This window comes from Cibotium barometz, chromosome 20 (assembly GCF_041138505.1).
Source record: "Cibotium barometz isolate CiBa-2024 chromosome 20, ASM4113850v1, whole genome shotgun sequence".
NCBI lineage: Eukaryota > Viridiplantae > Streptophyta > Polypodiopsida > Cyatheales > Cibotiaceae > Cibotium > Cibotium barometz.
In genome coordinates, this window is record NC_141065.1 from 48,712,989 (window position 1) to 48,785,077 (window position 72,089).

Consider the following 72,089-nt stretch of genomic DNA (forward strand, 5'->3'; position numbering starts at 1 on the left):
TGACCATGATGATGAACACTATACTTCATCCTATTTAGAAAAATTTGTGGTGGTTTTTATTGATGATATACTAGTCTTTAGTCAAAATGAACAATAACATATTGAGCACGGTCCTTTAGAAAAGTATTTTAATTATTGAAGAAAAATAAATTATTTGCTAAAAAATATAAATGTGACTTTTTCAAAAAATAAGTGTGTCCGAGGAAGGGATTTGTATGGATCCTGATAAAGTTGAAGCTATATTGAGATGGAAGACCCCATCTAATATACTAGATGAATTACAAACCTTTTTAAGACTTGCATGGTTCTATCAAAGGTTTGTAAGGAATTATGATAAAATAGATGTTCCAATGACGAACCAGCTTAAAGGAAAAGGAAAACAATTTAGTTGAACTCATAATCAACAAAGTAGTTTTGAAAAGTTGAAAGTAGCAATAGCTACTGTTCCTATTTTGCAAATAGTGAACCAAATGAACCATTTATATTGGAAGCAGTATTATTGCATAAGGAAAAGTTCTTTTTATTACTATTCAACTTAAGAAAAAGAACTATTTGTAATTATGCATGCTCTTAAAAAGCTGCATCATTATTTGGATGGTGCAGTCTTAAACGGTTAAATACTCAAAAAGACTTAATAGGAAGGCTAGATGGGCTGACATCCCACGAGTTTCATTTTCAAATCAGCTATGGAAAAGGAAAATTTAATGTCTATAGACGCTCTAAGTCGAGCACCCATGATAAATGAGTTGAGTTTTACTCAACTAGAAAGTGAGTTGTTGGCACACAAAAGGAAAATATGCTAATGACCCTAGCTATCAATTAGTTTGAAATTACTTGATTAAAAAAGATAACTCTCAAATAGAGAGTAAAGAAAATGCAGCTACTAGTGATATAAGGGTGTCACTTGCAAAAGGTAGTGGTTCAAAGGAACCAGGAACCACTTAAAGAAGGGTCAATAAGTGAAAAAGGTCGTTTTGCAAAAAATTTCCATCGATAATGGGTAATTGTTATATAAAGGTATTATTTGTGTACCTAATGAGAAAATATTATACCATCGAAGAAAATATTCATGAGAATATTTTACTAGAATGTAATGATAGTCCAAGTGCAGGGCACTCAATAATTTTTAAGACCTATGCACTTGTTAAAAGACAGTTTTGCTAGGTAGGTTTAAATAAGGACAACTAGAATTATATTATAAAATATCCTAAGTTCCAAGTCAATAAAGTTGAGTTCCTAAAAGTAGGTGAAATATTACAACTAATACAAATACCTAAGGGTAAGTGGGAAAGTATTTCTACGGATTTCATAGTGGGACTACCCTGAGCAAGTAGAGGGCATGATTCAGTGTAGGTAGTAGTGTGGATAGATTAACCAAGTTGGTACAATTTATACCAACTAAAAAAGAAGTAAAAACACCAGAATTGGCTAGAATGTTTATCCACCATCTATACTAATTGTACAGATTGCCAGCAAATATAGTAAGCAACCGAGATACAACGTTTACAAGCCATTTTGGAAAGAAGTGTTCAAAAAGTTGGACACCAAACTTAGTATGAGTACATCTAAACATCCACAAAGTGATGGAAAGACGAAAGGGATTGACCAAGTCCTAGAAGACATGCTTCAAGCATATGTTAATCATAAGCAAAACAATTGAGATGAGTATCTTCCATTATTATAATTTGCTTATAAGAGTGCTAAAAATGCTTCTATCAGTTTTAGTTCATTCATGCTAATTTATGGATTTCAACCTAGATCACCCCATAGCAGTTGGGTTACAAAAACAAAAATTGCAGTGTAAGATCCTTGTCCCCACTGCGCAACGAATTCAGGGGTGCTAGCATCGGGAGTAACACTTGTTGCGCGGGGCAGGGTCCCACACTCCGGGTCTCGCCCCCCACCACGGATATCCGGACAAGAGACTAATCCATCGGTTCTTGCAAAACCGACCCCGAAAAAACTTCCCTTGCCCGAAAAGCACGGGCGATTCCTCCAGGATAACTTTTTCCTAACGTAGTCAAAAGCCTTAACTATCTAAACTGATCTGACCGAACCCGTAAGTCCCATAGTCAGATCAGGGAAAAGATTACTGTACTTGGATCATAGAGACCAATGCTCTTTTCCTCATTGAGAGGCACAGCTATTGATTCTTTTCCATAGAACAATTTTTGTCCGGGATTTACTTCATCTATCGTACCATAACACAATTGAGTCTCAATTTAGGGATCCATCAGTCCAGCCTAGCCCCATCTAGTCCCGTGGGTTAGCCAACCGCCCAACCATTGTAGTGATGGGATCCAATTAAGAATTTGGTTAGGTTTTGTCCCGGGTACCAGGGAAAAGAGTTCCCAGGCCCCCTAGTCGGATATTCATGCAAACTTAAAAATAGTCACATCACTTACACACCCAATATGAAATTGCCTTTTTCACAGAATCAACTATCTTTAAAAACAATCATTTAATGAAACCATTATGTCACACTGATCATAATCCTCAAAATTTTTGGTTGAATCCTTATTTCCACTCACATCATTTTTCATCTCATCACATCTTTCCTCAATGTATTCTCATCAGATCTCATCCACTCGCAACATCTACCCATATCCACATCACATTCATTCACATCTCATCCATTCAGACCACATCAAATTCACTCACATCTCATCCACTCAGACCACATCACATTCACTCACATCACATCTCATTCATTTTACCTTACATCTCATCCATTCAGACCACATCAGATTCACTCACATCTCATCCACTCAGACCACATCACATTCACTCACATCACATCTCATCCACTCAGACCACATCACATTCACATCACATTCACTCACATCACATCTCATTCATTTTACCTCACATCTCATTCATTCACATCTATCCCGATTCACATCCCATCCCATCACATCACATTCATTCATATCCATCACATTCACATTCATTCTTCACATACACATCCTTATCCATTCTTTCACATACTCATTCACATCCATTCTTCACATACACATTCACATCCATTCTTCACATACACATTCATATCCATTATCATCACATACATTCACTGACATCACATCCATTCACTCACATCCCATATCATTCATTTACATTCTAATTCACATGACATCACATCTCATCCATTCATTCATTCACATCTATCTAATTCACATCACATCTTTTTACCTTTCATTCTCATCACCTCTATTAACATCATATCCATCCATCCATTCACATCTATCTGATTCACATCTTATCTAATCACATCTATTTACCTCATATTCTCATCACCTCTATTCACATCGCATCCATCCATTCATTCCCATCTATCTGATTCGCATCACATCTCATCACATCTATTTACCTCTCATTCTCATCACCTCTATTCACACATCCATCCATTCATTCATTCCCATCCATCTGATTCATTCCCATCCATCCATTTACCTCTCATTCTCATCACCTCTATTCACATCACATCCATCCATTCATTCATTCCCATCCATCCATCCATTCATTCCCATCTATCTGATTTGTATCACATCTATTCACCTCACATTCTCATCACCTCTATTCACATCGCATCCATCTATCCATTCATTTTCATCTATCTGATTCGCATCACATCTCATCACATCTATTCACCTCACATTCTCATCACCTCTATTCACATCGCATCCATCCATCCATTCATTCCCATCTATCTGATTTGCATCACATCTCATCACATCTATTCACCTCACATTCTCATCACCTCTATTCACATCGCATCCATCCATCCATTCATTCCCATCTATCTGATTCGCATCACATCTCATCACATCTATTCACATCACATCCATCCATCCATTCATTCCCATCTATCTAATTCGCATCACATCTCATCACATCTATTCACCTCACATTCTCATCACTTCTATTCATAGAATTTAAACATAGAATTTAAGAGAATTCTAATTTTTGATATAAAGATTCTTTACGCATCTATTTATGCATAATAACACTTTTGAAATAAAAATAAATCTTTTATGCATCTTTCTATGCATAAATTTAATTTTAATGAGAATAACACTTTTGAATTAAAAATAAATCTTTTATGCATCTTTCTATACATAAATTCAATTTTAATGCGAATAACACTTTTGAAATTTTAAAAAAAAATCTTTTATGCATCTTTCTATGCATAAATTCAATTTTTATGAGAATAACACTTTTGAAATAAAAATAAATCTTTTATGCATATTTCTATGCATAAATTTAATTTTAATGAGAATAACACTTTTGAAATAAAAATAAATCTTTTATGCATCTTTCTATGCACATGAGAATAACACTTTTGAAATAAAAATAAATCTTTTATGCATCTTTCTATGCATAGAATTTAAATTCAATGAAAACAACACTTTTATAATAAAACGATTTTCAAGATGCATCTATCTATGCATAGAAATTAGTTTCAATAATTAATATCAATGATATCCATGCATATTCATAGGTGAATATGTACATGGAGTAAATAAAAAATGTTTCTTTTAGAATGCACAAACGGTGGGGATTACTCTTTTAGAATAACATAAAGATAAAGTTTATTTCCACAAAATTTAAGAAACTTTTTCCATAACCTCCTTTGTATGGCTGACCATTTCTCATTTTTAACATTCTATTTTCAATTTAAATTAACCCCAATTAGATGTAAAGGACTCTAATCTATACAATTTTTAATTTCCAAGAGAGTAAACAATAAGAAAATTTTAATTAATCTTTTTGTTAAACATTCTAGGATAAAGAAAGGCTGAATTGTGATTTAAAATTAAAAGTAAGAAGAAATTTAGCTTACATAGAGTTTGTAAGCTTTCCTTTGCCTTTAGGGATTGAGGGTTCTACTCTTGTTTGGATCAAGAGTGGCCACCAATTATTTTGGAGAGGATTAAGTCAAAAACAATTGAATTATCAAGAAAATTTAATGTAATTGGCTCTTGGTAGGAGTAGAATAACAGTGCATAAACACTATTAACCTTTTACAAAGGGAGAGGCTTCTATTTATAGGAAAAAGTGAGCCTCTAACCAAGCAAACTGATTCTAGAATTTTCTAGATCAGTTTGGTCAATTTTTGACCATTTTTGGGTCAGTTTAGCTTACTTTTTGGATCTAGTTGAAATAGGAGAGAGGAGAGATGAAAATATCTCATTATTTTTGAGTTTAAAACTCCTCCACACATGTGAAATAGGTGCCTCCTTCATGAGGAAAGATCCCCACACTGAGGTGTCAAAAATGCATCATTTCTTCTAAACATCTCTTCTTTTTTACTTAATAAACCTTGTCCTTAGTCAACTCTTCATCTTATGTGAGAATTTACTCATTTTTGGGAGATTTTCTTTTATTCTTATCTCCTCCCTACATTTGGATTAATCTTATTGGTCCTCCATATGAACCTTAATTGGAGCATAATTCAAAAATTTTGAAAAATCTCAACCGTTATGCTAAGGTCCTTTATACCTATTTTTAATTAATTACAATTGCATATTGGAAAGTTCTTTTTGAATTTCTGTTTCACGGGAAACCATTCTAGACACTAGGAGGATTTTTATATCCAAAAATATCTCAATTTTGAATTACCTCCCTCTAGTCATTTTCTCTCTCGAGGTCAAAATAGGGTAAAACATGATCTTTCTTTTATTTTAGAGAGGGAAATACTTATAAGATCAGAAGGGAAGGTTCTTACACCTGCACACCTCAAAAGCTGGAGGGAGGAATCTTACACAAAGTGTAAAAGAATTTCTCAAAGACATGTAAGACATGATAAACATTGCAAGAAGCAATGTTAAGAGAGCACAGGATCACTCTATTGGTTATGAGAAAGGTAAAAGAAGACCAATTAATTTTGAGGAAGGTGATTTAGTTTATATAAAATTTTTTGAAAAGTTAGAAACTTTAAAAAGTGAAAAAGTTTCAAAGTTAAGTCCAAGGTATTGTGGTCCTTATATAGTACTTAAAAATTTTGGAAGTGTAGCTTACAAGGTAGCTTTACCTAAAGGATCAAGAATACATCCTATGTTGCATGTTAGTAGATTGAAACGCAAGATGGGAAACAATGACAACATCATTGGAAAAGAAGAAATACTTGATTTTATAGAACCATCTATTCTTCCACATAAGCCTAAAAAGACTCTCGAATATCAAGAAAAGAAAACTAGACATTATGTGTTTAAAGAATGTTTAGTCCAGTGTGGAAAGATAGACCAGAAGAAGGATCAACTTAAGAAAGAGTGGCTACATTAAAGAAAAGGTTTCCTGAGTTCTTTTTCGAGGATAAAAACTTCTCTTTCAAGGGAGAAGTGTTGGAATTATTCACATTATTTGGAATTTATGGATTTATTTGATGGATATTTATTTTATGTGCAAGTGAGACTGACTCACCTCTAACTTGTCACATATTTTATGTGCAAGTGAGACTGACTCACCTCTAACTTGTCACATATTTTGAGCTTATATTGAGAATGTTAGTGCAGATCAATGGTAGGATTAGTGTGCGGGGTGTGCATGGATCCATTGGGCTTGCTTCAATGGAAATCTATTGACGCATTGCGCATGGCGATTATTTATTCAACAGTGGCAGTGATACTTTATGTGCACATTAGTGTGAAACATTTTCATATACATTAGTTCTATTTTATGAGTGAACCATGTTCACACTTTACCGGTATAATCGTGTGAAGATCACCGATTTTGAGATATCACACGATTGGCAGTTTATATTGATATTTGGCATTGTTATTGTGAAGGTCACTAATTTGAGGTATCACACATGCTAATTTTTCCATGCAAAGGTCACCGAATTAAGGTATTGCACGAGGTTTTGATATTATGGATTTCTGTGGTGATGGATATTTAAAAATCTCTATTTTCTTTCGTGCAAAGGTCACCGAATTGAGGTATTGCACATAGTTGTTTAAATATGCAAGGGTACTGACTTTGAGGTATTGCATATTTAGCAACTGAGGAAAGTTTCTTTTCACCAGGGAGGAATGTTGAAATTATTCACATTATTTAAAATTTATGGATTTATTTGATGCATATTTATTTTATGTGCAAGCGAGACTGATCACCTCTAACTTGTCACATATTTTGAGCTTATATTATAAATGTCAGTGTAGATCAGTGGGTGGTAGAGTTAGTATGCGAGATGTGCATAGATCATTTGGGCTTGCTTCAACGAAAATCTATTGACACATGACGCGTGGTGATTATTTATTCGACAATGGCAGTGATATTTTATGTGCACATTAGTATGCAATATTTTGATATACATTAGTTCTATTTTATGAGTGAACCTTACAGTGTTCACACTTTTGTATTTAGGCTTATGCAAGCCCAATGTGGAGATGCATATTTTTGGCTCTTGCTTTTTGTACAAAGAAATATATTTAAATACACCATGAAGAGGACGTGAGTCACTCTCATGGTGGGAGAGATTTAACCCATTCTGTGTCACGTGCATAGCTTTCTTCTATTTTAAGCTTGTGTATTTTGTTCAAGTTGATTTTTAATAGAGAGCCAACCGTGAGCTTCCAATAGGAAGAAATGTTATGCGACTGACTGGAAACACTAAAAGGTAAGACTAGGAAGGATTATTTACATATAAAATGTTTGCATATAAATAAGGTTCAAGGGATTTCAAATAGGAAATACCTAAGAAATGGTTAATAGGCATTAAAGTTAAACTAAAAAGGGAAGTAAATGGTTCACAATGGAAGCCCAAGAGACACAGAAAAGGCAACCCCCTACTAGGAGTAGCTAAAAAGACATTTGACTAATGAAAAGGCAATGTTAGCCAATGAAAGATCTAGAGACTGAAGTTGGACGGTCATGCACCACTTAGGTCTATATAAACATGAGTTTAGATTTGGAATATGGTTGGGTGGGGAATCAAAGTACGAGTCTTACAAGTCCTCAAGCTTATAATGCAAGAAGGATCATTACACCATGTGTGAGGCTTGTGTGTGGGTTTCCATCTTCACATTACCATGTGCTTGGCATGTTCTTGAGATTAGGCTTGTGAGTGAGAGGTGAGTATGGAGTGAAAGCATGGTAAGATGGTATAAGTATGGAGTGAAAGTGTGGTAAGATGGTGTGAGTGTCTATTTTTTCCATTTATTATTCGTTGCTTGAGGGCTTGGTTCAAAGACAAGCTTTGATTGCCTCCCATCATGGGTATTCCATTGACCCATGAATACCCAGATCAGAGAGCGTATCGTCGGTGGCTTAACATGTGTATATTGTTTGGGTTTTCTTTTTTATTCCTTTTACTATATCCACACACTCTTAGAGCCATTTTTTAAAGTCACAATGGAAAAGATTCTTGTGTTTTTATGGTAACCCTAGGGAATATCCGAAAGCATACCTTAGAGAGTTTGTGAGGGCTTGTGTTAGCAATAGTGACAAAAAGCCTAAGGAGTGGACAAAGTTTTTGCCTCCAATCTTAGAGGAATAAATTCTTGTAAACCTAATTAATGCTAATAAAAAAGAAAATTGAAAGGGTACTATGGATATTATGTACATGATGCTATTGAGGTACAAAACAAAGGATGCAATAATTATGCCATTTGATTTGCAAGTGGAAACATGTGATAGTAAAGTGGATGAAAATGTTTTGGATGCCTTGTTGTTGGTTTTATTAATGTGTTTGACATAAAAGAAGATGATTGCCGATTCTAGCTACCTTCTCAAGGAGAATATTGAGGTGATTGAAGGAGAGTATCAAGTACAAGATATTGAAGTAGCAAGTGAAGCTACTTTACAAGTTACGTTACATAGAGATCATGGTGATATGATTCCGATGCAAGTCATTTCTACAACATGCCATGATGAATTCATGAAATTTGGTACTGATGGCTTGAATACAACCGTCTCGTGTGGAAATTCTTCAAAGGTGGTATGCTCATAACAAGAATTGCCAATAGGTGTTGACTTAAATGAGAATGTTTCTTCTTGTGTTTCCTTTGAGATCAATGATAATGTTGTGGAAAGACAAGAATGAAGCTATGTTGAATCATAATGAATGTGATGCCCTTAATCTTATAACATGTGACAACAAATATCTAGAAGGCGATGATGAATTTATGAATGATTTGATTGACATTTTTTACTCGTCTTTTGACATACAGATTTGCATATGAAAAAGATATCCATGGGAATTGTGGAATTAATGAGCATGCTTGTGGTAATGCGATGGGGGATGAAGTTGTGAAACTCACTATAGAAGAACAGATAAACATGCATGCTTGTGAAGGTTTGGACAATGGCACATAGCAACATAATGTATGTTTTTATGCTTTTGTGAGCTCTCACTATTGATAATGAAATATTAAATAATACATTCTTCCATGAAGACATGTCTGAAATGGCATATATATTGATGAAGATCACATGGATGTTATTTTAGTTGTGTTTATACGTTTAACAACCTTTCTCAATTGCTTTAATGAATGGAGGCTTAGAGATAAGCAATGGCTACACGTTCTACCAACGTGTCAAGACTTACAAAGAGAGCTTATGTTATATCCATGTGTTTTGGAGATATTCTTATTTCAATAGTGTACTTCCAAAGACCCACGGGCTACTTCAAAAAGGCAACGATGCATTCGAAAAGGATTCAATGCATGGTATAAATCTTGCAGTAGACCAACTCCTAGGACAAAGTAGGAGAGATGTAATATCAAAATTTTCCAATTGTTAAGGCTTCTTTTATTATAATGTATGGTATATGTGTGTAATGTAGGAACCAACATTTGGTTATACAAGTAATGCTCGTCGAAGAGAGGCGTGTACAAGATGTTGAAGATTAAGTGATGAGGTTGATGGAAACTTGGGATGCTTGTATGAGAAGCTGACGGCTTGGCAAAACGGCTCATCGTCAATGGATTTATGGTGATTCAGCAGAAATACGTTGGTGTGAATGTAGTGTTATGTATTCTCCACGTATAAACCCACAATCTCTCACCGCATTGCAGTTTGAGGATGCAATATTGAGCTGCAGTTGGGAGGCTTCCCATATACATAAGAAGGGTTCTGAAAAGATTTTTCTTTCAACATTTGAGAAAGGGTACTGATTTACAGATGCCAGTGGGGTAGATTCAAACCCAGTACCTCTTGGTAGAGAGCACATGGGTGCTACCACTGATACAGCTGAGGCGGCAAGATTTCTTTAAAGTTGAGAGCTATTTCTCTCTGCAATTGCAACCATCATTTTATCATTCTGTGCCATTTATTTGCTTGCAATGTGAAGGCTTAACAATGTAGCCATATCAAACGTTCCACACGCACACTCCGAACACCCAGACTCCCCCCTATCCCACTCTTTAAAATCAAGAAACAGCATTTATCTATAATGTATGCAAAGTCCACCATGTCATAGAAGTGCTGATAAGCAGATCTTAGTTGAGCTCGAGTAGCATCCCGATGTTGATCTAGAGGCAACAAGTTCCATGTAACAGCCACTTGGGGACTATCTTGCATAGTACTAAGCAGACCTTATTTTTGAATTTGGACTAGGGTTTTGATGTGTGTGGTTCTTCCAAAACTAGTTAGGATACATTACAATATACGGAAAAGCCTGTCTTGTAGACATTCACCTATGTGACAATGTACACAAATAACAAGGCCATCTTCTACACACTAGAGGTGTACTTGATACATACATTAGTTTTGCTAAAGCTGTAACTCACTGCACACATCTGGACCTTTTTACATGCATTAAGAATCCCCTCACTTCCTAAGAAGCACCTGTTGATGATGGTTATTTGTTCCTTTATCCCCAATTGGTAAAACACACCGGGATTATAACCTGGTTACCCTGCATGTCAAAATAGAATGTAAAAACCACTTTTATCATTTCAAGCCTTTGATTGAAAAACAGCTAATAAACTCTCTTTCCAAAATTAATTAGATATTAATAGGTTTACCTCACAAAATTTTATGTCAATAATATGCATATCCGAAACCTTAAACATCGATTTCAATTTTTGGTTTTTTTCTTTGAAGCTCAGAGTCAGATGAGGAGCCAGTTTCTCTGCTTTGAGACTGTGACAATCCAGTACTCAAAGGGGCATCCTGTTAAGCAAGCACCAACGAGACACACTTTTGACATGATGCTACTGAGACCTGTTTGTGACATCAACATCAACATCAAAAAGCCATGTACCTTTTGCAAGTTTGAAGCTGCAGCTCTACCTCCTGGCTTCCCTAAGTCTATTTGAACCGATATTGTTGCTTGTGACATGTCTACTCCAGAACTCTGTAATGCTCTTGTCAACGTGTCTAGCAACCTGGGAAATCACACATGAACTGTATTATCAGATCCTTCATCATGAAAGACATATATCCATCTATTATAAGATAAACAACCCATGGACAGTTATCACACATGAACTGTATTATCAGATCCTTCATCGTGAAAGACATATATCCATCTATTATAAGATAAACAACCCATTGACAGCTCCAAGAAAAGAGAAATAGCTAAGAAGAAGCTGCATCAATGACAAGAAGCGTCAATAGCAAGAAAGAATTTTCCACATGACGACGTCAAGAATGCCGCTTCGAGAATGGATGACTTGCAATAACAGGTAGACTTCAAGAATGCCACTTCAAGAGGGAACAGTGGGAAGAGAGACCTGGTTAAATATAAAAAAAGGTCAGGAAGCGGGTAGTTGGAAGTAGTTTGAGCCACCTCCAAGAAGAGCTTCCAAGAGCTTCTTATTGGTCCAAAGATCAGGGAAGCCTTCACCTTTGGCTGGAAATGTGGAATGCATCTTTCCCCGTTACACTCAAAGCAGTAGTGTAAGGATACATGTGTATACACTCTCAAAGCATATGATGTGAATCGAAGGTGCCGGCCATACAATGCCTGCAAGTGCCAGGTGCTTGGAAGGCCTGCTTACAAGCTCTTCACTTCACATGCAATGCACGCTGTGCTACAAACCCTGAAATGACAACTTTAGCAACATGTCGAGCATGACTACATGTCAGCTCTTAGCCAGCCTGACCAGCCATGTGTGCACTAAAAAACCCATTTGAGACATCTGCTCATCTGCTCTCAATTCCACCAGTCTCCTTGGCTAATGTGGCCACCTTTATTCTTACGACTCATGAAGCCGCACCCAGGATTTGAACCTGGTTCCTGCTCTTTGGCAGGCTGGGTTGTTACCACCTGGGCCCCCTGGTACTTTTTAACAGTCCTACATCTTTGGAGGTACAAGCAATATGTAAGGATAACACAAAGCTCTTTGCTAAAGAACAATATGAATGAATTACTGCTACTAACCCCTGGGAGTAGATGCTGGATACATTGATGACACCTCCTTGTACAGTAAATGCCTCATGTTCACATCGTTGAACCTTACTTTGTTGCTCTTCTGCCATCGTGTTCAAGGAAGCACCTTCTTCATCCTGATTCATGTCTCGAACTCGATTTGATCTTCTATTCCCTAAACTGAGTTCAGAAACTCTAGCCTTTCCATGATCCCGATTAGTCACATGATTTAAGCTTACAGGCATTGGTTTGATATTATTCGGTTGGGACTGCAACAAGGCTATGATAGATTCTGCATTGCTGCACATCAAATCTTTTTCTACGATTCCGGCATGCTCCTCGTGATAAAGAAGATGACCTGGCACAGCTCGTGATTCCCGCATTTGTTGAGGAACAGAGATTCTCTCAAGGGATGAGACGGCACAAGGCTGAGTTGACAAACTCAGTGATAAAGGCGTCCTCGGCACACATTTGTTCTCATGACCAGATTGGCAAGCTTGAGAACCTTGTGAAAGTCTGTTTTGCAGGACGGAAGCTTGACCCACGCTTGATATCGAGTGTTGCCCAAAGGCTTCTTCACAGCCTGATGCCAGCTGACTTGACCTGCTTCTCATGTAGCCATTTGAATCTAGGACTTCTTTGGTAGCAAATGTAGTAGAGACTGAAGAAACATATGAAGTATTGGCAATGGAATCCTGACACACAGAGTTCCTCTACAAAAAAAAAAAAAAAAGGCAAAGAGAAAAGAATGCAGAGAGTTTAGATGTTATTCATTCCACCAGCATGTAGAACCAATATGCTCTAGAAAGGCTTTATAGAGTACACCATAGAGTAGACTGACTTTGTATCTCTCTTGCCAACGTCCATATTCTACCGCCTCATACTTCTGGACTTTCTCTTGCAACATTTGTATATACTCTATCACCTGCCAATCCACAGTCAAAATAAGTATTCAGCTCTATATGGCAAAGTATATGTTAATAGTTTAACACCTTCCCAAAGAGCAATATTAATCAAACACAAACCTCCATTAAGAAGGATGCTTTATCCCTTTTCTGGTCAACCTTGGGTAGCAACTGCCTCAGCATTTGAAACCTACATCGGTCATGCGTAGAATGAGCAATCACCTACCCCCCACCCCACAAGAAACTCCTAATAATTAAATCTGTGAACTACCTGTCATTGATCTTGCTGCGTCTACGTTGTTCCGTGGCAGAGTGTTTGGATCTTGAATTGGTCCCCTTGTCACTAATCTTGCCTTCCAGCTTTTGTGATGCATCGCCTGTAAATTGTTAGAACATTGCTGAAACTGTGAAGCGCCATAATTAAATCATAAGAAATTAACTGTTTTGTACAAACAGCTAAATACCAACAAAATGAAAAGGTGCAAAAACCCAATTTTGCACTTACTTAGGCTGGATACATATAGATCCCCACCTGTACGATGGGAGGGACCTTCAACAGGTAAGCTGGGTACCCTCCACGGGCAGGGGCATTTATGTGTCACCAGCCTTAGCAGCCTTTCACTCCTTTCATGACCAAAATGATGAGAAATGTCAACCTGCTTATGATAGAGACTTAGACTTTTGTTGAAGACTTACACTTTTGTTGAAGTCTGTGGTCAAATGTCTCATCATCTTCATCCTCATCATCTTCTGAAGGGACCCTTGGTGGTCTTTTATTTGCATCGAGTAACTCAAGGCCAACTGGTTGCTGCTGCCAATTCCTGCAGCAGGGTGCAAAATGAATATCAGGAATAGAATCAAGGCCAATCAACTTCACAGAAAAATCAAAGATGTAAAGATTTGATATATACTTGCTCATTAGATCTTTCCCTTGTGCTTTTGACACATAATTAATATCACCAGATCTTAATCTTGATTGAATGCTAGACCAATGAGCCAACTTCTCTAGCCTCTCTGCAACATGCGATGTAGAACCATGAATAATCAAGCAAAATTTACGAGTCACTTAAATTGATTCAAAGCATGAAGAGCGCCGAAGGAAAGACATGATGTGCCGTCCAAACATGAGGGGCAAAGGCTAACTTCTCATTTCTTCTGTGATCCCTTCTCCATTTTTGATTTGGTAACGAGCATTTGATGATATCTCTAAGGTTCCATCTCTAACCAAGGCATAGCTAGTCTGCTGACTTGCATAGTGATCCATGTTATTAGTATGAAGAGGTCCTCCACCAACTACGAGCCCATGTGATAGAAGACCACTGCTACTAGGCTTGATGTTTTTCTCCACCAACGGCTGCAAAAGATCTTGTGTGGCTACCAAAGGTGGTGCTAATCCTGGCAGTTAAGAGGAAAATATCTCCATCTAAGAAAATTGTGTGCAAGAGGTTAGAGAAAAAGGAATTTTTGGAACAACATTAAGGGTAACCAGCGTTAGCTAATACCTGTTGTTGCACGTGTCACGGATGAGGAAGATGTGCTACCACTGCCATATAGAGACAAAAGGTCAAGGGTAGCTGCTTCCTTTCCTGCTACAGATACAGAAACATGGCACTTCATGTAGATCAAAATAGACTTGAGATGATTTCCCTCACTCAAAAAGAGTATTCTTACCTTCATCCGAGTCTAGTGATGAAGCTTTGAGCCACATCAATTCCATGCAGACTACAAACTAAAAGTTATAACACTCAATCCATCCATACCCAATCAAATGTCAAAGAATGTGTCCATTTTGGGCATGTTCAAGTGTGCCATAGATTCGGCAACCAATGGCCAAATCTTGGCAACTACAGTAAACCAGACAGCCAAAGCCATTGCTTCCTGCCCACCACATCGCAGCTGCCAAACCTACAGGCATGCAGCAGGCATCCGTCCATTAGAAATGTCCTTTTAGCGCTACCACGCATAACATGACAAGGACGGCCACAGTTCGTCACAGCATTTGAGCTTGTGAACCAGAAAGAGCCTAAAACTGGTCGAAAATTTGGGGGTCCCATTGGAGCATAACGTTTGATGTTAAGATCTTTTTATGTGGGCCACCATGCTGAGTAAACTCCAAAGAGGAAGGCCATGAAAGGGATGTATGAGAAGGTGTGTGCAGCTTGATGTTCAAGGTTTTCTACATGACCACAGTGCTCAATTTCTATGGCTTCTTCCAAGGTGAAGGGCAGACCGGGCCAGGGTGAAGGCTTGGAGCTCTAGAGCATGAAAATGTCCATAAAATGACCGTATGGTATGCATTGAGTACAAAACTATGGTGTCGAGAGATCTCTCAGAACACAATTCTGCTATAGTCTTAGATAGGATCTTATTAAGAAGGCTTTTTACTGAAGAATAGTATTGATTGAAAGGATCTCATAAACGGAGACAATTCTGATACATGCTTACTATTCTGGCATTTAAAGGATTTCCACGTACACACACACACACACCCCGCCCCATCAAGCAATCTGAAGAAACAACACATAAACCATAGTATTCCTTAGCTTATAAATTTTGGGAGGAGGAGGAGGGGTGGGTTTGGGGGGTGGATGTCGCTGTGGGTGTGGGTGTGGGGGGGTGGGGGGAAAATGCAAGCAGTGATGTTTTGAAAGAAGATGCAAATGTATGGAGAGGTCTTACCTGGGATTAGGGGAGGTTGTTCGAAGTCTGGAATCTCCAGATCCAACGGTTGTGAAGAGTCGTTGGAGAAGCCAGAGGCAGCAGGGCTTGCATGCCTTGATTCAAGCTGAGCCATTCAAAGAAGAGAGAAAATCAGACTAAATTATGCGCGAGGTACTAGCTCTCCTTCAGCAATTGTTATGCTGCAATATATGTACTGGCAAGCGTCTAAGCTTTGAACCATAACATATAACTTATTGATTAACAGTGCTTCGCCCAACAGAAAAAAAAAATGACCCAAATCACGCAAGACCACAAGTTTTTCAGAGGAGGATTTAAAAGAGGGAAAAAAAAAATCCACAAACTGCAACCAGATGAGGCTTTCAGTTCAGCTGATCACAAGGAGGGCGGTAGCGCGCACGTGACTTACAACCACGTGTCGGTCCTTTTCAATTCGCTACACGCTCACGCGACCTTGTCCTGCGCATCACGTGGACCACCTCGCCTTACCTCACTGCTGACCGCCCCCAAGTCCACGTGCGTTGCCTGATTCAGCCGCGGTCGGCGGTCCCCCAACCTGCTAGTAGTTACTGTAACCTACTACTATCCGCACGCACGTGCCGTGACCCTTTTTGGGAAGGTTACTATCAAGTTTACCCTTCAAAAAGTTCAATGTTCGCCCGCCCCCGCCCCCGCCCCCCCCCCCCCCCCCCGCCCCCCCAAAAAAAAAAGGCTCTATTGATGCTCAAAATTAACCAGGAATTAGCACTAAAAATTAGTCCAATGCCGATAATATATTATAACTAAAAAATGTATGCATTAAATCCCTTTAAAATTAATGCATTGCCGAATATTTTTAAATTTCGATCAAATGCTTTGGCTGGGAGAAATACACTACATACCCGTTTTTTTGCAAGCTTTATTGCTTATGTCCTAATATATGTAAACAAAAGTCCGTAAAATTTTCACATAAATTCATAAATACTAAGTATGTATTGGTCTTGGTCCTATTATATAGACATAACTCCTTAAAATTTTCACTTAAATTCATATATACTAAGTATGTATTGCTTTTGGTCCTATTATAAAGACTAACAAGACCTAAGTAACTACTCTAGTTATTTAAAAAAATAACCAAAATGATCCCACATGCTAGGATCATAATTAGAATTTGTCAAAATCTTAAATAGTACGAGACTCTAGTGGGCTGACACGAGCTTCGCACGTATAGAATTCCCAGCTTGATATTTTTCAAATTCCTAGAGTAATAGGAGCTTACCCCTCCTCTAACCACCAACTTGCTTCTAGAACCTCCAAATTCTTGCCACGTGGCAGCTTTGTGAAACTCTTCCTTTATATAAAATTTATCAAGAAGGAGGGTCATCTAAAGTATGGAGTATTATTCTCTTGACCACTTACATACCATAAATATCATGCTTTTATCCATTCTACTAATGTACACCAAACCCAAGTCCTTGCACATGCATGCTATGGGCCTTTCTTAAAGCTACAGTCAAAATTATCATGTAGTTGATTCAATTTTGTGCCCTTTTGAACACATAGTTTATAACTTTGTAAAATAATACCAAGTTAATTTATAACTTATACATGTAGTTAATTCAATTTTGTGCCCTTTTGATCACATAGTTTATACCTTTGTAAAATAATATCAACTTAATTTAGAACTCATACATAAGTCAAGATACCATGCCACGCATTTTAAATATAAACTTCAACCACGAGAACACACTAGTTTGTCAAGTCAAGAAATCCTATATCTTTATTTTTCTATGCTCCACAAGACACCAACCAACCACCTTCTTTATGTCCATTCGGGACACTCTTTTTCTTGGACCCTCTTCTCACCTTTTGAAATCTCCCCTCCAACAGCCATGTATACAATGCACCCCTATCTAAGACGGAGATGATTATGCATGTCACCTCCCTCATCATGAAACATGAAGCCAAAATATAAGTTAAATAAAGTGCAATTTCTCTTCAAACTTATCACTTTACAACATGCAACATCAATGCACCTCTAATAAACTTCCACCATTAATTATCACATGTGACCCCTTATGAGGCTTCAAAAGTCTTCAAAGTAACCTTTATGGCAAGGAACGCCTAATTATAACATTATTAAAGTATACAAGAATCAAAAAGACGACTAACACATCATGTTCTCAATACCATAATTATTAAAGTATACAAGAATCAAAAAGACGACTAACACATCATGTTCTCAATAATAAGTGAAAAGACCATTCATTTAGACAAAGACAAACACATTAACTTTGTATATGTTCTTTTATTTTTATAAATAACATGGAACAAAAAATCAACTAAATGGTGAACCTAAAAGTTCTCAACATTGAAAAATAATGCTTAACCTAAAAGTTCTCTAACATGAAGAGTTTGACGTAATCAATGGCACGACTTATCTTGTTTGTGACACTATTTGAGTATTGTTGTGGAACTAAGGTCAAATTTACCTAGATGTATGCGACATTAACACACCATCTAAGTGTTATGTGCACGTCATATTATGTGCATATACTAGGGTCATGATGCCATTTGGGTAGTCGTGGATAGATTGACAAATATGGCTAGGTTTTTACACACAAGGACAAGAGTCAAAGCGTCGAAATTGGCTTACCAATTTGTCGAGCAGCTGTTTAGACTGTATGGTCTACCTTCTGATATTGTGAGCGATCGGGACTCTAAGTTCACGGCTCATTTTTGGCGGAAAAAATTAGAAACTACTTTGAGTATGAGTTTCTCTGCAGAGTCTGATGGGCAAACAGAGCGTGTGAATCGGATTTTGGAGGATATTCTTCGTGCGTATATCTCTGGAAAACCATCAAGTTGGGAAAAGTCTCTTCCAATGATGGAATTTTCCTATAATAGGTCTAAGCATACGGCTACTGGTTATAGTCCATTCATGCTTATGTATGGGTATCAACCCAGGGCACCTCTTGATGTTGGTCTTCAGGACATTGAGCTTGATACATCGATGGATTTCTTGTGTGATATGCAGGAAGTATTTGAAAAGATGCAAGGGAGAAGAGAGCTTGAGCTCTTGCAAAACAAGCACACACACACTCACAAAACCCTAAAAGAGAACACACAAGGTGAGAGGCTGAAAATCTTCTTCTTCTTCTTCACCCAACACTCAACACACCATATACAAAGATAGGAGCACACCATATAAAAAGGTACAAATACATGCTAAGGTTCTCTATAGTGTGAACCTAACTAAATGAGCTAGCGCTATAACTATGCCAGCAGTCTCTAGAATGGCTGTCACACAGCCTGTCATCCCATTGGGCCGCATATCACCCATGATCTCACCAACCATACCAGTGGTGTAAGAATGGGGCCTATCCCCCAGGCGGGTCATCAGTGTCCACCGCCTCACTAGATGAGCTCGATATCTCAACACTCCCCCTCGAGCTCAACTCCATCTCATGTACACCAAGCGAAGCCCTGAATCTGCGGAGCTTCTCTGTACCCAATGCTTTGGTGAAGATGTCAGCGACGACCTGATCTTGTGTGCTGATATAAACAAGGTCAATGTCTCCTGCCAAAACCTTATCTCTGACAAAATGGTAGTGGACCTCTATATACTTCGTGCGAGCATGAAAAACTGGGTTCTTGGCCAACTGTATACTGCTAATGTTGTCACAGAAAATGACAACTTGTCTATCCACTGATAGACCCAAATTTGCAACAAGTAGCTTTCTCAACCAAGCTACCTCACATGCTGCCATAGCAGCACCTCTGTACTCGGCCTCTGTACTAGAAAGAGCAACTGTAGGCTGCTTCTTGCTGCTCCAAGTCACAGCAGCACTCCCCAAAGACAACATGAAGCCACTAGTAGATGTTCTATCTGAGATACTACCAGCCCAATCAGCACCTGTGTACCCATGTACCCATATCTCTGTCCCAATTTCATAAAATAGTCCACAATGCAAAATAGACCTCACATACCTCAGTATGTGTCTCAATGCATCCAAATGCGACTTCCGAGGAACCTATATAAACTGACTCACCAACCCAACAGCATAGCTCAAATCTGGCCTGGTGATCGCCATGTAGATCAAGCTTCCTACTATGTGCCTATACATAGTAGGATCCTCCAAAATCTCTCCTGAATCTGCACTCAACTTGCCATTCTGATCCAATGGCACTGAGATAGGCTTTCAGCCTGTCATACCATACTTAGACAACATGTCCAAGCCAAACTGTCTCTGCAATAATCCAATACCATGTGGTGACCTAATCACCTCAATAACTAAGAAATATCTGAGCTCCCTTAGATCCTTCATCTCAAACTTCTGTCTAAGCAATATCTTTACATCAAAGATCTCTGCATCATGGTCCCCCGTAATGATCAGGTCATCTACATAGATGACAACAAGCACAACCCCTCTATCACTGTGTCTCACATACAGCGAGAAATCTGCATTGGCTACATGAAAGCCAATAGTGACAAGATATTCAAAAATCTTGTCAGACCATGCTCTTGGTGCTTGTTTTAAGCCATACAAGGCTTTCTTCAACCTGCAAACATGCTCGGGGCGACTCACATCCTCATAACCAGGTGGCTACAACATATACACGTCTTCCTGCGAATCCCCATGCAAGAATGCATTCTTTACATCCATCTGATGTAAAGACCATTGCTTTGATGCAGCCACTGCTATCACAACTCTCACTGTTGCCATCTTGGCAACTGGGCTGAAAGTTTCCTCATTATCAATGCCATATGTCTGTGCATATCCTTTGGCTACCAATCTAGCCTTGTACCTGCTTATGCTTTCATCACTGTTATGTTTTACTTTGTACACCCACTTGCATCCAATGGCTTTCTTGCCTTCAAAAAATTGCACTAAATCCCAAGTCTCATTTCCATATAGTGCATCCATCTCCTCATCCATAGCTTTCTCCCAACACGCATTTCCAACAACCTCATCAATGCATGTGGGCTCTACAACCTCTACAACTTTTGCCATGTATGCATAGTGATGTGCCACATAACCATCATAGGTAAACCTCTACACATGATTCTTCACTCTCCCAGATCTTTGCAGCTTTGCATTCATGGCTTCCATAGCCTTCTTTACACCAGGTGTTCTCATAGGCTGGTATCCCAAGATTCTCATCAAGGCTCATCTCTGAGCCACTAGACTCTCCATCAACATGAGAATGCCCTACAGAAATGTCAGGCATACTAAGGGTCTCAACCACTTTCTCTTTGCCTTTATGTGATGTATTAATCACATTTGCAAGACTGGTATTATGATGCAGCCTACCACTCCATGGTCTATCAACTGAACCACTAGATGAGGACTCTCCTGGTCCACTCAAAGACTGTGATTGCTGACTTGCATTCTGTGCAACCACATTTCCACTCACATTAGTCCCAATAGCTTCTTTTTCTGCAGCATACTAGCCGCTCATCTCATCAAAAACAACATTCCTGCTTACTCTCAACTCACGTGTAGCAGGGTTATAACACCTATATCCCTTTTGCTCAAGGGAATACCCAATAAACACACATTTTTCAGCTTTTGGATCCAGCTTAGTTCTCAGCTCATTGGGCACATGCACATATGCAATGCATCCAAAGACTTTCAGATGAGACAAATCAGGTTTTCTGCCAGTAAACCTCTCCTCTAGAGTTACATCATGTTGGAGTCCTGTTCATGATGTAAACTGCTGTAGAAATAGCCTCACCCCAATAGCTATGCGGCATATTCTTCGCTCCCATCAATGCTCGCGCAATCTCAGCAATGTGCCTGTTTTTTCGCTCAGCAACTCCATTTTGTTGCGGAGTGTATCTGCATGTAAACTGTCTCCAAATACCATTCTTCTTCAAAAATTTAGAGAACTCATTAAAGAAGTACTCTCCCCCTCCATTTGACCTTAGGCACTTTACATATTTCCCTGTTTGCTTTTTAACCACAACTCTGAAATTCTGAAAATGAGTGAACACCTCACCCTTCTCCTTCATGAAGTATACCCACACTTTCCTTGTGTGGTCATCAATAAATGTCACAGCCTCCCATAGACATGGTCTTTGTAGGACCCCATACATCTGAATGCACAGCATCTAGTGCATTTCTGCTACATCTACAAGGTACTTCACTTTGTCATCCTGCATAGACAATGGCACATCTTCAACATGGGCAATTGGATGAGCAGTGTCATCCCCTGTTTCCACAAAACCTGGTCTTTCAAGGTTTTTCATCTCCTTGAACCACTCCCTATGACTTGTCATGTGGTTCGAAGCACATGAATCAACATACCATACATCATCTTTATGTGTCGCTTCAACATTTTCAGACATGGCATTAACGACATGCTGCATAACAAACAACCTTTCATTATTCTCATTGTTTCTGCTCGAGGATGCATAGTTGTTTTGCTACAATTTCCCATTTCGCATGTCAGCCTGCTTCTTATAACAATCTGCTTGCACATGTACAGGCTTACCACAATAAAAGCATCCATGTGTATCATTATACTACCTTTGCCAATTTCCACGACCTCTTTGACTCCCCCTGCCTCTGAATTGCCCTCTTCCACCTGCGTGTTGTTGTTGTTGTTGTGAATTCTGGGGCTGTTGTTGTTGTTGTTGCTGCTGGCCATAATTCTGATTACCTGTTCGGCCACCTCCTTGGCCGCGTCCACCCACAGCTTCCTCTACCTCGTCCTCTTCCTGAACTTGTGTAGAAGGCGTGTTGCTCTGAATTGTTTTTGTTTTGTGAAGACTATTGGTCTTCACCCAAGCTCTTCTCTTCTATAATCAACATAGACATCAAATTTATGAAATTGGGAATGTTTTCCCGAGTCTGAATAGACATCTTGAACGCCTTGTATTGTGGCCCAAGACCACGTAGACAGACTTCCACCTTATCATCATCATCTACTGAAACACCAATAGATGCAAGGGATTCCACAATACCCTTGATCTTCAATGCATAGTCATTCACAGACATACTCTTTTTCTCCACAGTATGAAGTTCATTCATCAACTGTATCTTTCGTGTCTTGGTATTCGTTTCATAGAGTTTTCCCAAGGTGTCCCACGCCTCCTTGGGGGACTTGGCATCCTGTATCTGCCCAATCATGGTGTCCTGTATACTTATAAAGAGCCAATACATAACTTTTCTGGCTCCTTGGTTCCAATCCTTGAACTCTTTCACATCAGCAGTCGGATTGATCTCCGGTATCTCTGGTGCCTCTTCATGCTCACCTTCTATGTAGTCCGAGTAACCCTTTCCCATCAGGAAATTTGTTAACCTGAACCTCCAAGCATGGAAGTTGTTCTTATCAAGCTTCTTAGCAACAATCTCGTTTATGCCATCATTTGACATCTTGCAAGACACACAAATTTACCAAAAACAGCACTCTCGGTTTGTCCTGCACAAACTGCTGTATTTTCTTGCAAAGCGGTGCTGTACCACCACACTCAAATGTCACAACCAGTGACCTCAATGTGCATACATACACCCAATGGCAACTGCTGACCTCCTTGCAGCACACACAATGTCTGCACAACCAATCTGTCTTCCTGTAGTTCTTAAAACAGAGTTTTGCAGAGAATCGATGACTTACCTATAGTGCTCGAAATCGCCTGCTTGTTGAAAAACGGAGGTCCTAACGCGCCCGAAACGCGTTTTCAGCCTAAAAAACTCCGTCCAGTGTAGGATAATATAGTTTCCCTATAGCTTTACTCCAGCGAAGAAAGCTCCTCAATCAGAGATCGTTTGCCGGTGCCTCCCGTAGAGCTCCCGACAAGGGTGTAGCCGCACCAACACAAATAGGAAAGAGTAGATGAAGCTCCTACCCTCGTACTGCTTCTTGTGCTTCTCTTGCTTGCAGCTCAGCCCTTAGCATGAACCAGGCTCTGATACCATGAAAAGATGTAGGGGAGAAGAGGGCTTGAGCTCTTGCAAAGCACACACACACACTCACAAAATCCTAAAAGAGAACACACAAGGTGAGAGGCTGAAAATCTTCTTCTTCTTCTTCACCACCCAACACTCAACACACAATATACAAAGATAGTACACCATATAAAAAGGTACTCAACCAAATACATACTAGGGTTCTCTATAGTGTGAACCCAACTAAATGAGCTAGTGCTATAACTATGCCAGCTCTCTAGAATGGCTGTCACACAGCCTATCATCCCACTAGCTGCATATCACCCATGATCTCACCAACCATGCCAGTGGTGTAAGTGTGGGGCCTATCCCCCAGGCGGGTCATCAGTTTCCACCGCCTCACTAGATGAGCTCAATATCTCAATAGTATTGACCCAAGCTCAGGATTCTATCAGGAGTGTTGAGGAGAGACCATGATTTTATATTGATAGGGGATGCTCACCCCGGTCTTTTGCGCAGGAGCGTTGGTTTATTTGAAAGTTCCTAAAGATTCTCATACTTTATCAACAGGAAAGTGCTCAAAATTATCTCCTAGATATTGTGGTCCATTCTGAGTTGTACGTCGGATTGACACGAGTGCGTATGAGCTAAAACTGCCTCCACATGTCAAAGTTCATCCACTCTTTCATGTCAACAGACTAAAAGAGAAGCTGGGAGGTGAGGATAACACAGTTACTCCTCATGAACTCGTTGAGGTCTAGGATTTATCTTATGTTTCACATGAACCTGAAAAGGTACTTGAATTTCGGGAAAGGAAACTTTGTAATCACTTAATCCTTAAGGTTAAAATTAAGTGAATAGATAGGGAAATCAAGGATTCGACTTGGGAGTCAGTTGAGGATGTTCAGCACAGGTTTTGCTTCTTTTCATCGCAAGAGTGCAATGTTTTAAGAGAGGGGAAATATGTTATGTGCACATCATATTATGTGCATATACTAGGAGGCTCTCGCCCTAGGCATGTGAGCATGGGAACATGGGAACATGCTCTAGTGGGACAAGGGTTAGACCCAGGGCTGGGGTTAGGGTCAGGCAACCAAGGGTCACACATGGAAATGAAGGGTCAAGAGTCACTTGAGAGCTCTCTATATAATAGGAGCATGGGGCACTCTCAAGGGATGTTCTCTTGTGTAGAGCATAGTCTCTACTCTCTTGCCATTTCATACTAGAGCTACGTGTTGTTGTTGGATTGAAGACATGCCTTTTGGTGGTATGGGACACCAAGGATAGGTATGTGGTTCTTCATTACTATGATGTGAGCACCCTTGGGCTTCGAGGGTGGTTGGGTGGATGAGTATATACCTAGATTATGTGTGTTTATGCATAGTGATTAGCTAGAGAGATCTTTAGGGTTTTAGCACTAAGTGCATAATCGATATCAAAACTAAGTTTACTATTCAATCTATGAAATGCAACATCTAAGACTGTAATTAGTCTTATTACATAATATTTTTTAACTAGAAACTAGAATATTGTATAATATTTTTGACTAGAGAATAGAAAGAATGGTATGCATACATTCTAAAAACAGATCAATTATCTTAGCCAAGATGAGTTTCATATGCTAATGTTTAAACATAGACCAATTAAAATCCCGAGACATATTTTTCCATTTCCATTTTTATTTTTTCCATTCAAATTTTAATTTCATGGTTCTCTTTGCGTAAATTTACAATCCACCATTAAAGATAGAAAGGATTAATTAAAAATATATTTAATTAGACATTTTGTATCATCTATGTACTGGAACAAAGTGGTAAATAAACTATACCAATAAAGTTAAAATCAAACCATGTGATTATATCATACTAGTTATAGTTTTAATTTTAATTCTCTTTCCATTTCAATATTAATTTCATGATTTTCTTTGTGTAAATTTACAATGCACCATTAAATATAGAAAGGATTATTAAAAAATATATCTTTTATAGTTAATTGGACATTTTGTATTATCTATTTACTGGAACAAAGTGGTAAGTAAACTATACCAATAAAGTTAAAACCAAACCATGTGATTATATCATACTAGTTATACATTTAAAATATTTTCATACGTCATGCCATGTTGTAAGTTAAATTTATACATTTAAAATATTTTCATACGTCATGCCATGTTGTAAGTTAAATTTATTCGAAGGTCTAGATATGGGTAGTTTGAATATGCTACTACTTAAGTATAGTTTAACCTTATAGTAACACTAGAAAGTGTTACTATGTGATTATATCATACTAGTTATACATTTAAAATATTTTCATACGTCATGCCATGTTGTAAGTTAAATTTATTCGAAGGTCTAGATATGGGTAGTTTGAATATGCTACTACTTAAGTATAGTTTAACCTTATAGTAACACTAGAAAGTGTCTAAAATTACCCTCCTTGTAAGATAGGTTTTTAACAATGGTCTTGCTAATGAATGAATCATGAGTGAGTATATACTTTTGTTTGTTTGGTGTTTTTTTGTGAGGCAATAAACTTCTCATAGGTATATATACTTTGCATCTTTTATTGAAATTCTAGAAATATTTATTGCTAACTTGATCTACGCATTCGACACTTTGTCTTTATGATATAAAAATTTGAAAGAGATGATACAAAGCATGGAATCACACTAATAGAATGTATTCAATTGTGAGATCCCGTTCTCCACCGCGCAACGGATTCGGGGTACTAGCAGCGGAAGTAGCACATCATGCGTGGGTAGGGGTCTCACACTCGGGGCCTCGCCCCACGGATATCCGGACAAGAGACTAATCCGTCGGTTTGTCCAAAACCGAAACCGGAAAAACTTCCTTTACCCGGAAAGCATGGGCGATTCCACCAGGATAACTCTTTACTCTAACGTAGTCAAGATCATTACGGATCAACTGATCTGACTGCACCTTTAACGGTACTTGGTCAAATCAAGGAAGAAACTTGCACTTGGATCATTGGGATCAACGCTTTTTCCCCCATCAAGAGGCACAGCCGTTGATTCCTATCCATAGAACAATTTCTATCCGGGATTTACTTCATCTATCGTAATAATAGAATTTAAATCTCGATTTACGGATCCATCAGTCCAGCCTAACCCCTTCCGATCCCATGGGTTAGCCAACCGCCCAACCACTGTAGTGATGGGATCCAATTTGGAATTTGGTTAGGTTTTGTCCCGGGTACCAAGGAAAAGAGTTCCAAGGCCCCCTAGCTGGAAGTTCATGCAAACATAAAACTAGCCACACCACTTACACACCCAATATGAAATTGCCTTTTTCTTAGCATCAGCTAACTTTAAAACAATCCTTTAAGGAAACCATAGTACCACTGATCACAATCTTCCAATTTATCCAGTTGATTCATAATTTCCCATCATTCCTTCATCAGAGTATCTATGGCATCATTGGCAACTAGAACGCTCACCACCTGTCCACACAGGGGCCTTTTCAATAGTTCCTAGCCCATAATACTTGGCAATATAATCACTTATAAAAATCAAGATGGACTCTCGTTGAAGATCAGCAAGATCAACCAACAGATCCATATAAAGAGCCATGGACTCATCCATTGAAGACCAGCAAGGTCAATCAACCAGATCCATGCTCGGTTTCACAAAACAACTCTTACTCCTTGTTCCAATATCTTCCTCGACGCACGCGTGGGTATCCTAGGCGACCCAGAGCCTGAGCACCGTATGGTCAGCACCCTCTAGGATCCTTCGCAGGTGACCTAGCGCTTCACTCATAGGCCGCTTCCTTGGTCCCTCATCCACCGTACCGGAAGCTCACCATTTTAATCGAACCGAGGCTGGTCAAGACCTCGGCCGACCTTGCTACGCGAGACGTCCTCCATTGACTCTCCGTCAGCAGTTGTAACTTTATCAGTTAGGTCTCCACGACCTTAATCACAAGATGGTCAAAATGCTTCCCCAGCATTCTTGACATAAAACAGCCATTTACAAACAGCATTTATAAACAGCATTTACAAATACAATCTCTATATTAACTCTCATTTTTTCACATTAATCCTCATTAATCCACATTACTTATTCCACATTCCATTTATATGTGTACTCATCCAATCCCATCATTTTCCATCTCTTCACTTCAGATTCCTTCACATCACATATCATAATTTCACATCCATATCCACATCCACATCCACATTCACATCCATACATCCACATCTACATGCTTACCTCCATTTTCACATCCTCATTTATACATCCACATCCCATATCCACATTCATGCATACACATCCATATCCACATCCATACATCCACATCCACATCCACATCCACATCCATACATCCACATGCATACATCCATACATCCACATGCATACATCCACTATCACGTCCTCATTCATACATCCACATCCACATACATACATACATCCACATCTACATCCACATTCGCATACATCCACATTCGCATACATCCTCATCCACATTTCCATTCACATCTATACATCCACATCTACATCCACATACATACATACATCTATATCCACATTCCCATTCACATCTATACATCCACATCTACATCCACATACATACATCCACATCCACATTCCCATTCACATCTATACATCCACATCTACATCCACATACATACATAGATCCACATCCACATTCCACATTCACATCTATACAGCCACATCTACATCCACATTCACATCTATACATCTACATCTACATACATACATCCACATCTACATACATACATCCATACATCCACATCTACATACATACGTCCATTTTCACATCCTCATTCATACATACACATCCACATACATACATACACATCCGTATCTACATCCATACATCCACATCCACATCAACATTCACATTCATACATATACATCTACATGTATACATCCACATCACATTCATACAACCATATTACATTCATTCTCGTCCTAACACATCCCATATACATCTTAACACATCCTAACTCATCTTAACACATTCTATCACATCTCATACACATCTTATCACATCTTTTTACATCTCATACATCTCTTATCACATCCTATCACTTTCCATATGCATCTTATCAAATCTTATCACATCTCATACACATCTTATCACATCTTTTTACATCTCATACACCTCTTATCACATCCTATCACTTTCCATACGCATCTTATCAATTCTTATCACATCTCATACACCTCTTATCACATCCTATCACTTTCCATACGCATCTTATCAATTCTTATCACATCTCATACACCTCTTATCACATCCTATCACTTTCCATACGCATCTTATCAATTCTTATCACATCTCATACACCTCTTATCACATCCTATCACTTTCCATACGCATCTTATCAATTCTTATCACATCTCATACACCTCTTATCACATCTTATCACATTTCATATCTTTAAAAAAAAAAAAGAGAATTCTTATATTTGATATAAGATTTCTCTACACATTTATTTATACATAAATTCCATTTAAGGAGACTAACACTTTCGAAATTAAAATCAATCTTTTATGCATCTTCTTATGCATAAATTCAATTTGGTAGGAAATTACACTTTTAGAATAAAAGAATTTCTCTTATGCATCTAAGTTAAGCATAAAATCCATTTATGAGGAAAATCACACTTTTAGTATAAAAAGAATATCTTTTATGCATACCTATATGCATGAAATCCAATATGATAAAAGTAACACTCTTACAATAAAATAATCAACTTTTATGCATACCTCTATGCATGAAATTCAATTATGATAAAAGTCACACTTTTATAATAAAATAATCAACTTTTATGCATACCTCTATGCATGAAATCCAATATGATAAAAGTAACACTTTTGATATAAAAATTTATCCATTATGCATACTTCTATGCATGAAATAGAAATGGTAAAAATAACACTTTTGATATAAAAACTTATCCTTTATGCATGATATTAAAATTCAATTTCTCCATGATTGTAATGAAATTCTTTCAATTAATCTAGGATGATAATTCCTAGAATATGGTAGGAAGTCCTCTTTTTATGCTTTGAATGAGATTATTTTATGCATAATTTTTATAAAATTTTTACCATAGCTCCGCTGCTATGACTGATAAATCTCAATTTTTCTAAGGGATAATGCTTATCATTAAGGAACTAATTAAAATGATAATGATAATGCTTATCATTAAGAAACTAATTAAAATGATCTCTAATTGGATTATTAATCCATAATGGATTGAATCAACAATATACATAAACTAAAAGCATAGAAAAAAGCCATTAATTTGGCCTCAAGCATAGCTTAATCTTGGGTTAAGGAAAAGCTTTATGAAAAGCTTGGTTTGGATTGAGAACGGGTCATGAGTATGACCATTTCTTGAGTGAGAGAGAGAATTTACATAAAAATCATTAGAATTTAAACATAAATGAAAATTAACTTCAATAGCATTTATTAAATTATGTAACTCTTCACTACTATTCAAACTTCAATAGCATTTAAAAAAACCATACCAATTAAACTTCTCAAGCTTGAGAGGGGTTGAGAAGAGAGAAACATTGAGAAATTATAGAAAGATCAATATTCACTAATTACCTTACAACTTGCTTGATTCTTTGTTCACGGTAGAGGCCCCCAACCAATCAATTGGTTAAGTATGTTGATGGAGCCACTAATGGTGATTGAAGAAAGAGGGAAGCTCCAAAACTAGTGAATTATTAAATGAATTCACAGTTCTTGGCTTAGGTGGAGTAGAGTAACGATGCATAAACACTATATATTTTTCAACAAGGGGGAGGCTTCTATTTATAGGAAAATTTGAGCTCCTAACCAAACAAACTGATTCTAGAATTTTCTAAATCAGTTTGGTCAATATTTGACCATTTTTAGGTCAGTTAAGCTAACTTTTTGGAACTAGACTTAAATGAGGAGAGAGGAGAGATGAAATATCTCAATTTTTGTGAGTTTAAAACTCATTCAAGCATGTGAAATATGCACCTCCTTTAAAGAACTCCCTTTCCTTACATATGTGTCATAATGGAATCATTTTAATATTGCTCATAGTTTTTTTACTAATAAACCTTGTACATTTTCAACTCTTCATCTTATGTGAAATATGCACCTCCTTTAAAGAACTCCCCTTCCTTACATATGTGTCATAATGGAATCATTTTAATATTGCTCATAGTTTTTTACTAATAAACCTTGTACATTTTCAACTCTTCACCTTATGTGAATTATGCACCTCCTTTAAAGAACTCCCCTTCCTTACATATGTGTCATAATGGAATCATTTTAATATTGCTCATAGTTTTTTTACTAATAAACCTTGTAAATTTTCAACTCTTCATCTTATGTGAGCATTTACTCATTTTTGGATACCCAAAATATCTCATATTTTTAAATATTGCTCATAGTTTTTTACTAATAAACCTTGTACATTTTCAACTCTTCATCTTATGTGAGCATTTACTCATTTTTGGGTATCTTCTTTTACAAATTGGATTTATCTCCTCCCTACACATGGATTGATGCTATTGGCCCATAGGAACCTTAATTGGACCATAATTCAAAAATTTCTGAAAATCTAGACCCTTAGGCTAAGGTCCTTTATACCCATTTCCAATTAATTCCAATTGCACATTGGAAAGTTCTTTTTGAATTTCTGTTTCAGGGGAACTTATTTTAATAAGATGAGATAAGTTTCTATCCAAAAATATTAAAAATTTGAATATTCTCTCTCTAGAATATATTCTCTTTCTAGGTTAAAACAGTTAGAAACAAGTCTTTTATATTTCTGAAGAGGGATTGATTACAGGGGAAGATACTAGACATCAAAAAGGGGTTGGGGGAGGAATCTTACATCAATCAAATGAGTACAAAGAACAAAGTACTAAGTTATTGAGTAAGTTAAATAAGACTCATTAAATATTGCTATGAGTACACTAAAATATGATTAGCAAATCTAATTATTGTAATCTATTTATGAAAGTATTACTATGAAGTACACCAAAAAATGATTATAACAAATCTAAACATTGTAGTCTACTTATTATAACAAATCGAATCATTGTAATCTATTTATGAAAGTACTACTATATGAAGTACACCAAAATATGATTAGCAAGCCTAATCATTGTCGCTATAAAGTATACCAAAATATAATTATAATCATTGTAGTCTAATAATTATAGAAAATCTAATCATTGTAGTCTACTCATTGTAGTCTACTCATTATACTTACCTATATATTGTAGTCTACTTGTTATGCATGCATATATATGTATGTATTGCTAAACCTAATCTTAGGAAGTGAGTTTCTATGTGAATAACTTTGATCACACTTTCTATTTTTACCCACTAACTAAGATGCTCACTAATCATGTGATTGATAAGTCTACTTCATCACATTTTAAATGTACTTTTCCTTTAATTTCAATGAAAATGTGAAAAATAAATAGGAAAAAGTTGGACTAAAAAAGGCCCTCTAAGAAGAGCCATCTCATCAATTTTTTAGAAAAAAAGGTGTGGTGGGGTGAATCTTATGTATCTTACGTCAAAACCCCCACATGTGACATAACATTGGAAAACCCTTCTAAATCTACTACCTCAAACAAATTTGGATTTGATATGCTTAAGTTATGCCTTCCCCACTAATATGTAGATTCCAGTGATTGTTACATGGATGTTACAATCATTAGAATCTACCTTTTAGTGGGGGAACACATAACTTGAGTATATCAACTCCAAATGTGTCTGATCTGGTAGATTTAGAATCTACTTTTTAAGGGCTTTCCAATGGTATATCACCTATGGGGGTTTTGACGTAAGATACATAAGGTTACCATAACCCCCTTTTTTTTAATAGAAAAGTGATGACACGACTCTTCTTAGAGGGTCCTTTCTTAGTCCAAATTTCTCATAAATGAAAGTAACAAATTTCCCCCCTCTAAAATGTGTAAAGTAGCCCAAAGCCTATCAAATTATAGTTAACTTGTCCTTAGAGAGATGTTTGGTGAAGATGTCTGCTACATTATGTACTCTAGGATAATCAATTAGGTTGATGGCACCTTCCGATGACCTTTCTCTAATGTAGTGATACTGTACCTCTATACGCTCTATTCGAGAATGAAAAATAACATTGTGTGATGTAGTATTGTAGCAATGGCACTCTAGATATCACAAAAGATACAACTTGCTAGTTTTTGTGTATCTCTAAAACTCTCAAGGGGTTCACCTTTTATAAATTTTATGTATCATGTGCATTGAAGGGGGTGTGCATTGAAGGGGTATTTAAAAATGACCTTACACTTACATAATTTTATGAATAAATGACCCCTTTTTCTTTATAAACTTACGGTTTTTTTCCAAAATTGGTTAAAAAACCCTTGTAAATGTAATTCTGTAACTTTTTTGAATTAATATACCCCTCTTGATGAACTCACTTGCTACACTTACATATTTGTAGGTGAACCCCTTGAGCTAAAAGTGCACATTAACATGCCAAAAGCATTTTGCAGTAGTTGTAGTGGTTTTCCTCTTCACTTGATGGGAGAGATATTATGGGTTATTTCTTAGGAACCAGGTGAGAAATAAAACTCGGTTTACCACTATTTGATACTATAGTGACACTCTTTTTTCAAGTTATTTTAAAAATTGGGCCATTTCAAGTAAGTTTGGCGTTAAAACTTTAAAATTTTTGATTGTTTCAATGGTTGCATTGATCATGTGGCAAAGTGGAGATCGTAGACATGCAAATTCATCATTTTTGTAACTTAAATTTAATCAAGTGTGTGTCACTCCAAGTGCTATATAGGCCAAGCCTAAATGTTTCATAAATGGCCAGAAGACTAGGAAACTAAGAGTAAGAAAGGTGTAAGAAATTAAGATCTAAGGGACTATTCCATCTTGCCTCAATCCTTGTTGACATCATCTTCCTCATATTTATAATACTTTACCTTTTATGTATTCTTCTATTTGCCTCCCCTCCACACACACACATTTTCACTTTCTTTAACAACACATACACACACATGGATGTGCCTGATCTCTCTCCATCTCTCAAAGAGGGATAAAGAAACAAATAGAGAGATGGATAAGAAGAGAGAGAGGAGAAAAAAAGTCACATGTTTAGTTGATGTTTATGAAATAGCAAAGACTCTAATTAGATCAAAATACACAAGGACTTCATCATCTTGCCTCAAACCTTGTTGACATCATCATCCTCATATTTATTAGCCTTTTCCTTTTATGTATTCTTCTATTCCCCCCCCTCTAGACACATATTTTCACTTTCTTTAACAACACATACACACACATGGATGCGCTTGATCTCTCTCCATCTCTTAAAGAGGGATAAAGAAACAAAGAGAGAGATGGATAAGAGAGAGAGAAGAAAAAAAGTCACACATTTAGTTGATGTTTATGAAATAGCAAAGACTCTAATTAGATAAAAATACACATGTGCATGAGATAACTATGTCATGTGACAAAATGAGAAAATGCATATGATAACTATATCACGTCCACCATAAGTTTGGTAGTAAAATCTAATCAAAATAATTATTAGATTCTAAGTCATCATTGCGTTTATCGAAGTCATCATTGTCTTTATCATCATCCTCATCTTTGTCTTCCACATCTTTCTTTATGTAGAGAGAGAGAGAGAGAGAGAGAGAGAGAGAGAGAGAGAGAGAGAGAGATTGTTAAGAAGATTGGTAGCATAGTTAATAAACTTAAGTTGTTGGAGAGATCTCGTTTTTCATGTCAATGGAATACAAAAAACAGTGCATCCTTAGCATAACATAGTTACACCTAACATCTTGGTGGAACTTACTTAACCACCATCTCTTTCACATGAACCCGAAAAGATTTTTGGATTTAGTGATCGAAACATTAAGCATACTGTGTATCGAGAGGCACTTGTTAAGTGGAAGGACAGACACAAGAAAGCGTCCTCTTGGGAATGCTTGAGTATTCTAATAAAAAACTATCCTAAATTTGTTTTCATGGATGAAAACTCTTCTTTAGGGGGGAGGTAACGTCACATAGCTTGTAATAGGTTATGTAGGGCTCTATCAGACATGGAGCTTGATCGTCGGAGATTGATCTATGAGAGTGTTTGAGGTTCATGGGTGAGGTGCCCAGATTGGAGGACCATGGGAGACCAAGAAAATGTGGGCCGGTGGGCCACCACATAAGCCCGACAGAAAATTTCTTATCCACAGTTCCTTTATGGTTCGGTGTTGAACAAGAGCTCTATCTCCTCTCCAGCTATGGTGGAAGCATGACATCATAATAGTGAGAAGTTGTTCTCTCAAGTTCTCTAATTTTGTTAAATGTTCATTCACGGACCCCTTTTCTTGCATATTTCATTATCAAGCTACCTTTTGAGAAAGGAAATCCTTTCTAGAGTGTTCCAAGAAAGTATGGATGTTTTACAAGAGCGGATGTACATAACAATAAACCTTTTAACTATCAAGGCAATCAATACCAAAGCTTGAGCATCATGTGAATCCCATCTTCATTGGTAATAACATTAATTTAAAGAGCTTGTTTGTTGGGTCTGTTGGCCTTAACCCCTTTGAGTAGCAATAGAAATTACACACAGGGTGGGGGTCGTCACTCATTGATATGACCCCATAAACCCTTCGTAACAAGGACATTTCTGATCATAAAACTTTATAGGGAGTAATTTGACCCATCTTGTTTATCCTCTTTTGAAAGAATATCAAAAAATTCATTTAGAAAGTTGTTGGCCATACCTAACTACTGCTATTGCTAGAGAAGGAAAGATTCTTTAAAAAACTAAAATTGTTGTTAGTAGCTACTCTTGAACTCTTTGAAAAGCTATTGTTGGAAATTAATAGTTGAATCGTTATGATTAGAGTCTCTAATCAAAAAATTAGAGATAAAGAATAAAAAAATTGGAGATGAAAAATTTCAAACAATTGGAGATGAAGAATCACTAATTGAACTCTAGGAGGAATCATCGATTGGACTCTAGGAGGAATTGCTGATTGGAAAAATGGATGATTAGAGAGGTAAAATCCACAAATGATTGGACTCGACTCATTGAGTGATTTAAGAACAATAATCAAACGATTGTGGAAAGCTTATACAAAAGCTATGGAAGCTTGAACGTAGTGAAGATGAGAACCAGAAAGAAAGCTATGGAAAAGCTTTACTCTAATACCATTGTTGGAACTCACAGAATGAAGATCCATACTCACACACACACACACAATGGTGAAATACAAGAACACAAGGTGTAGAGTGTGAGAGATATTGGCAAGCTCAAAGGAGAGAGATGAAATCTCTCTATAAGAACAAATGAGCTAGTAACCCTAAACTAGAAATGATATGGTTTTCATACTACCTAACCCTAAGGGGCCATCTCACACCTTGATGGCCATGAGGAAAAATCTAAGTGGGCTATGGCATAAGTGCATAACCTCACGATGGTGATACACTACCAAAGATCTACCAAATAAGGATGATGATACACCTTAATGTGCTTTGAGTGCAAGCTTCAAACATTGGTTTCCTTAGCCAATAATTGTGGTTATCAATGAAGATAAAGGTGGGGGAGTAATTTCTAACACTAAGATTTGCCTTAAGGCATCCGAGCTATATACACCACAATATTTGCTATAAAAGCTACCCTATACTCACTCAGCTTCATAGCTCAAAGTAGCCACCACTGGTGGCTGCTTCTTCCTAAGTTATGATACACAGAAATCACCAAGATGAAAGAAAAAGCCACTAATGGTAGACACACTCGTGTGTCATAACATTTAGCCCAATCAGAGTCACCGAAAGCATGTAGCTGAATATCACCCTCCTTATAGCATAGTATATCCCAAGGGGATGCATGCCCTATAAGTATTGGAATACTCGTGCAGGTAGCTTAACAATGCTTATTACTATTAAGACTGTGAATAAACCTACTCAATTGGGAAACCCCAAGCTGAATGTTTGACCTCCTATTGCATACATAGATGAGGCACCTTGTTGATAAAGAGTGGCACATTAAATGGTTCACCTGCATCTTGGAGGGCAAGCCTAGTACCTGTCTCTATTGTTAGTGTAGAAATAGGCTTAAAATCTTCAAGCCAAATCATAGAAAAAGTCTTTGGGTGGTGGTATAGTAAGGGTCCTTACTTTGGTTCACCTTTGAAGATTTTTTCTAGGAAAAAACAGTCATTTTTCACTAAAAATGGCTAATCTCACCTAGTTGGTAAATGATTTTGACATTGAGCTACACTATTAGTCATGCACTTATACATATGGCTAATCTCACCTAGTTGGTAAAGGATTTTGACATTGAGCTCTTCTAATGAAACAACACACTATTAGTCATGCACTTATACATATGGTCCGATCAAAAATTGAAAATTTCAAATACTAAATTTCTTGTGTCATAAATACAGTGTATACGGTCCCAAACTTGAACAGGTAGAGAGTATGATCGTAAAATTAAAACCACTAGGATCATGGGGAGACACACCGTCCAACCAAATACCAACTGGCTCATCACTTCAATTAAATTACCATAATCAAAGAATTAATAAATATCATAAAAACATAACATAGCATAAACACAAAAGAGAGAATCATTGGGTGCAATCTATCCCCCCTCAAAAAGTGTCGGCTTCCTTCTACTTCTTGAGTATTTATTCTTTATTAATAAAAAATAGCCCATAAGCCAAAAATAGATGCACGCTTATGCATGGGCTTGCACTTTACAAAAATGGGGGTTGCTTTTAACACAAGCTTAGCTAAAGTGTTCCTATCTAAACACTAAAGGATATTTATAAAAGAACCCCAAGGGATAATTCACATGCAAATAAATAAATCCACGCCCAATATAACAAAAGTGGGTAGCTCAATAGGTCCATACCCGAATACATCAAAATGGGCGGCCAAATACAAAACCTCGTAGTAAACACTATGGCAAAAATATCAAAATGAGAACCATCCCGATAATAGCTCGCACCATATCGCCGCCATCACATCAATCTCACCAACCTATAAGGTTGTCCATTCAAACACACTACGAGTTAGCAACATATGCCACAATTCCACGACAGCACATAAGTAATAAATCCACACTTAGTTCTAGCTATCCCTAGTTTCATATGTCCTACACATGGAATATTTGGAATCACCCAAGTGCCATGCTTTGAACATAGTGGTAAAGAAAATGTAGTTGCTGACGCTTTGAGTAGAAGACCTTCCATTCAAAATATTTGATTGAGAATACATCTTTTGATTCTATGCGTGAGACTTATGACCAAGACCCTGACTTTAGTGATATTTGTTCTAGATTGAGAGACAATCATTGGACACCTTTTGCTGAGTATTCCTATGATGATGGATATCTTTTCTTCCAGAAAATATTATGCATTACTCGACCTTTTAGACATTCTATTTTAGAGGAATTATATCAGCCACCTTATGCAGGGCATCGAGGTGTTTCATCTACATTTCAGACTATTTCTAATGACTTTTATTGGCCTAAAATGAAAAATGATGTAGCTAAATTTGTGTCTGAATCACTACAAGAGAATCATTATTTTTTGATGCTTAGTTTCCACGTCTAGTCGCATCGTCAATATATATGACGAAATGGGCGTCGAAATATTTGTCGAAACAAGCGTCAAAATAACCGTGGAAAATTTATTTTATTAAAATTTAAATTTATATATAATATTTTCTAGTTCCCACCATTTTAGCCTTCTCTTTCTACCTCTTTGCAAGCATATGTGTCTATGAGAGAGAGAGAGAGAGAGAGAGAGAGAGAGAGAGAGAGAGAGAGAGAAAGGGAGAGAAAGAGAGAGAGAGAGAGAGAGAGAGAGAGAGAGAGAGATTAGAGAGAAAGTGAGAAAGAGAGAGAGGGGGGGCGAGGGGGGCGAGGGAGAGAGGAGGGTAGAACTTCCATCACGCTATTTGAAGGAGGACAAATGCTAGCTCCTCCTCCTCATACTAAGGTGCAATTAAGAACGTGCTATGTTTTACAATGAAATTAAAGTTCATCATCAACTTGCTCGTCCTCAGTGAGATCCATGGCTCCAAATAAATCTGTTTCTAGAAATACTTCATCATTGTTGTCAATTGGTGGAACCGGTTGTCTTGTAGTAGTAGAAGGTAATTCATCCATGTCATCATCCTCTTCTAGCTCTAGCATGAGAGCTATCGATGCATCATGATCATACTCAGCTTGAATCTCTTCATTTAAGATGTATTTGCTCAATGAGCACACCTTCATCCGATCCTAATCCAGTTTGAGCCTCACCTACTTCCTCAACTGTTATGTCTTCTTCTTGTTCTTCTTGTTGTGCAATAGGTGCTAGTGGTGTTTGCTCAACCATCACATGATCTAGGGGGAGTTCCTCAGCATCTAGCAATTTGTCAGCTGCTATTTTTCACCTCTTCAAATATTTGTTTACCACGTGGATTTATTTGGATCACAAACAACCATTTATGATCTGTCAGGTCTTCCACAAAGATGACTTGCTCATAGTGCTCTGGTAGCACAAATGTGTCCCCTTGCTCAGTCCATATCTTTGTGTGGTCTACTTGAAGAAATCCACACTTGTCTTTACGTACAGTTACTTGGGCCCCTTGAGTTACCAACTTGAACCATTTCACATCAAAAATGAACATATCAAATTTTCTAAATCCAACCTTGATAATATCTTGGATTGTTCCACAATAATCCAGCATGCCTACTTCAGTATTGCCAGCACTTGCACTTGAACGACTTTCTTGCGTGAAATTAGCCTTCACACCACAATCAAATGTTGTTCTCTTTTTATCTATTCCTTCTACTCTAAAGTGACGTCTGCGTGAGTAAATTGCCCCAAACTTATGATATTGCAAGCACAATAAATAAGTACTTTTATTGTATAAATTCACGAAAGCACAAAATAAAAGACAATGCGTATCAAATTCACATACATGGAAATCACAACCATATGCAAGCTCCTCCTCACTTATTGATTCACCATTGCATTTAGCTTGCAATATGGTTTGCTCGAGCCATTTATTTTAGAAGGAAAGTTTTGAAGAAGTGCAAGGTCTGTTGTGGGTGTACGGTAGTGTCTGGGTTGTTCGACTCTTTGTCAAACGAGCTTGGTTCCTACAGCCTTCACCAAGTTATATATCTCAATCCATTTCTCTATAGCATGTTAGTTTAAGATGCAAAAGTTATTGATCTTCTCACGCAATGCTACATCCATTGTTCTCACAAGGCCTTTCCCTTGTGGCTCTTCCCCAACTAGTCGATCATCTTCTTCTTGTGTCCATAATCTTGGCATATCGGGATTAGAAGTACTGAGAAATTTAGTTATATATACAAGTGTATCTTGAACAAGCCATCCATTGTTCTCACAAGGCCTTTCCCTTGTGGCTCTTCCCCAACTAGTCGATCATCTTCTTCTTGTGTCCATAATCTTGGCATATCGGGATTAGAAGTACTGAGAAATTTAGTTATATATACAAGTGTATCTTGAACAAGCCATCCAGCTGCCATACTATCTTCAGGACAAGCTCTTTGACGAATAAATCCTTTAAGTGTCTTCATAAATCTCTCCAAGAAAAACATCCATTGGCTATGGACAACCCCAGCCATAGCAACTTCGTCAACCACATGAACTAGCAAGTGCAATTGAATGGTTAAAATACTTGTTGAAAAGTATTTCTTAGTCATTGTAATAGCCTCGATGGAGTTTAATTGTGCTGCTTCCAGTGTGTCTCTACTAATCTCTTTCCTTGATATCCAACGCACCACTGCACCAATTTAGTAAATTGTTTCTCTAATGTCATCATTGAGGCAATCCTTGATGGCTATAGGAAGCACGAATTGTAAGAATTTGTGCCAATCATGACTCTTCAAGACACTAAGCTCGTTGTCCTTTGTAAATGCTCCCGTCAAGCAATGCATGCATCTTGTAGGGGTATAAAACTCACTAATGCGCTTCTTTACATGCCGTTGCTCTTGCTTTGTCATGACCCAAGGTGCTTTTGGTAGCTTCACCTTCTCATCTGCTCTATTTTGGGCCCATAAGTGTTGCATGTGTTGAACCTCTTGTAAATCATCTTGTTGTGCCTTGCTCTCCTTTGCTCCTGTGATAGTTTTCCAAAGCACCTCGGCTATATTCTTAAAAATGTGCATTGGGTCAAGAGGATGGTTCACTAGAAGGTCATTCCAGTATGGAGGTTGATGAAAAATGGATAGACACTTCATTCCTGGAGGTGTGCACGTTGGATCCAGCTCCCATAAGGTCCTCCAATCATTGCTCTTCCATATGCGAGGAGACCTCCCTAGAAATCCATCACGCAGAGGATGGTTGTCAGGAAGATACTTCTTGTGGCCCTCATATACTATCTTCTTCATAGACTTTGAGTAGTATTGAGCCTCAAGTTGCGGCCCACATAATGGACATCCATTATACCCTGACACTGAAAGCCCTGTAGAACATCAAAAAAGATTGTAGCAGGTAAGTTTGGATGACAATCATGACTTAACATAATATGTTAACAAGCTACAGTATTACCAGAGAACTCTCCATAGCCAAGACAATCATGCATAGTCCACATAAGTATTCCTCTCAATGTTAGTGCACGCTATCCAAACCTCTTGGAAATATCATGAACTTCAATGCCCTCCCATAGAACATGAAGCTCCTCAACTAAAGGGGCTAAATACACATCCATGTTCTTCACCTTGTACTTTCCAAGAAAAGACAATAAAAGATGCCCTTTTTTATCGCTAGTCATGGTGGAAGATTATAGTTAACTAGACAAACATGCCATGTACTCCATAATGAACTTCGTAGACAAATGGATTCACTCCATCCATCGCTAGTCCGAGTCGAATATCGTGGACCTAGTGTTACGGTGCCAAGTCATCAATCCTACAATGGATTTGCACTTGAACATTGTTTTAATCCAAGGGATGATGGAAAAGTGTCGTAAAACTTTTGCTGGTACCCTTTCTCCTTGCACATCTTGTCTATATGTCGATGTACCACAATGTGGACATTGTACTGTGTGTTATATTCTTGTCGATAAAGAATACAATCATTTGGACAAGCATGGTGTGTGTTGTAGTCCATGTCCATTGAGTGCAACATTGTTTTTGCTCGTCGACTACGGTCCACTGGCATCTCATTATCTTCTAGAAATATTTGTTGTTTCAATAAGCTGTTACACAAAATAGATAGGCTAAGAAAATGCATATAAAGGTACATAACTCACTAATTGCATATGATATCATCACTTACGCAAAAAGTTTTAATACGCTCGTATTAGACCATCTAAAAATCGATTGCAAGTTCAATATGGATAGGCAATCGCGTAAAACAGGCACATGTGCTCCACGATATAATGGAAGACGAGCAAGCATGTGTAGCACTTTCTCTTCTTGGGAAGCGTATTTCACATGTCATGTGATTCTTCTACCCCTTCGTGTTCCAAACCACGATCTTTTGTTCCATCATGTAAGGCATTTATCATGTCATCCATGTCATGTTCTAGTATTTGCTCCGAATCTGTTATATGCACATTATGTGTGCATATACTAGGAGGCTAACCCACATTAGGCTTGTGAGCATGGAAGCATGGGAACAAGCTCTAGTGGAGCATGGGTTAGGACTAACCTTAAGGGTTAAGGTTAGGGTCAGGCATCCAAGGGTCACACATGGAAAATGGAGAGTCAAGAGTCACTTGAGGGCCCTCCTATATAATAGGGGCATGGGGCACACTCAAGGGAGGCTTGGGGCTTGTGAGGCCAAGGCTATGTTATGCTCTCTTGTGTAGAGGATCATATCTACTCACGTACCATTTCACACTATAGCTACATGCTATTGGATTGGAGTTATACCTCTTGATGGTATGGGACATCAAGGTAGAGGTATGATATATTTCATTATATTTCAGGTAGAGGTATGATGTATTTCATTATATTTCATGTGTTCATCCCCTTGGGCTTGGGTGGATGAGTTTATGCCTGATTTATGCATAACAATTATCTAGAGAGATCTTAGGGTTTTAACAGTGGTATCAGAGCAATCTCTAGTTAATTGTTGTTTTTTTTTTCTTATTATAATTTTGGATATTTTTTGAAGTAAATTCTAATATTTACTAATAAAAAATGTTATTTTATTGATTTGTGTTGATGATTTGCATGTGGATCGTTGATATGGTGATTGGAATGCGTGTTACTACTATTCAATGAGACGAATCGACGTTGCGGGGGAATTTCGTGAGTTTAATGCTATTTTTTTCTATTTTTATGGTTTAAAATAAGCATTAATGAAACTTTTTACCAAAATACCACATATTTTATTGTGGATATTTTTGGTAGAATGGATTCCCTAAATTTATAAAAAAATTTAGGATTTCTTTTCTAATTTTTTAAAAATTATTTGAGCATTTTTATGGTTAAAAATGTATTTTTATACATTTTTGCGGGTTTTTCCGCGGGTATGTGATCAAATTTTTGCGATTTTCTATTGAAACACAGTAGAGCGGGTAGCATGTTGATGCATTGAATGCTCTCTCGTGTGCATGGGACCCTCTTCGTCTCTTAATTCTAAATTTTCTTCTATTTTCCTCTCGCGTGTATAAACACCTCTTAAAAAAGAACATTTTTAATGTTAATCATAATTAGGAGTTAATTATGATTAACAAGATTAATTAAAAAATTAACCTCTCTGATCAACAGAAAGAGAAGAGATGGGGTGGAGAGAGTGGAGATTATTTGGAGAAGGAGAGAGGAGAGTGGAGAGGGAGACCTCCTCTCTCTCTCCCATGCCGACGGAAAAACGTCCCCCCCTATTTTCTTTTCATAAGCTTTTTAATTTATTAAGCTTTGTTTTTTTAAATGAGTTTTTTAAATTAAAACAAAAGCTTTTGAAAACTTTTCAAAAAAAATCTTGGAAAAAAGCCTAAAAAATAGAGGAAATTTGACATTTGAGAAAAAAACAATCTCTAAAAATTTTTAATTTTTTTTCTCTTAAAACCTTTTGGCTTTTCATCTTCTGGGAAACCTTTTGGCTTTTCGCATTCCCGAGAAACCTTTTGGCTTTCCGAATTCTGGAAAATCTTTTGACCTTTCGGATTTCGAAAACTTTTGACCTTTCACATCCTGATTTTTTTTTTGTCTTTTCATTTTCCCGAAACTGTTGGCTTTCCATATTTCGCGAAAACCCTTGGGATTCCAAAATTTTTGGATGGACCGTTCCTATTCTAACTACGTTCGGGGTAAATTAAAGATTTCAAAAAAATCATAAAAATTAGTGAAAAATTAGACAAAGGTTATTTTAAATTTCTAAAAAATGTGGGATTGGTGTTTGGTATGTGGTGTGTCCATTTGGGTGCCCGTGACCATTCAAATTTCTAAAAAATGTGGGATTGGTGTTTGGCATGTGGTGTGTCCATTTGGGTGCCCGTGACCATTCAAATTCCTTTAAAAAATATTTTTTTGGCCCAAAAATTAAAAAATCCATTAAAATTATAAATTTTCATTCGATTTGAGAATTGTCGGGTGGAATCGGAAATTTCGTGAACGATGCGATTCTCAGGAAAAATTAGAAACATTCTAGAAATTATTTTTAGAAATCCTAAAAATTGGTATTTTTAAAATATCAATGGTATTTTGGCAAAATTAATTGCTAAAAATTTTTCTGAAAAAATATTGGTTTGGAATTCCATAAGTAGGTTTGGTGGAATTTGAAATTATCATATTTTGAGGCCCAATAAAATTAGAAAAATTTTGGAAAAAATCATGATAATTCTTTTTCTCAAGAATTTATTATTTTTGAGGGTTATTTAATGTTGAAGTACGTTTTCTCGTGTGCTGACATTAGATAGATGCGGGTTATTTGCATATTATTAATACGATTATACCTCATATTAGTAGACATTTTTATTTGGATTAATTCTAAACAGTGTTTGCAAAATTTTTTACCATTGTTTAGCTATTCTTTTTGGACAAGTTCCTAAATTTCTTCAATGATGGCTATAATTTGCGTTCAAAGTGTTCACCTTTTGATAATTTTTTACCATTGTTTAGCTATTCTTTTTGGACAAGTTCCTAAATTTCTTCAATGATGGCTATAATTTGTGTTCAAAGTGTTCACCTTTTGATAATTTATTTTACACTTTTTTAAGTGTGGTCTATGTTTAATTTTCTAAGCCTAAGATAAATTCTATCATGGGTTAGTTGATCGGTTTGTTTTGGTGGATTTTATTGGATGTTTTCCAAGTTTTATTTGGACTCATCAGGCTCTGCCTAGATCACTTGTGTCTAGGGAGAATTTTAATGAGTGTTACACACATGTGTTTCACTTGCTTACTTTGGAGTTTTGTTCCTAAGACAAATTCTATCATGGGTTAGTTGATTAGTTTGTTTTGGTGGATTTTATTGGATGTTTTCCAAGTTTTATTTGGACTCATCAGGTTCTGCCTAGATCACTTGTGTCTAGGGATTTTTTAATGAGTGTTACACACATGTGTTTCACTTACTTACTTTGGAGTTTTGTTTGAATGAAACTACGTTTAGATGCTCCGGATTGATGAGTTGGCCCCACCAATTTTAATGCTTCTTTTGGCATGATTAATGTCCATTAGATGGTATGATAAGATCAGGTTCTGCCTAGATCACTTGTGTCTAGGGATTTTTTAATGAGTGTTACACACATGTGTTTCACTTACTTACTTTGGAGTTTTGTTTGAATGAAACTACGTTCAGATGCTCCGGATTGATGAGTTGGCCCCACCAATTTTAATGCTTCTTTTTGGCATGATTAATGTCCATTAGATGGTATGATGCAGATAAATGAGCAAGTGGATGAGATCTGATGTGGATAAATGAGATGTGAATTCATGTGCTTTGAGGGTAGCATTTGCCTTCGTTTTTTACTGCACATAATTTTGGAGTATATTGCTATTACTCTTGTACATATTCCAACTCGGATACCTAGTTGCTTATATATCTAGGTGAGTCTCTTTTTCTACCCTAACTTTATTGTGTTTTGGGTAGTTATCATTAGAAAGGCGCCAATAATTCAATTTCTTTTCTAATGATATACTCGAAAAGAGTAGTCTCAGGAATATGAAGATAGATTTTCGTATGTGGTGAAAGTCTGGGATAAGGCCATCCTATGCCTTTTATATAGGATTTTATTCATATTTTCCTATACAGCATACTAGGGAGTTTCAAATTAGTAAGGTATGTATGTGTGGTATCATGGTGGTATGGGACGCTAGTGATCCCTCACATATATTATCTTATACGATAATTTGGGCTCAATATTGTTGCTTTGCTTACATCACTTAGCATGCTGACCTCAACATTCAAAGACAATCTCATTTTCTAAATTCACTAGAAGTTATAGTGTGGGCATTCTCTAGATAAACTTCTTTTATCTATAGCCTGCACATGTATTGATGAGTGTAATCTCGTCGGCATTTTCACTTGTTGAAATCTCTTTCTTTAGAGTTCAACGAGTTTATCTTGTTGTGTACAGATTAAGAAAATTTGGATTTTTCCTTTGTTGGCATTTCTTTCTCTAGTTTTGTACTTTAGGTGATTTATACAGTCAGCCTCATGGTTTACGGATGGACATATATGACTCATCGAGATGCTGATGACTCTCTATGTTGATATGGGTAACTGGGGACGTCGATTATTCCATGTGCAAATGTGGGTATGTCGGGGCGCCAATGAATCCCTGGTTCGTGCTGTTATAATGTCATGTTTTCCTACTTTATTCCAAATGGCTTAACCCTTAAGGTTAGTCCTAACCCATGCTACACTAGAGCTTGTTCCCATGATCCCATGCTCACAAGCCTAATGTGGGTTAGCCTCCTAGTATATGCACACATAATGTGCATATAATATACTTCCCCTCTCTCAAAACATGGCACTCTCGCAATGAAAAGAAGGAGAACTGCACTAAATAATATCAAGAGACTCCCAAGTCGAATCCTCTATTTTCCTATCTTTCCACCTAAATTTAACCTCAGGGATTAGTCAACTACAAAGTTTTCTTTCCCTGAATTCAAGTACCTTATCAGGTTCATGTGGAACATAGGATAATTCTTCGACTTCAACGAGTTCTTGAGGAGTAATTGTGTTATCCTCACCTCCCAGTTTCCCTTTCAATCTATTGATATGAAAGACTGGATGAACTCTAATGTGTGGACGTAGTTTACGTTCATACGCAACCGTGCTAATCCGATGTATAACTCAAAATGAACCACAATATCTAGGAGATAAATTCAAGCATTTTCCTATTGACAAAGTCTGAGAATCTTTAGGAACATTAAAATAAACCAATGCTCCTAGTTCAAAAGACCAAGTTAAGCATCCTCTACTATCAGCATAGAACCGTGCCCTATCCTGAGCACTCCTGATAGAATCTCAAGATTCGATCAGCATTTCTTGCATATCACGCAAGAAATCCCTCGATGCATCAAGCTCAAGATTGACATCAATAGGTGCCCTCCTGGGATTGATACCCATACATAAGCATGAACGGACTAAAACCAATTTAAAACTATTATTAGAGACATATGCACGAAGCATATCCTCTAGAATCTGATTCATACGCTTTGTTTGCCCACCATCAGACAACTGCGGAGGATGATCAAAGGAATTCATACTCAAAGTAATTTCCTCGTTGTAAACCATTCGGAATAAAGTAGGAAAACATGGCATTATAACAGCAGAAACCAGGGATTCATTAGCACCCTGACGTACCCACATCTGCACATGGAATAATCGACGTCCTGAGTTACCCATATCAACATAGGGAGTCATCAGCGTCTCAATGAGTCACATATGTTCATCCATAAACCATCAGGTTGACTGTATAAATCACCTAAAGTATGGAACTAGAGAAAGAAATGCCAACAAAGGAAAAATCCCAATTTTCTTAATCCGAACACAACAAGATAAACTCGTTGAACTCTAAAGAAAGAGATTTTAACAAGTGAAAATACCGACAAGATTACACTCATCAATACATGCAGGCTATAGATAAAAGAAGTTTATCTAGAGAATGCCCACACTATAACTTCTGGTGAATTTAGAAAATGAGATTGCCTTTGAATGTTGAGGTCAACATGCTAAGTGATGTAAGCAAAGCAACAATCTTGTGCCCAAATTATCCCATAAGATAATATATGTGAGGGATCACTAGCTTCTTATACCACCATGATACCACCCATACATACCTTACCAATTTGAAACTCCCTAGTATGCCGTCTAGGAAAATATGAATCAAATCCTGTATAAAAGGCATAAGATGGCCTTATCCTAGACTTTCACATACAAAAATTTGTCTCTATATTCCTGAGACTACATCAAGGAATAACTCTTTTCGAGTATATCATTAGAAAATAAATTGAATTATTGGCGTCTTTCTAATGATAACTACCCAAAACACAATAAAGTTAGGGTAGAAAAATAACTCACCTAGATATATAAGCAACTAGGTATCCGAGTTGGAATATGTACAAGAGTAACAGCAATATACTCCAAAATTATGTGCAAAAAACAAAGGCAAATGCTACCCTCAAAGCACAAGAAATTATCCAAAAGATCAAAAGATCCTTATAAAACCATGGATAAAAGCATAGAAGCTTCTTGAATCCATGAAAACTATAGTTTAATTTAAAAAATCAATGCATACCGTCTAATGGACATTAATCATGCCAAAAGAAGCATTAAAATTGGTGGCCAACTCATCAATCTGGAGTATATGAACATAGTGTTGTTCAAGCAAAACTCCAAAGTAAGCAAGTGTGAAACAGGTGTGTAATACATTAAAAAATCCCTAGACACAAGTGATCTAGGTAGAACTTGATGGAGTCCAAATAAAACATAGAAAACATCCAATAAAATCCACCAAAACAAACCGATCAACTAACCCATGATAGAATTTGTCTTAGGCTTAGAAAATTGAGCATAGACCATACTTAAAAAAGTGTAAAATAAATTATCGTAGAAAAGTGTCAACGGTGAGATACACTTTGAACGCAAATATGTTATATGCACATTATGTGTGCATATACTAGGAGGCTAACCCACATTAGGCTTGTGAGCATGGGAGCAAGCTCCTCTAGTATATGTACATTATGTGTGCATATACTAGGAGGCTAACCCACATTAGGCTTGTGAGCATGGGAGCATGGGAACAAGCTCCTCTAGTAGAGCATGGGTTAGGACTAACCTTAAGGGTTAAGATTAGGGTCAGGCATCCATTTCATACTACTATAGCTACATTGTATTGGATTGGAGTTATACCTCTTGATGGTATAGGACATCAAGGTAGAGGTATGATGTATTTCATTATATTTCATGTATGCATCCCTTGGGCTCGAGGGTGGTTGGGTGGACGAGTTTATGCCTGATTTATGCATGTTTATGCATAACAATTATCTAGAGAGATCTTAGGGTTTTAACAGAATCTGCCTCAAGTTTCTCGGGTTGTTGGTCACCTCGTTTGTGGCTACTCTTATTGGTCTCCATCGTTCAGGCCAGACATCCACTGGTTTGTCATTGTCCAAGTGCACATCGCCACTAATTAGATGTTCCTTTTCCAATACACTTGGTATTTGCAGTGAGTACATGGGCAAAGTGTCTTCTCCTCTAAATCAACAAAATTTGAGGGTGTGACATCGTCCATGGTTTCCATACCGATTTGCAATGGGAACGAATGCTTATTTTTGGAGGGGGATCCTCCCTTAAGTATTTGTGGAGGGTGGAAGTTGGTGATATGGAATTTGAAATGTCGGGGGGGGCACGCAAGACTGGAAAGATTTTGAATTTGACTGAAAAGTAGCGATCTCGAAATACGTGTCGAAAAGGTCGTGGAAACAATCGTGGAAAAGGTCATCGAAAAGGACGCTAAAATCGTGGTCGAAATTAGCATGGGAAATTTTTTTTCGACATTTGTTTCCACTTCGACGATTTTTTTGACGCTTTTTGCAACCTTGATTTCGACGGTGCAGGTCTTTACAATAAAACAAAGCCTCAATTTTTTACATTTTTATGTGCGCATGTGCGTTTTCCTCCCTCTAGCATCAGGTTTGCCTCCTTTGCCCTCACTCCCCTCTCCTCTTGGTTGCATGTGCATGTGTTGTAAGATGTGTGTGTGTGTGATTAGGGATAATTTTCTTGTTTTTTGCTTTGTTCTTTGTTTTGTAGGTTCTCTCTCTCTCCCAAGCTCTTCTTCACTTCCGAACCACTCAAGGAGGTTCGCCTCCTTCTTTTCCCTCCCTCCCCTCTCCTCTTGGTTGTGAGATGTGTGTGTTTGTGTTTAGGGATAATGAATGTTTCTGTTTTTTGCTTTGTTCTTTGTTTTGTAGGTTCTCTCTCTCTCCCAAGCTCTTCTCCACTTCTTTACCACTCAAGCATGTTCGCCTCCTTCTTTGCCCTCCCTCCCCTCTCCTCTTTGTTGCATGTGCGTGTGTTGTGTGTTGTGAGATGTGTGCTCTTATTCATGTGTATGCTCTTATTCAAGTACCCATGTGGGCTTTGTTATGTGTGTGTAGAGACATGTCCCAAACTCCAGATGAGACACCGGCTTACTCTCCATCCCTCTCTCCATATTCCATGTCGCCTGGCCAATTTATGGGTTTTTTAGCATACACCATGCCCGAGCAAAGAGCGATGACACAACAATATTTTGGGGGAGGGGTAGGCACTTCGGCCACACCATCGGGCACCACTGCTAACCCTAGTTCACCAATAGAAACCCCATGAAGAGCTGCTAGAACCCCTCCCTCAGGTTGCTCGTCCAAGGACAACGCTCGAGTGGTGGAGGTGGAGGCGATTGTTGTCCAAGTGGGGACACGGATGGATCTATGCCCCCACGTGAGCGTCCTTCCCCATCTAGTGCCAGAAGCACTCCACGCTCGCGATTATCGTGATGTTTTTCGGCACACACCCCACACTCGGGAATAGTATACAGTTGTCAATGGCAATGTGGTTTTGAGGCAAGAGATGAAGAGCCGCATATGCGAGCTTTGCCACATTGTCTTTGCTAATGACTTTATGACTTTATGGCCAATCTTGGATAAAGCTAAGAAAGAAAGAGTCATTAATCAAATCAAGGATGAGTACAAGCTAGCCGTCGGTAGTGATGTCGTTCCCATAAGTTGGATAAAGGACCACCACATGGTGGACATCATGAAACATTGGCGGGGAGATGTGACTTGGAGAGTGAAGGCAGGGGGTGAGAAGCCTTGGTATATGAGCACCGAGGATTGGAATGAGGAAAAGCAAAATTATGCAAGAAATCCCCAATGCTACAAGCAACAAGAGGATGCGACGAAAGCCCGAATGGAGAGTGTAGGAAGATCTCATCTTGGAAGCGGCGGTTGGGATGCATTCCATGTCTACTTTGTAAGTATCAATGCTTATCTTATATGTTTCATTTGATGTTATATTATGTTTATTGTTTTTATGTTATGGTACTTTCAGAATCAAATGGTTGGTCGGCCGGCAATGAGAGAAGAGGAGGACATTGCTCGTCGCCGCCATATCATGTACTTTCTTTTGGAGAAGCTTGAGCGAGAAGGCGTTAACCTCAATTGGGAGAATGTTGCAGATATGGTAAATGCGACAAGACTTAACCTTATGATTTGTATACTTGCTTTGCCATTGCATGTTAGATCATTATTTTTTTGTATACAAAAAAAAGGTGTCATAGTTTGATTCAGGGTTTGAGTCTGGAAAGGTTCCCTGAACTATCTTTCTCGAAGGTAATATTTCAATTACTACTTTACTGAATTCAAAACTAAACACGAATCCCTATGAGGAATAATTTAGTCATTTATCTAAAATTTCGACTTCGATAGTTCTTCAAAATTTTCTCATTACCATCCTAGAGAATATAAAACGGTATAATTTTCCTTCACTGAGTATTTACTCATTCATTTTTTCAATCTTCATGGGATTTAAACATAGGATTAAAGTGAACTCTTATTTTGATAAAAAATTCTTTTATGCATAAAAATCAATATTGGTGAAAGCAACACTTTTGTAATAAAAAAATTCTTTTATGCATCATTTTATGTATAAAAATCCATTTTAATGAAAGTAACACTTTTATAAAAAAATGTTCTTTTATGCATAAAATCCATTTTAATGAAAGTAACACTTTTATGCATCTATCTATGCATAAAAATCCATTTTGATGAAAGTAACACTTTTATAATTAAAAAAATATTCTTTTATGTATCTATTTATGCATAAAATCCATTTTGATGAAAGTAACACTTTTATAATTAAAAAAATCTATTTACATCCATTCACATCTCTTATCATTCATTCACATCCTATATCATTCATTCACATCCCAATTCATATGCTATCACATTCATTCACATCCTATATCATTCATTCACATCTCGATTCATATGCTATCACATTCATTCACATCCTATATCATTCATTCACATCTCGATTCATATGCTATCACATTCATTCACATCCTATATCATTCATTCACATCCCTTATCATTCATATCTATCCAATTTACATCACATCTCATCGCTTCAATTCTCGTTCATATCCATCACATTTACATCCACATATATTCATCCACATACATCCACATCCATACTTATCACACATACACATCCCACATCTATTCTTTCACATACATCCACATCCATACTTATCACACATACACATCCCACATCTATTCTTTCACATACATCCACATCCATACTTATCACATGCACATCCACGTCTATCTTTTCACATATATCCACGTCCATATTTATCACATACATATATCCATCCACATCCATTCTTTAACATACATCCACTTCTATTCTTCACATACATCCACATCCATCCATCCATTCATTCCCATCTATCAGATTCACATTACTTCTCATCACATCTAATCACCTCACATTCTCGTCACTCCTATTCTCATCACATCCATCCATCCATTCATTCACATTTATCTGATTCGCATCCCATCTCATCACATCTATTTACCTCTCATTCTCATCACATCTATCCATCCATTCATTCTCAACTATTTGGTTCTCATCACATCTATTTACCTCTCATTCTCATCACATCTATCCATCCATTCATTCTCATCACATCTATCCATCCTATGGATGGATGTGTGGATAATCTGGATTGATGTGGATAATGTGGATTGGTGTGTGTATGATGATTGAGTGAATGATGTGGATTGATGTGGATGATGTGGATGGATGTATGGATGAGGTGGATTGATGTATGGATAATGTGGATTGATGTGCATGGATGTTTGAATGATGTGGATTGACGTTGGATTGATGTGGATTGACGTTGGATTGATGTGGATGGATGTATGGATGATGTGGATTGATGTGTGGATGATGCGATTGAATGTGATTTGATGTAGGAATGATGTGATGTGATAGGGATCGATGATGAAATAAAAATCATTGTAAGATGAAAAAAAAAGATGGGGTCTAATGTGTGAAAGGATGCGGAGTAATGAGAAAAGATAGAAATATTGTTGGAACTGTATTTGTTTGTGAAATATGTTTTTAAATGACTGTTTTATGTCAAGATTGTTGGGAAAGCATTCTGACCGTCTTGTGAATGGGGTCGTGGAGACCTATCTATTAAAGTTGTAACTGCTATGAGACGGAGAGTCATCGGAGAACGTCTCGCGTAGAAAAGTCGGCCGAGGTCTTGACCAGCCATGGTGAGCTTCCGGTACAGTGGATGAGGGACCAAGGAAGCGGCCTATGTGAGTGAAGCACTAGGTGACCTGCAAAGGATCCTAGAGGGTGCTGACCATACGATGCTCGGGCTCTGGGTCACTGAAGATACCCACGAGTACGTTGGGGAAGATATTGGAACAAGGAGTAAGAGTTGTTTTCTGAATTCGGGCATGGATCTGGTTGATTGACCTTTGCTGGTCCTCAAACGAATAAGTCCATGGCTCTTTTATATGGATCTGTTGGTTGATCTTGCTGATCTTCAACGGAGATTCCATCTGGATATTTTTAAGTGATTATATTGTCGGATACTATGAGCTAGGAACTATTGAAAAGGTCCCTGAGTGAACAGGTGGTGAGCATTCTGGTTGTTGCCAATGATGCCATAAGTACACCGATGAAGAAAGGAATTGGAAATTAGGATTCAACTAGATAATTAGAGGATTATGATCAATAACACTATGGTTTCATTAAATGATTGTTTTAAAGATTGTTGAATCTGTGAAAAAGGCAAGTCCATATTGGGTGTGTAAGTGAATATCCGGCTAGGGGGCCTAGGAACTCTTTTCCCTGGTACCGAGGCTGATCAAGACCTGAGCAGGCTTTGCCGCGTGAGCTATGCTTTGAACACTCCCTGCCAGTTGTTGCAACCGAACTTCCCTTAGAACACACATATACCAAATGCTCCCTTTCCAGCATTCTCGCGTAAAAAAGTCCTCTTGAATACAATGAGTATGTCTTAATTATGTATCCCAAGACTTCTAGATCACAGGTTTGGATTCCCAAGCAGAATTCCTCGAATTCTGAATTCTTGATCCTCAGATCAAAATCAAAGATCTCAACTTAGTTTCAGATTTCAGTGGGTGATTTGAGTGTAGATTACTGAACTGGTCACTTCGTATTTCTTGAAATTGACGAAGGAGTTATGTCTTGGTCATAGTCTGATTCAGGGTTTGAGTCTAGAAAGGTTCTCCCTGAACTATCTTTCTCGAAGATAATATTTCAATTACTACTTTACTGAATTCAAAACTAAACACAAATTCTTATGAGGAATAATTTAGTCATTTATCTAAAATTCTGACTTCGATAGTTTTTTAAAATTTTCTCATTACCATCCTAGAGAATATAAAACGGTATAATTTTCCTTCACTTGAGTATTTACTTATTCCTTTTTCTAATATTCATGGGATTTAAACATAGGATTAAAGTGAACTCTTATTTTGATAAAAAAATTTCTTTTATGCATCATTTTATGCATAAAAATCAATATTGGTGAAAGCAACACTTTTGTAATAAAAAAATTCTTTTATGCATCATTTTATGCATAAAAATCAATATTAGTGAAAGTAACACTTTTATAATAATAAAAATTCTTTTATGCATAAAAATCCATTTTAATGAAAGTAACACTTTTATAAAAAAAATTCTTTTATGCATCTATCTATGCATAAAAATCCATTTTGATGAAAGTAACACTTTTATAATAAAAAAATATTCTTTTATGCATAAAATCCATTTTGATGAAAGTAACACTTTTATACTTTAAAAAAATCTATTTATGCATGAAATTAACACTTTTATAATTAAAAAAAATTCTTTTATGCATCTATCTATGCATAAAAATCCATTTTGATGAAAGTAACACTTTTATAATAAAAAAATATTCTTTTATGCATCTATTTATGCATAAAATCCATTTTGATGAAAGTAACACTTTTATAATTAAAAAAATCTATTTATGTAAAAAATCCATTTTGATAAAATTAACACTTTTATAATAAAAATTTATTCTTTTATGCATCTATTTAGGCATAAAATCCATTTTGATGAAAGTAACACTTTTATAATAAAAAAATTTCTTTTATGCATCATTTTATGCATAAAAATCCATTTTAATGAAAGTAACACTTTTATAATTTAAAAAAATCTGTTTATGCATAAAATCCATTTTGATGAAATTAACACTTTTATAATAAAAAAATATTCTTTTATGCATCTATTTATGCATAAAATCTATTTTGATGAAAGTAACACTTTTATAATAAAAAAATTTCTTTTATGCATAAAAATCCATTTTAATGAAAGTAACACTTTTATAATAAAAAATAATAATCAATATGCATCTTTCTATGCATAGAATTTAATTTTATTAAAAATCACTCTTTTATAATAATAAAATATAATCAATATGTATCTTTCCATACATAGAATTAAATTTCATTATAAAAATCACTCTTTTATAATAAAAAAATATAATCAATATGCATCTTTCTATGCATAAATGAAAATGACACTTTTAGAATACACAAACGATGGGGATTACTCTTTTTGATTAATAAAACGTGAAATTTATTCCTTTGGTCCTTAGTCCACTCTTCATCTTATGTGAGTATTTACTCATCTTTGGGTGGGATTTTCTTTATTTCTTCTATTTATCTTTGGATGAATGTGATTGGCCCCTCAAAACCTTAATTTAAAATTTTTCAAAAATCTGGATCCCTAGGGTAAGGCCTCTTAAAGAGACTATACTTAATTTCTAATGTACCTTTTCTAAAAATCTTTTTGAACTTCTGTTTCGGGGTAACTTATTTTAATAAGATGAGATATTTTTCTATCCAAAAATATTCAAAATTTGAATAATCTCTCTCTAGAATATTTTCTCTCTCTAGGCTAAAACAGGTAAAAACAAGATCTTTTATATTTCTGAAGAGGGATTTGATTACAGGGAAAGATGCTGGACATCTTGAGAGGCTGGGGAGAGGAATCTTACACATCCACCCAACCACTCCCTACCTAAGGATGCACACATAAATACAATGAAGTACCACAAACCTAACCTTGGTGTCCCATACCACCAAGAAATATAACTTCAATCCATCAATACATAGCTCTAGCATGAAATGGCAAGAGAGTAGATACAATGCTCTACACAAGAGAACATCCATTCAGAGTGTCCCATGTCCTTATTATATAGGAGAGCACTGAAGTGACTCTTGACTCTCCATTTCCATGTGTAACTCTTGGTTGCCTGACCTTAACCTCAACCCAAGGTTAGACCTAGCCCTTGCCCCACTAGAGCATGATCCCATGCTCACGTGTCTAGGGTGGGTTAGCCTCCTAGTATATGTACATATAATGTGCACATAACATCGTGGGTGTTCATGAGTGGCTTTGGTCTCTTTATATTGAAGAGAAAAGTTTTGAACTAGGTTTTACTATCAACTGTCAGGAACGTTGAGGAGAATTGAAGGAGGAAAAGATATTCTTAAGTTAATAGACCATCAATAGATGATATCTGAAAGTGTAGAGAGGTGATTCTTGGTGGGATTCGAGTGTCTTAAAGGCTAAAGAGGGTCAGTGGATACAGAGGAGAGAAATTCTACTCTAGTTGGGTTAGAAGAGTTAGAAGAGATAGAATACAGTCAGGTTGGAGGTAGCTTTGTGCTAGCTGTAGGCAACAGAGATCCTTTAGGTTGATATTTTGATTAGATAAGTGTAGCTTGAGAGTCGACGGATGTCAAAGGACACCTAAAGAAAGGTTCTATTTTGGTTAAAGGCTTCTTAGTCAGTCAATTCAGCATCAGACTACTGAGGCAGTTCTTAGTCGGTGTGAAGATCAGAGAAAGGTTGAAAAAGGGTCAGCAAGGGATCCAAGGATGTCCTACGGTTGTGGCAGTAAGGTTTGGTGATGCTGTCACCGACTACTGAGGCAGTCGGGTGTGAAGGTCAGAGAAAGGTTGAAAAAGGGTCAGCAAGGGATCCAAGGATGTCCTACGGTTGTGGCAGTAAGGTCTGGTGATGCTGGAGGACAACAGAGGAACCTAGAGGAATCACTTTGGAATAGGGTTAGCATTAGAATTAAGAAGCAAGTATTCTATCAACACTTAATCTAGCTGTCAAATAGCTGAGAGTATATCCAGTCAATTAGTAGTCACCTGAGGTCGACTAAAGGATTATAAGAGAAGAGCAGGGCCATTAGAGATCAATACTAATCTGGGAGGACATCAAAAAGAGGCACCTATATAGTTTGAGAAGTTTGGAGTATGCTTAAGTGTCTGCTTATGTGAGAGCTAGAGACTAGGGGACATCAATTGGGTGTATTAGAGCCTTCATTTGGAGTATGCTTAAGTGTCTGCTTATGTGAGAGCTAGAGACTAGGGGACATCAGTTGGGTGTATTAGTGCCTTCATTTGGTGTTTGTGCTAGGTTGTGGTGCAGTAGGTGATAGTTCCTCCTCATGGTGGTGTGCTTTGGGTGGATGGGATATAGAGGAAGGTTCTCCCGAAACACATCATTGTTTTGGTGCCCCCATAGAGGAGGGCTTTGAAGAACCCTTTCAATTTGTTTTGTAGGTCTGAGAGAGTTTTCAAAAGAGTAGATGGTAGCCATGCTTTCATATCCAGTGTTCTATGAGCATGGTGGAGAGGATCTAGAGGAATTTTTGGTGGGGATGGAGTTGGTAGCATTTACCTTTGGGAAGGATAGAGATGAGGATAAGTTAACTTTGTTGTCAATGTTATTAAAGGAAGATGCCAAAAGGTGTCTAACAGACATGGAGAGCTCAGTTGAATCAGGGTTCGGGCTTATGAAGATGTCAAAGTGGCCTTGGTGTAGCACTATAAGCAGGGGAAATCCCCATATGCTCTGTGGTAGGATATCTAGAAGTTGAAGCATAATCTATCAAATGTGTTTGATAGATTTGTGAGCCATTTTAAGGACTTGTGGGGGTAAGATGGGATTTGTCCCTAGGAACAAAGCATCTGCCTATTCTACTGAAGAAAGACATGTTTATCCAATTTCTTCATGTTGATCTTAAGGAGAAGGTGGAGTTAAAGAGACCTAGAACCTTTGAAGAGGCTTTGAGGATAGCTAGAGAGGAGTGGAGACTACAGAGGTTGTTTCAAGAACAGTGGAAAGTTCAGACCAAAGGAAGGTCAATGGTGTCTAGGGAGAAAAGAGAAAAAGGAGCTATCCCATGTGCCCCGATGGTTTATGATCAGCTGATGCAGGGTATTAACCATCTGACTCAGTAGAGATGGAAAACTTGAATCTCAATTTGTTTGCAAGGAGGCAAAATGTCCCAAGGGTAGCAGATAGAGATGTTATGAGAGGCAGGGTAAGAGGAGGCCTAAACATGAATGTGTAGTGTTTTAACTGTATGGAAAGAGGGAATATATCTCCTTGTTACTCATATCCTAGAAGAATGGGAGGTGATGTGTATCCTCTGGCACTTAGGAGGGAGGAAAGGAAATATGTCACGAGGGCAAAGAAGATGCCCACGAGGGAATATATCTCCTTGTTACTCATATCCTAGAAGAATGGGAGGTGATGTGTATCCTCTGGCACTTAGGAGGGAGGAAAGGAAATATGTCACGAGGGCAAAGAAGATGCCCAACCAGCCTGTACCACTAGTCCAACAGTAGCCAGTAAATGTACTAAGATAGGGAGAGGTGAATTTGATTGGAGTTGATGAGGAAGTAGATATTTTAGCCAACAAAATTGCTAGAGGGGCAAAAGTGGAGAATGAACCAGGCCCATCTAGGAGGAAGAATGGAAAGCAAGTAGATGATCAACCCAAATAAGAATGGAAAGCAAGTAGATGATCAACCCAAATAAGGAAGGAAAAAAACCAGGTCTAGAAGACACATTGAGATGCAGGACTTTCCTTTGGGTGTCCATGAAGAAAAGTATGATTTGTTGAAGGACCTTCAGCAGAGCACAAGGGTCCTAGGTATTGCAGTTGTGCCCCAAACTCAGAAGGACATGGAGCAAGATGGTCTGTACAAGATGACCCATAAAAGAAAATAAGAGGGGTTAGGTTAATATAGTGCATGTTAAGGGAGACAAGAATTATTGCCAGTTGTGGATGCTTTGGTGAACAAACACAGAGTCCCTAAGGTATATATTGATGGTGGAGCACAAGTCTGTGTAATGACCTAGCAGCAGACAATGGAGTCTTTAAGGCTCAAAATTGGAGCCTCATCAGAGTTGAAGGTCAGAATGGCAGATAGTGCAAAAGTCAGGTATTTGGGAATTTTTAAGAAGTTTCAAGTAAACCTTTTGGGATTTTAAGTAGAATTAAATGTTCATGTGATGCCAGCAAGGTCTAAGGTATACCCATTTATTTTTGAAGGCCATGGTTGATTGCCATGAGGGCAGCGCAAATTTTGGGTCTAGACTACCCAGTGAGAAGACATGTGAGATATGACATGGCCAAAGGAAAAGAGTTGATTCCAAAGAGTAGTACATTAGAAGAAGAAGAAGAAGAAGAAGATTCCAACTCTATAGAAGATTCTAAAATAGAGGAGGAGGATGGAGAAGAGGTCGAGTTGTTCAAACATGATTCTGACCTTATGTGTGTGTCTATGCAACTACGTATAGAGAAAGGGGAATTTGAAGTCTGAAGATGAAGTACAGTCAAGAGGAGAAGAAGTCTTACAAAAGATGCTAGATAAGGATCTATGTATAAGAGAAAATAATTAGGTGAGGAAACTACTGCATATAATCCTTTCTCTCGGCCGCCTTAGTTAGCATAAGTTAGGGAGTTTATAAAGTGTAGCATGACATCCAATAAAATCCAAAGGCTAAGCCATGTGTATAGAGGTTGAGAAGATTGGGGGTTGTATAACAGCAGGTGTTGAGAGAGGAAGTGGATAAATTATTGAGAGCAGGGTTCACATATCCAGTTGTGATAATTCTGAATGGGCTTCTTCAATAGTGATAACCCCAAAGAAGAATGGTAAACGAAGAGCCTATATTGATTTTAAACCATTGAATGCAATAACCAAAACATATCATTATACCCACTGCCTTTTCAAGATGAAATCTTGGATAGTGTGGCTTAACATACTATATGTGATGGTTATTCAAGAGGATACTTTCAGATCTCGATTTCTCCAGAGGATCAAAGGAAAACCACCTTTATTACCCCCTGGGGGTGTTTTTCTTACAGGGTTATTCCCTTGGGGCTAATAAATGCTCCTGAAACCTTTCAAAGATTTATGCATTTGGTGTTTGAGCCCTACCTAGGGTCCTTCATCATAGTATTTGTCAGGCATTTTTCTGAGAGGTGTTTTCGGCTTGTGTACATATAGATGCATGGCGTGTGTGAAGAGTTTTGCCCGGGAATGCGTTACCAGGTGTACAGGGTGGATGGTTTGGTTTTAGGCTTGTGTAGGCCTGTCTAGAACGAGGTCTGCTGGAGATGGTTTTAGCTATTCGGCTCTGAGATATGTGTATGCATCCCCAAAGAAATGAGTGGGCATAGGAAGGTCATAATTGAAGGTGTGGAAGCATGGACAAATTAAAGTGAAAGGATGTATGCAAGAGCAAGGTGTGAAAGCATTGAGGAGGCCATCTCTTAGGCCTTAGAAGAAATAAAAAATATAATAAACGTGGCCAACCTATAAAAGGGCCACATGGCTGTTTAGCATGGCTGCCAGCGTAGTAACGGCTAGCATGTGAAAAGAAGACGCGAGAAGACAAAGGTGGCGAGCTGGTGGGATGAAAGGGAGTGTGGCCGCCTCTTATGGTGGGGGCCCTAGTCATTCTACAGAGAAGACAGTGGAGGAGAGCCGACGGGCCATCGTGAAGGGACTGGGGGGTTCTCAGGCGTGTGTAGCCGTAAGCGCGTGTAGAGGAAGACGGATTGGTGAGCTGCAGCCAGGCGAACAGAGCCAACTGAAGTGAATGGACGCTGATTATGGGCTGGTAAAGGTGGGCATGAAGGCGGAAGGGTGATGCGCGCTTGTGGCAGCAACCGCCTAGAGAAGGAGTCTTGTAGACAAAGGCAGACGTGGAGGCCTTGGCGGTGACTGGAGCAGCGAGACAGGCTGGCGAAGAAGATGAGTGTTTGATGGTTGTCTGCAAGTGTGGAAGCAAGACAAGGGCTAGCGTGGACTAGGCAGAGAGAGCAGCTGGATGGAAGCACAGGGGACAAGGGATGTGCAGAGGCTAGTGGGGCCCGGAAGCACTGCAGATAAGCTACAAGAGGAAGTGAGGGAGTGGCTGGCACAAAGAGAGAGAGGAAGAGCCGCCTTGGACTGGTTTGGATGGCCGAAGGAAGCAGTGGCAAAGCACAGAGGGACTGGAGAGCTAGCGAAGAGGGGCCGTGAAGCTGTTGGGTTTTGGAGGGTTGTGGACAAGCGAAGAATAGGGTAGCTGGATGCTGACCAGAGAAAGTGTTTTGGGTGTTGTGTGTTGGTGACAGATGGTGCCAACATGAAGGATCATCTGAAGAGAGAGACAGGTGTTGCTGTTTGGCTGGTGGGGCCGGTAGCACTGCAGATAAGCTGCAGGTGGCAGAGGATCAGCATAGAGAGTGAGAGAGAAATGTTTGGGTAGCTGCTGCTGACGATACATGCAGAAGTGATGGGCTGCAGAGAGTTGAGGGTTAGCTGGTGGGGCGCCCTCTGGTGAAGAGAGTGGCCGGGTTCTTTCTGGTGTGATTGGCACAGCATGCAGGCGAGAGGTTCGCGGTGATTAGGGATGTGGTGTATCCTCGACAGTGAGACAGGTCAGAGTGTTGATGTGTTTGTGGCTGGAGGCTTGGTTGTTAGACACAAGGTCGAATTCCTGAGGTGGTGTGGCCGTGGTGGAATTCCCTTGGCAGTAAATCTAGGCCTGAGTGTTTGTAAGGTTGTGTGAGTAAGGCTTCTGTGTCGGGAGAAGCTTGTATGGTGTGTTGATTTGGAATATATTGCTGGGTGTTTGCTTTGTCTATGGTGCCCCTGTTTTGTGCTGTCTTTTTGGTGTGGGTGGTGTGGTGAACTGTGAAAGTGTTCCAGCCGGTGTGGCTGGTGGTGCCTCCATTGTGTTTGTGCTTTCCAAGTTTGGGGGGTGAAGGGCTAGATAGAGGCAGTGGTTCTTTCTTCTTTTTTTCACCTCACATTCTTCTGGTGCCTCCACAGAGGATAGCTCTGGTGTTGTTCTTTGCCTAGAAGGGCGTATATTCCATTGAGGAGAGCTCAGGGATTGTTAAAGGTTTTCATGATGTGGTCTTATCCTGAATTTCATGGCAGGAAAGGTGAAGATGTGTGTGACTTTTTGGAGTCGATGGAGTTGGCATGCATTAGCAATCATGTGACAGATGAAGAGCAGGTTCTAAAGGTGATAAAGATTTTCTTGAAGGGAGATGCCCGAAACTGGCTTAAAGATTTTGAAGCACAGGATGCGGCAGGTGAGGTACATGGTGTTTTGACCATAGATAGGTTGAAAGAAGGCCTTTTGGAGCGTTTTCAGCAACAAGTGGAGGATTCTAGTGTGCTTTGGCAGGAGTTGAGCATCTTGAAGCAGGTCCATGGGCAATCACTGGATGATTTTGTGAAGGTAATTACATGTTTGTGGGGTAAGTGGTGTGTGACATTAAAGCAAGAAGTTCCTCCTATGTTTCCGAAGAAGAGCTTATTTATTGATGGTTTGCTACCCCATTTAAAGGTCAGGGTTGAGTTGAAGAATCCCAAGTCATTTGATGATGCAGTTAGGATTGTTAGGGAAAAGGAAGGCAAGGTTTTGAAGCAGATGGAAATGGGTATTTATCCGTATGAAGGTGTTGTGTCTGCAAGGGATATGTAGGTAAATTTGGTTGAGGTGGATAAGAGTTCTATGCAAAGTTTGATTAGACAGGAGCCTCAAAGGCCGATACAGGTGCAAAGGGAGATGTTGTATGTGCCTTCTGATTTTTTTCCAAAGTCTTTAAAGCATGTGCAGGTGAATGAAAAGCAGGATAAGGAATCTGGGTCAAAGTTTGAGACTTGTGAAGATAAAGAGTTGCCCGTGGTGGTGGATTCTTCTTTGGATGGGGACGTCATAGCTGTACATGACAGTGATTTGGAAGGCTCTATTGGAGATCATTCGGATTTGGTTGACATGCATGCACAGGGAAGTAAAGAGGATGATGCCTTGGGATTGGCTGATGACAAGAAGGAAGAGGAGCTAGATACAGGATGCTTTGAGGAAGATTTTTTGCCAGATTCTATAAGGGAGGAGGATGGGGTAGAGACTTGTGGTGAAGTGAAGACGGTTTGTGATGCGGATGTGGAGAGTGTGGAGGAAGATCCTATCATTATGGATTTCCTTGGACAGCTTGATGATGATATGGTACCTGTGATGAATGATGTGGATGTTTTTCCATTGGATGCATTGTGTGCTGGGGAGTCTTTGGTGGACGATGATACCAGGGGGGTTGGCAACACTCAAGAAGGTATGCATGTAGATTTGGCTGATGAAGAGCATTGTGAGGTGAGTAGTGTGCTTGAAGATGATATATGAGAAGTTGCTAGCCTTGATGAACAGGAGCCAGAGATGGACATGGATGCAGATATGGTCGAGAGTGTAACTAAGGCTTCTTTACGGGTTGTTGAAATGCTAAAGGCAAAGTCCTTGGATGATAAGGATTCTGAACTAGATGAGCCGTATGGCTGTGAAGAGATGCCTGAATTACAAGAGCTGGAAGTGCTTGTAGACACTACTGATGAAAAGGATCTGGATTTTTGTGTGGATAAAGGTCAAAATGCTGGAACCTAGCCTTCACTGGTATTGATGAATTGGATGCTAAAGGTTGCAATGCCACAGGTTTTGAAGACAAGGAGGTTTGTTGTGGGTGAAGTGGACGTGAATGATTTTCTGGTGCATATGGTGGTTATGTAGTGATGTAGCCATTGTGTTTCATGGATGTTGGGGAATGGGATGGTGAGCAGCTGTTTTCTTTTGATCCTGGTGGATAGTTATCAGATTTATCTTTTTGCTGCTGAGCATGAATGCTCTAGCAGATGGGGGGGTTGGCAAAGTATGTCAGGCGTTTTTCTGAGAGGTGTTTTCAGCTTGTGTACATATAGATGCATGGCATGTGTGAAGAGTTTTGCCCAGGAATGCGTTGCCAGGTGTACAGGGTGGATGGTTTGGTTTTAGGCTTGTGCAGGCCTGTCCGGAACGAGGTCTACTGGAGATGGTTTTAGATATGTGTACACATCCCCAAAGAAATGAGTGGGCATAGGAAGGTCGTAATTGAAGGTGTGGAAGCATGGACAAATTATAATGAAAGGATGTCTGCAAGAGCAAGGTGTGAAAGCATTGAGGAGGCCATCTCTTAGGCCTTAGAAGAAATAAAAAATATAATAAACGTGGCCAACCTATAAAAGGGCCACATGGCTGTTTAGCATGGCTGCCAGCGTAACGGCTAGCATGTGAAAGGAAGACGCGAGAAGACAAAGGTGGCGAGCTGGCGGGATGAAAGGGAGTGTGGCCGCCTCGTATGGTGGGGGCCCTGGTCATTCTGCAGAGAAGACAGTGGAGCCATCGTGAAGGGACTGGGAGTTCTCGGGCGTGTCACAGCCGTAAGCGCGTGCAGAGGAAGATGGACTGGTGAGCTGCAGCCAGCAGGCGGACAGAGCCAACTGAAGTGGTGTTGCTACCTAAGGGCCGTCGTGTAAAGCTGGGGACCTCCCTTGTGAAGAGCAGAGAAAGAGAGCGGGTAGTTGCTGTGCTGCAGGCGTGCAGAGAAGGCCGCCAGGGTTTTGTTGGTGCAGCCGCCCTCAAAGAAGAGAGCTCGTGTGAGCAAACAGAGTTAGCGCTGTAGCTGACTGAAGACTGGGGACTGAGGTGGTGTGGTCTTGGTTTGGTTCGGTTGAATGGACGCTGATTATGGGCTGGTAAAGGTGGGCGTGAAGGCATAAGGGTAATGCGCCGGTGCTTGTGGCGGCAACTGAGGAACCGCCTACAGAAGGAGTCTTGTAGACAAAGGCAGACGTGGAGGCCTTGGTGGTGATTGGAGCAGCGAGACAGGCTGGTGAAGAAGATAAGTGTTTGATGGTTGTCTGCAAGTGTGGAAGCAAGACAAGGGCTAGCGTGGACTAGGCAAGCAGAGAGCAGCTGGATGGAAGCACAGGGGACAAGGGATGTGCAGAGGCTAGTGGGGCCGAAAGCACTGCAGATAAGTTGCAAGAGGAAGTGAGGGAGTGGCTGGTGCAAAGAGAGAGAGGAAGAGCCGCCTTAGACTGGTTTGGGTGGCTGAAGGAAGCAGTGGCGAGCACAGAGGGACTGGAGAGCTAGCGAAGAGGGGCCGTGAAGCTGTTGGGTTTTGGAGGGCTGTGGACAAGCGAAGAACAGGGTAGCTGGATGCTGACCAGAGAAAGTGTTTTGGGTGTTGTGTGTTGGTGACAGATGGTGCCAACGTGAAGGATCATCTGAAGAGAGAGACAGGTATTGCTGTTTGGCTGGTGGGGCCGGTAGCACTGCAGATAAGCTGCAGCAGCAGCAGGTGGCAGAGGATCAGCACAGAGAGTGAGAGAGAAATGTTTGGGTAGCTGCTCTACTGACGACACATGCAGAAGTGATGGGCTGCAGAGAGTTGAGGGTTAGCTGGTGGGGCACCCTCTGGTGAAGAGAGTGGCCGGGTTCTTTTTGGTGTGATTGGCACAGCATGCAGGCAAGAGGTTCGTGGTGATTGAGGATGTGGTGTATCCTCGACAGTGACAGGTCAGAGTGTTGATGTGTTTGTGGCTGGAGGCTTGGTTGTCAGATGCAAGGTCAAATTCTTGAGGCGGTGTGGCCGTGGTGGAATTCCCTTGGCAGTAAATCCAGGCCTGAGTGTTTGTAAGGTTGTGTGAGTAAGGCTTCTGTGTCGGGAGAAGCTTGTATGGTGTGTTGATTTGGAATATTGCTTTGTCTATGGTGCCCCTGTTTTGTGCTATCCTTCTGGTGTGGGTGGTGTGGTGAACTGTGAAAGTGTTCCAGCCGGTGGTGGCTGGTGGTGCCTCCGTTGTATTTGTGTTTTCCAAGTTTGGGGGGTGAAGGGCTATAGAGGCAGTGGTTCTTTCTTCTTTTTTTCACCTCACAGTATTCATTGATGATTTTTGTATGCAAATGGATCCAGTATGAGAAGAGGTTATCTTTGAAGAGACTAGATGATCTGGGTGATCAGTTGAACCCAAATGTCATTTGGCTCAATCCAAAGTTTTTCTTCTTGGTCAGGTGGTTTTAGAGAATGCGATTGAAGAAGATTTTGAAAGAGTGAAGGCTTTGCTTTTACTAGAAGCTCCTCAATATGTGAAGCAATCGCTGACTTTTACCCACAAGGTAAGATGTCTGGTCATCAGGTTTATTTTTCTTTTGTTTTAAGCATTATATCCACTACAATGGGAATCCCAAAGGGATCCCTTCAGTTGGCAAGACAAGGAAGAAGAAGCCTTTATGCAGGTGAAGGAGATCCTGAGTTCTTTGCTAGTAGTCATGCCAAACCCTAGTGTGGGTGAGGATGTTGTGGGAGCAGTACTGTTGGAGGAGAAGGGGAGAGAACACTCTTACATAAGTCCTATATACTTTGTCAGCAAAACAAAGGCTCAAGGGGAGAGGGCTTATTCTGAGGTAGAATCGATGATGGTGGCTGTAGTGTTTGCTTTGAGGAAGTTTAGATCCTACTTACTCTCAAAGCCCTTTACTATTCTTACCCACTATTCTCTACTTCCTAGTCTGATCCACTCAGACATTCCTTCCAAGAGGTTGTCCAAGTGGCTGATTGAGTTACAGGAGTTCTAGTTTACTTGCATGGTGAAGGTCAGCACTAGGATAACACTAGCTGACATTCTGACATATAGATAGAGTAGTATTGAAGGAAGAGACAGTTGCAAAGAAGAAGGTGCCCAGATGGAAGGACCCTTAAACAGGGCTGTCAGATGCTTTCACTATTTTTTTCAATGGGGCTTTCAAGAGAAGCTCAAAAGTGGCTAGTGGAGGTATAGTCTTGTTGAACCTAGAAGACAAGGAAATATTCAAAAAGGAATTAAATTGCAAGTGCAGACCAACAAAATGATGCTGAGTATGCTACATTGGAGTATGGGCTATAGCAATGTATCAAGGGGAATCAAAAAGCTTATCATCTCTGATTTTATATTCACGTGATCACAAAATTTTTTTTGTTAATAACATGTGTGAACATGTTATTAACATGTTCACATGTTAACATGTTCTCAAAAAAGCCGGTGGCAAGCGACCTGGTAACCGGGAAAAATCCCGCCGGGCTTTTTCTATACCCGGCGAGCCCGCCGGGTATAGCAAAAGCCTGGCGGGTCCCTGCGGGGTCGTCACATAGCCCGGCGGGGTACAATTTTCTATATATATGGGCCCGGGGGGCCCTTTGGGATTTCATTGCTGACAGCATACATAGGTAATGAAAACTTGTGTGTGTGTGTGTGTGTATGTGGGTGTGTTCGTGCGGGCAGCCGCCCACTGTCGCAATGCACGGCAGGATGTGGGTGGTCCGCCACACGAGGGATGTGTGTGTGGGTGAGTTCGTGCGGGCAGCCGCCCATTGTCGCAATGCGCGGCAGGATTTGGGTGGCCCGCCACACGACTGGTGTGTGTGTAAGGCCATTCTTTGGAATGGTGCTTACCCTGGGGCACTTAGTCGGTAACGCGGCTAGTCTGTGTCCTATGGTAAGTATGACACGCCGTAGCGGTACTAGTCGGTAACGTGGCAAGCATAGTATCGTTATGGCGATGTCACCTTCCCTTCCCTTCCCTTTGTCAAATGCGGACATATGGTCGGTAACGCGGCCAGTGTATGTTCGTATCCTATTGGTATTCCCATAGAATCGGGCGGCATTTTGTCGTTAACACGGCAAGTTGGTGTCGTCCGCTAGTGCATAAAATGTTTTTTGCATATTGCGGCATTTGATCGTTAACGCGGTCGAAAAAGTGTCGTAAATTTGCTTGCGTATTTCGGCATATGATCGTTAACGCGGTCGAATAAATGTCGTAAATTTGTTTGATTTGACTTGTATTGTTTTTATTGTGTTTGATCCATGCGATACTTGCTAACGCGACATTAGTATTTCATAGATCAAAGTTTACATCATATTGTCTAAACGTTTTATTTTATAATATCGTGATTCGTAACTCAAAAAATATGAATCTCTCTCTTCTTACTCCCCTCTCTCTCATGATACACTTCACAACTCTTTCTCTATCTCTCTCATGATTCACTTCACAACACAATAGATGTGTAGATAATGATTTTTTTTATTTCTCTTAAAATATGCATAATTCTTAATAATTTCTTTTTTCTCCCTCTATTTACTTAAAAATTAAAACAATACATTATTTTTCTCTTTAGGAACTCACAAAAACATTAAAAATGTCATTTAATGTTTCTTCTCTCTATCTGCCACAACTCTCTCTTCCTCTCCTCTCTCTCTCTCTCTCTCTCATGATACACTTCACAATTCTCTCTCTCTCTCGCAATGATACACTTCACAACTCTTTCTCTCTCTCTCTCATGATACACTTCACATCTCTCTCTATCACGATAGGTATGTAGATGAGGAGTGCTTTAGGATTACAAAACATTATTTTTCTCTCTTTAGGAACTCACAAAACTATAAAAAATGTCATTTAATGTTTCCTCTCTCTATCTGTCACACCTCTCTCTCTTCCTCCCCCTCTCTCTCTCTCTCTCATTCGATAATGTATACACTTCGTAAGTAATAATGCGCTTGTTGCGGTTGTCTCACGTTCGATAATGTATTGCATGATGTTGAGTTCAGTAATGTTGTTTGATATATTCTGTTTTTGTTTGATCATTGATAAGTAATGATACACTTATTGCTGTTTTCTCACGTTTGATGATGTATTGGATGATGTTGAGTTCATTAAAATTATTTGATATTCCGTTTTTGTATGAACATTGACGATATTGATATACTTGTTGCTGTTCTCTCACGTCTGCTTGATGTTTATTTCAGTAATGTTTGATATTCTGTTTTTTTGTGTTTAGTGTTATTTGCTAGATTTACGAAGATGATCAACATGCTTTCTCCCGAAGAGCGCAAAATTGTTCTGCGAGCAATTCGCGTTGAAGCGGTCATCACAGTATCACAATGTACTGATGATGTCGTCAAAAAGATCAATGAGTCTGAGATACTCATGCGAGATCTCATAGACCAAATATGGGAAAATGCACAGCGTCGGCTTCGAAGCGGAGGCAACGCTGAGCTGCTAGATAGACAGAAGATAGCAGATTTCAACCATCAGCACATAACACGAACCATTTTGGGGAGCATGCGTGTAGCATGCAGTGATCTTAGAGATGCTGCCCCGCCTGAAGCCAATATGCAACGTCTACAGTTATGGGACGTTGTATGGGGCGAGCAAAGAGCCAAGAGCAAGCGCATGAAGGCGTTGGATGCAGAGTCCCTCCCCAAAAGAGTGCGCATTGCCCAGGACGTCGCTGCAACGTCCAGTCAGGCAGATGCAAGTGGTACAGGTGTCATTAATCGTACCATCTACAATTCTATGTGCACACATCTTATTGGCATCCCGCACGAAGCTCTTCACGAAGGACGAATAATAGGCTCCGGTGTGTTTGGAACAGTAAAAGAGTATGCAATTAAAGGTATATCATTTTTACCGGAGCACATCACTTTTTGCGGAAAGCACTACAAAGGAGAAGACAGCGCGAAGTTCGAAAGCTTCCAGGCAGAGCAGGGTATGCAAGTGCTACATCCATCGATTGTCCGATGCATTTCCTTTACAAAAGAGGCTCCATGGATCACAATTTTCCCGTACTATAATGGCGGCGCTCTTGGTGATACTCTTCTGAAGGTTCCCTTCAGATTCAGTGAGTTCACCAGAGCCATTTTTCGTTTGGATCGAGGATGGAGACAACCCCCGCCTGATAATATCCCTTTAGGTCATCTAGAACTTTCAAAAATAAAAGAGGTAGTAATAAATATGCCACATATTATGCATGCCCTGGGGGTGGAAGGTTTAGCGGCAGCACATATGGCAGGTATTGTACATACCGATCTACATCCTTTCAATGTAGTGTTGGATTATACAAAAGAGCTAAAGCCATGCATAGGTATCATCGATTGGGGGTTGCTGCTGAGAGCGCCCAAAAAACGGGTGTCTCTCAATTTTGTTTTTGAAGCAGACAAGAACCCCGAGAAGGTGGCACAGGCAATCTCCCACGCAAACAGAGAGCGAAATAAACAGCCGTGGATAGCCCCAGAGCTTTATGATCCATTTTTGGCAGATGCATACACTCCTGCATCTGATGTTTTTGCCTTGGGATATTTATTACAAACTTTATATGACTTTTGGCAGAAAGTGCAAGAGTTGTGGATGAATAATAGTTCCCATGACAAAGTTACCATGGATACTATTATTCATAGAGTCAAAAATTGGATGTTTCTGCCTAATCGCGATGAGCGAAAATCAATTTTGCAAGTAGTTGAATTTTTTAGATCACTAAATACTGACCCTACGAGGGCACAACGTCCTCTTGTAGAGCTATCGGTGGCATTCACCCCAACTTTGTAATGATACAGTATCAAGAGATTAAGTTTCAAGAATGGCATTTTGTTTCTCTCTTCAAAATTTGATGTGTCCAATGTTTCAAAACTTTGTTTCTCTTCATTGAGTCTTTGCAACATCTCTCTCCTCTTGTGGTGTTTAAGTTTATGTTTTCTCTTCAAAATTTGATGTGCGAGCATTGTTTGAAGTGTTTTTGGAGTCAAGTGGATATTTCTCATCGAGTCTTTGCAATACATATCTCCTCTCATGTGGTGTTTGACTTTAAGATTTTGAGAGTAATGGTCAATTTATCTTACGTTGATCTTTACAGTTCATTAAAATCCTAAAGTCATTTACGTTCATGCAGATATGGAGCAGGCGCAAGCGAACGAGCATCAGGAGTTAGCCAAGAAGGCATACGAGCGAATGAAGGCCCTTGCACATGGCCTGACAGCCCGCGAAGCTACAAGAACAGCATGCAGGTTATCGAAATGGACAAATCCAACTTATGCCCAATGGAAAGACATAAACAAACGCGTAACCACAGAGATAATAAAGGAAATATGGCCATGTCCAGATGGTGAGATTAAGAAGGGAAGATGGAAGATTTCTCGTTGCACTCACAATGATATCAAAACTAATGCCGAGCGCATTTTCTTGGAGGTGTACGGTCGTCCTCTCCATAACGCCGACGCTCCACTCTATTTTGCTAAAATGCTATATGCTCACTTTATCCTAGAAACTCCAGTGGACTTCGCCTCCAGAGAGGCCACTGTCAACACCCACGACATACGTGAAGAGACAGTGACATTCACAAGAGAAGAACTTGCTCTCATGGTGGAGGGCGCTGGTGGACTGGAGTTAAACCAGGTCAAAGAAAGCTTAGGGGCACAGCTAGCTGAGAAGGAGAAAGAAGCTGACCGATTAACTCAAGCGTCAACTCCTCCCCCGGCCAATAGAGGGATTCAAGAGCAGTTAACAAAGATCAGCCAAGATGTGCAGAGCATCTCCTCACGTATTGCTCCTGTGCGTCAAGGAAACCACATATCTCATTTTTTGATACATCCTGATCTTGTGGGAGTTTCTGCTGAGGCTACAAGTTCCTCCACCCCCCAATGTCCTGTATGTTACAAAGTGTTCGATGGGTGGAGCGGCCAGTATATACTACCATGTGGACACTATTACCACTTAATATGTTTAGTGAGACAAATGCAAAATACTTCCACATGTGCATTGTGCAGTGTCCCAATAAATTAAGGTATT

The 72,089-nt window shown here is 38.8% G+C and overlaps 1 protein-coding gene across 1 annotated transcript; it reads right to left on the reverse strand.

The window, feature by feature from the left end:
- Positions 1-10,072: 10,072 nt before the first annotated feature.
- LOC147627958 (uncharacterized) lies at positions 10,073-16,329 on the reverse strand. The gene is made up of 13 exons (XM_086814922.1): positions 16,307-16,329; positions 15,898-16,003; positions 14,721-14,807; positions 14,362-14,613; positions 14,130-14,232; positions 13,915-14,039; positions 13,490-13,595; positions 13,339-13,408; positions 13,155-13,238; positions 12,326-13,026; positions 11,204-11,327; positions 10,965-11,112; positions 10,073-10,855 (listed from the first exon to the last, which is right to left on the reverse strand). Exons 4-12 carry the CDS (start codon positions 14,480-14,482, stop codon positions 11,005-11,007), a joined length of 1,542 nt encoding a protein of 513 aa, XP_086671048.1. The 5' UTR covers positions 14,483-14,613; positions 14,721-14,807; positions 15,898-16,003; positions 16,307-16,329; the 3' UTR covers positions 10,073-10,855; positions 10,965-11,004.
- Positions 16,330-72,089: the final 55,760 nt, after the last annotated feature.

Coding starts and splice junctions, on each gene's coding strand:
- LOC147627958 (XM_086814922.1), bottom strand. CDS start 14,482: ATGGATCACTATGCAAGTCAGCAGACTAGCTATGCCTTGGTTAGAGAT. Junction 13,596..13,914: donor CCACAGACTTCAACAAAAGT/GTAAGTCTTCAA, acceptor AACAATTTACAG/GCGATGCATCACAAAAGCTG. Junction 13,409..13,489: donor CGCAGCAAGATCAATGACAG/GTAGTTCACAGA, acceptor TGACCGATGTAG/GTTTCAAATGCTGAGGCAGT.